At 35.5% G+C, this 72,089-nt stretch overlaps 2 protein-coding genes across 5 annotated transcripts; both read right to left on the minus strand.

Moving 5' to 3' along the window:
* Window positions 1–2,223: 2,223 nt before the first annotated feature.
* LOC18426333 (Rho termination factor) lies at window positions 2,224–23,966 on the minus strand. Of its 4 annotated transcripts, XM_088865568.1 has the most exons (4): window positions 23,645–23,964; window positions 10,117–10,455; window positions 4,079–4,211; window positions 2,224–2,998 (listed from the first exon to the last, which is right to left on the minus strand). In XM_088865568.1, the coding sequence occupies exons 1-3, from the start codon at window positions 23,862–23,864 to the stop codon at window positions 4,081–4,083; spliced, it is 690 nt and encodes a 229-aa protein (XP_088721694.1). In that variant the 5' UTR covers window positions 23,865–23,964; the 3' UTR covers window positions 2,224–2,998; window positions 4,079–4,080. The 4 variants fall into 4 exon arrangements, with proteins under 4 accessions (XP_088721694.1, XP_011620467.2, XP_088721689.1 ...); XM_011622165.3 differs by lacking the exon at window positions 4,079–4,211 and having other exon boundaries at window positions 23,645–23,966; XM_088865563.1 differs by lacking the exon at window positions 4,079–4,211 and having other exon boundaries at window positions 2,224–2,995.
* A 2,613-nt stretch (window positions 23,967–26,579) lies between these two features.
* IRX1 (cellulose synthase family protein) lies at window positions 26,580–35,698 on the minus strand. Its single transcript, XM_006832981.4, has 13 exons — window positions 35,230–35,698; window positions 34,029–34,105; window positions 33,825–33,876; window positions 33,573–33,714; window positions 33,155–33,421; window positions 32,404–32,749; window positions 31,933–32,070; window positions 30,812–30,937; window positions 30,455–30,667; window positions 29,872–30,130; window positions 29,511–29,710; window positions 28,151–28,504; window positions 26,580–27,553 (listed from the first exon to the last, which is right to left on the minus strand). The coding sequence occupies exons 1-13, from the start codon at window positions 35,414–35,416 to the stop codon at window positions 26,966–26,968; spliced, it is 2,949 nt and encodes a 982-aa protein (XP_006833044.2). The 5' UTR covers window positions 35,417–35,698; the 3' UTR covers window positions 26,580–26,965.
* Window positions 35,699–72,089: the final 36,391 nt, after the last annotated feature.

The following is a 72,089-nucleotide window of genomic DNA, read 5'->3' on the forward strand; positions in this document are numbered from 1 at the left end:
TTTGTTTTGGAAAATTGAGCGATTTGAGCTACAATGAACCGGTACGGTCTAAATACATTTGCCAATATATATATATATATATATATATATATATATATATATATATATATATATATATATATATCTATTTTTCCTTTGGAAAATTGAGCGAGTCTAAATGTATATCAATTTTTTCTTTTTGGAAAATTTAGCCTCAGCCATTTAATGGAGATGATGAGCCAGCCACATTTATATCTTGGGTCAGTCAAGCAGCATGCAATTTATCATGAACGTATGTCATGGCACGCCAAAGCCCGATGTGGGATTTCGTTTACTTTTGTGTAGCGTCGAATAAAATGTAGCTCGCACAATTTATGTGAGCATATTCTTCCATGTTCCAAAGAATTACTCTTACAATGGTTTTTAACTATCGGGCTAATAGAAAGCATTGCTGGCCTATGCGAATTACCAACGCCTACGCCTTTAAAATGGACAAAGTTGGGCAAAAACGATAAAAATGTAAAAAAAGTTACAATTGAAAAACAACAGTAGGCTTCGACATATTTCCGAACTTACAATTTAATGAGCGTCAAATGAAGCGTCAATTCAAGCAAGGTACATCAATCTTCTTTGAACTTTACCATATAGTGCACTAACTAAATTTGTTACCATATGGCATGCTAATTAATTAAATGACTAATATAGAAACCATATGATAGGTTTTGTTATCATAGTAAAAAGATAAAAAAAATTATAGCTGTTGTGTAGGTTGCCGAGTGGCTTTTTTTTCTTTTTGGAATTTTGATATCTTATTTTCCATTTTTTAGGGTAAAAATAACTTTTTTGAATTTTTTTAATGTCATAACATTAAAATTTATAGAGGATTTTATTTTGTTTTTAATCATATGATGTGAAAGCATTTTCTAATAAATTTTCAATCATTTTTGTTATAATATTATAATTAATAATTATATATTGATAACCAAATCTTGTATTTTATTTATTAATTTATCTTTGTTATAAATTATGTAATGTATTATTTTTTTCTTATAGTTGTAAATAAACTTTTAAAAATTAGATGATATTATAAGATATTTTAGGTTTGTTCTTATTTGTATAGTAAAATAATTATAAAATATAAACCAACAATTTCAATTTTAGAATATAATATTATAATTAGTCAAGTTGTGATAATCTTGGAAGAGTAAAACGAATCGATAAAGTTTTGATACTTTGATGTGATACTAATTTCATTTTATATGAGAAATTATTACTTTCAATCTTATCATATAGAAGTCTTTTCTCATATTTTTAAATTATTTTGATGTAATATTATATTATAATTAATAACTATACAAACATCCAGATAGAAAAACGATGCCTCAATATTCACTTATTTTTACAAAATAATGAAAATACATAATGCACTACTCTTAATTTCTTTCAAAAACTAAAAAAACACTGTATTTAAATATTTATAATGATTTTTTGAAAAATTTTTGAAGCAAAAATGGCCTATTTTTCAATCTGATCCACCAATCCAACACGGATATGAGAATCACCGTGTCCCCGATCAGCTTTTTTAAACACTTGGAGGAAGACATTGAGATGCCTTGGGGAGCAAACTATAAAAAGCTTAACAAGGAGAGTTGTGTTACTTTTTGGGTTAAACCTTTTTAAACCTAGAGAATTATCCTCGAGAGAAAACCCAAAAAGGCGGGCGAGTTGTGTTACTTTTTGGGTTAAACCTTTTTAAACCTAGAGAATTGTCCTCGAGAGAAAACCCGAAAAGATCAAAAACCTCTTGAAGAAGGGATTTCGAGAGAGTTTCTTGAAAGAAAGTGAGTTACCTCATTTAATTGCCATTGTTTATAGTAGACTGTTTACCTTCGAACAGCAGAAATAGCCCATGAGGGCTTGGCTTTTTTTAGTCCCTCTTATACACACAATTCCACTGTGAATAGGCATTGTTGCTACAGGCTTATGAATCAGGTTCGACATTTAGGAATAATAATGAGAAAAATAAGAGGCCCTTTAAACAAGAAATGGGAACCCGATTACGGGGAAGCACCGGATTGATTCCCTTGCCAGCAATAAGCCAATCGGACAATTCTAAATCATCTCGGGTGAAACTTTGCTATCGGCAGCATTTCGCTAGTAGACTGAGTTCCTCGACCTTGCTCCTAGCAAGCTAAGTTGGCACACCACACATTCTAGTGCAATAATTTACATGGTTACCACCTATTAAGGACGTTTAAAAAGGGCCTAAAAGAATGAAATCATTCTGTACCAAAAGTTACATCAAAACTGGGCATAAAGCCAATAGTCAGGACGGGTGGCAGGTAAGAAACATCAAGGATAGATTAGGGCTACATCAGTTGCTTCACCTTCCAAAGTCTCAACTCTCTCTGACTGTAATTGTGGATTTGTTTGGTAATCCGATGTATATCAGCTGAAAGTTGGCAAAGCCTGAAAACTGAAGGTATCATATGAGAGGGTGAGGGAGAGGGAGAGGGTGAGGGTGAGGGAGAGGGAGAGGGTGAGGGAGAGGCAGGCAGGAATTTTCACGGGGCTAGTATCTCTCCTACTTAGGAAGCATCAAAACAAACACAAATTTCGAGGAGCATCCATACAAAAGGGATACATGTTAGGAAAAAAAAAGATCACTGTAACAACTCTTTCTTCATCAGTGCCAACAGTTCTCCTTTCTTCAACTTTGAGTACCCCTTCATCCCGTGTGATCTTGCCAATTTCCGCAGCTCCATAAGCTTCATATCGTCCATTGTCTTTGAAGTCAACGCATTGTCCACGGTCTTGGCCCCAGACGCCAATGCCTTCTCATCAACCTTTTCTCTAGGCAATGAAGATGGGATTGGTGATCTCTTCACGAAATTTGATGCAGGTCTTGACAATTTGAAATGATCTGTTTTCGGCTCTTCGTCTTTCTGATCTTTGTTAAGGGATCCTCTTCTCAAAGCGCCTCTGCCTCGAACATCTTTGCCCTGCCCACTGGTAGCTTCTTCAAATGTCACAAGAATTGAATCAGTAAGTCTCTCTTCATTATTTTTTAAATTTCATGATATTGGAATTGGAAATCATTCAAGTTTTTTAAAACAAAATTATACAGATGTCCAAACCATTCAAAAACTACTATGGTTTATGAGACAATACAGGATTCATCATGTTTGCAAATAATCAAAGAGTATCAAATGATGATTAAAGAACATCAAAGGTTAAGGAAGAGATACAAAACTTCTAATACACCCCAAAAAAAAAAGCTGTGCTGGAGGTCAGCAAAAGAGGCTGAAATTGTAATTCATGTTTATACAAGATCTCAATAATTACACTATCATTTTCATCTTGACCCTAGGAGCACTGGAAATACAAAGGTTCTTCAAGATTTCCAAGCAGAATTTTAATACGACTTCTGCATCAGAATCTGACCAACATACACCATTCATTGGTCCATGAGTAACTGTAAAAAGTAAACACAGAAGGACATCTAAGGAGAAGCTCAATGGATGGGTTAGAATATCTAGTAAACACAGGACATCTCAGGAGAAGCTCAATGGATGGGTTAGAATATCTAGTTAGGAAGTAATACAACTTTTGTATCAGTAGCATACAGCATTCAATGGTCGACGAGTAACTGTAAGAAGTAAAAACAGGACCCTCAGCAGAAGCTAAATGACTGGGATAGAATACCCATAACTCGAAATACTCAAAGCCAGAAAATGTAGCCCTATATTTATAAACCAACTTGAAAAAAGTTTGCAGCAGCACTTCTCAGCATAGACTTCAACCATAGGAGGTCAACCGACCTGAGGCTTGCTTCACAGAACATCATGGCTTAACATCACATAAAAAAATTACATTATCTAATAGTGACAAAAGGGATGAGTAGAGCACCTGTTATGTTAAACAACAGGTACTTTATTGAATATACCCATAACTTCTGTTATAATGGCTGTTAACATTGCACAACAGAAACAGCGTGTGCCCGTTATGGCCATTATAGTGAACTTTAAAACAATGAAACACATCTTAGTACAAACTCTCGCTCACTTAGGAATCGAGACGACAATAATTTTGAACTTACCTTCACAAATGGGGTGCAAGAGCCTTTATGCCCGAAATACCTCTTTCATATCCCCCAAATGAATAAATTGTATATATTAATGCGCTGCACATTTGCGCAATAACATAGTATACCAAAGGGAATGTGTAGCAACCTGCAAGTCACTCCACTCATGGAATGTAAAATTTTGTCAATTGTACCACCCAGATGTGCAGCATTTCAACAACTAATGCATTTGGTATGTATTTGGTCATTTCTTTTTCTTATTGATAGATAATAGTCAATAAAAAAACAGAAGTTACAAATAAGACTAACAAAATCAATCATGTAAGTTTTTCTGGCATGGATGGAATTTATCAGTGCACAAGGCATATTTGGCCTGTATGCCTCTTCTCCTTCCCTTTGAATAACAAAAGGCCCCATCGTAACAACTTTGTCTGCACATATAACTCCCAAAGCTTTTGGCATGAGCAATTTAGACAAAACATGGCTTTCTAGAACAGCTAATAAAACTTTCAGCGAGAAATCTAAATTGTACACGTCCCCCAAACTTAAAGTATAAAAAAACAACTCACATTGTAGGGTCTCAGGAGTTCTTCACTTGCAGAAAAAGGAAGGCAAAACACTGGGATCCCGCTGAATATTGTGCATAGGTTGGCTAAATGCAAAATAAATAAATACAACCACAAGTTGAGTGTAAAAAATACCACAAAAACAAAAGCATTCCACAATTACACAAAGATTTACATGGTTCACCCCAAAGGCTACACCTACAACAAGTAGATGTCCACTATATCAATGAAGATTACAGATTTGTGTTACAAGAGATACACCTCTCTAAAGATCAGCAACAGTCTCTTCCAATCTTCCCTTCTAAACTAGCACTCTTGAACAAACAACATCGTCGATCATCAGTGTTTTAAAATGCGGCCGCATCGCCAGATATGCAGCCGCATCATGCAGGATGCGCTCGCATCCGCATCAGAAACAGGCGCATATGCGCTTTTGACAGATGCGGCCGCATATACGCCGCATCAGGCCGCATCGTAGCCACATCCCGCATAGGCTGCATCGTAGCGCATCCCACTGCTACAGTGTCCACCAAATTGTTTTTCTGTTTTCCCCTCAGGGAGGGGCAAAATGGTCTTTTTGACCATCCAAATGTTAGGAAAACTGTTTGGAGGGATATTAGGGGCCCTAAACAAAGATTTTCAGCCACATTTGTGGCTTTCTTTGCATCAAATCTAGGTCAAAAAAAATTTAGGCGGAATTTTTTTTTTCATTGAAATCTTCAATTTGGCGGTTGTTTGATACTTGGATGTTCATTGGATGCCTTTGATTGTTGATTTGGAGACTTTACCGTGAATTTGTGATAAGAAATCAGGGGGGAGGTCGTAAAGAAATCGAGTAGTATTTCATAGAGTCGGTAATTTTTTTTTCCTTCTTGTACAATATTACTATTATACATATTTTTGGGGCAATGTCTTCTTCCCAATCTTCTAGTAATAAGGATCCGGCTTGGAAATATGCTAAACTAAAAAATCCCAAAGATAGATATTGGGTGAAATGCTTGCTCTGTAGAAATACTTATATGGGTGGATAACTTGATACAGAATCTCCGACAGCTAATAGTTTTGAAGTTCATCATTAAACTAAAATACCTACTATCACATATATCACTTTCATATTTTTTTCGATGCATTAACTTATTTTTTAAATTTTTTTAGAATTTTTTACATTTATTGACCACATCATTGCGATGCACCCACATTCGGGCCGCATCGAGCCACATCGGCCCCCCACCGCATCAGGGCCGCATCTTGCATTTTAAAATATTGTGATCAATCTTTCTCTTCCCCACAACAACTATCAGACAGAGATCTAAGAGCGACCGAAAAACTTTCTCTATCTAGAAATAGAGTTAAGACGAACCCAAAATCTATGGCAATACTACCTCTCTTTCTTGAAGGCAATGCTTCTCTCTACAAGAGATCTTCCTCTTTTAAAGGCCCTATATATATATATATATATATATATATATATATATATATATATATATATATATATATATATATATATATATATATAAAAGCTAATCATCCTCATAGCCAATAACAAGGTGACTCAAAGCACTATATTCGTCCTTTATTTCCTTATATAAAAATACTCAGGTTTACTTGCTCCTTCAAACAAACCCCTTCTCCTTTTACTCAGAGACCATAATACCCTTAATCTTTAGAGGAAATACAGAAGCGGTGATTTTGGCTATCATCATCATCATTTTAGCCTTTTCTCAATTAATTGGGGTCGGTTACATGAATCCCGGTTCTTCATTCTTCTCTATTAAAGGCCATACCATCAATGAGGCCATAAGTCCCCATATCTTTTCAGACTACTTCCAATCATGTCTATTTGGGCCTACCGCTTGCCCTTTTCAGTCCTTCCACTTGAACTAACTCACACCTCTTAACAGGTGTTGTACTTGGTTTTGTTGATTTTGTCTATAAACAAACAAAAAAATCTCCACTTTGATAGCAAAATCACAACATTTTCCATGCTAACCTCCAATTAGATGGATTTCTTGATTTCATCCTTCTTGCCAAATAAACATATTCTCGAATTTTAACAGTTCACCTACATATTTCTCCACTTCAAACCATGTATCAATCAAACTTTGCCTAAGTATTTTTCTCCACCCAATCCACAAACCTTAGCCCCACATACACCTTCTGCTCTAATACTAATTGTAGGGCTCTCAGGAACACATTGCTTGCAGAACTAGGAACCCCTAACCTCAGGATCCCACCCAAGATTATGTACACGATTAGCCAAATGTGAAATAAATTAATACAACTACAATTGAGTGTGAGAAATAAGTAGAAACAAAATAATAATAAAAATTAATAATAATAACCACAACCAATACAAAGATTTACGTGGTTTGCCGCAAAGGTTACGTCTATGCCCTCGACAAGTTAAATTCCACTATCTCAAAGACGATTAGAGGTTTGGGTTACAAGACATCCCTCTCTAAACATCCCAAAAACCCTCGTCATCTTCCCTTCTAAGCCCACTCTGCAACCAAACAACATAACCAAGGTTTAAAAGAATAGCCCACCCAATGCCTAGGCACCCGCTTAGGGGCCCTAGGGCGCATGCCTAGACCTGGGCGCATGCCTAAGCCTGGGCGCATGCCTAGGCCTGGGCGCTTGCCAAGCAGCCCAGGCGGGTGCCCCACGCCTTAAAGTAGCCCCTAAGGGAATTTTATGTAATTTGAACTCAAAAAATAATAATAAAAAAATAATAATAATTAAAAAAAAGAAAGAAAACAAAACAAAACCTCTATAGGCCCTATATTAATTGATTATACACAGTGTAGGAAAAATTGAATGGAAATAGTTATCCGGACATGGGGCCTAAAGTGGTTCAACCGGTCTAACTGGGTAGGTCCCAGGCGGTCAAAAAGGTGTTAAAAAAAATAAAAAAATACAAAAAAATAAAATATGAAGAGCATATTTAACGCATGATTAAACAAAACACATCCAAATGAAGTTGTAAATTAATGAAAAATGGATTTTAAAGAATTTATTTGTGTCCAGGGGTATTTTTTAAAATTTTTGAAAAACATGGGAAAATATAAAGATAAGTATATATGGCCAAAACAATTTCCAATCTTTGCCAAAATGATAAAAAAAACATTAAAAAATACATTACATATAAAATCCCTTAATTTTTAGGATTTTATATAATTTTTTTAATTTTTTTTAAATACCAGGCCAGTTCACCAAAACCGGCTGAAACAGGAACCGGCTAGTGACGATTTCGATTTAACCGAGCAGTTAGAATTTGAACTGCTCGATTTTTCCTACACTGATTATACTTCTGCAAATAAAAATAAAAAAAATCTGAGATTTAAAGAAGCATCCAAAATTTTATCATTTCTTATCGGAATTTCCGAGGTTTTCAATTAGTCAAGAGTTCATGTGATAATGGACTATGGAGAGTTGGAAACTAATACACTAATACACTATAGATTGTTTTAAGTTTTTCACTAAAATTTCTATGATTTAAAGTTTATGAACATGTTTATCTTAATTTGCAATATGTTTGTATAAAAAAATTAATTAAAATACATATAAATGCAAACAATTGTAAAATTAACAAAAATATGTGCATTTGTACAACATATATAGAGCCTGAGGTTCTAGGCACCAGGCCGGCCGCCTAGCATATTTTGAAACCTTGAACATAACCAATCAATCTCCCTCTTTTTCACTACAACACTGTTATGAAAAAAAGAACCTTGAGAGCAAACGTGAGATTTTCTCTAGAAGTGGAAAATAGATAATCCCAAAAAACATGGGAATAGCATGTAACTTGGAAGCCATGCTTCTCTAATCTATAAGTCCTTTCTCTCTCTTGGAGGCCCCTCTCTCTCTCTAAAAGCTAACATTCTCAAAACCATATTAGGATGAAGGAAGAGTACTATATGTTTCCTTGACCTCTTTATATAAGATCAATAGGGTTTCTGGCATGCTCCCTAGGAAACTCGTTTTCCTTTCACCCAAAGACCATAATACCCTCAATCTCTTGAGCAAACATAGGAGTGGCAATTTTAACTATCACCAAAACCAACAACCTCAAGAAGCCTCCCCTAAAACAAGGTGTCAAAAAATGCCTCACCTTTAGAATACAAGTGGCTCTGAAACCTCCACTCAATGCAAATTTAATGCTCTATTAATTTTTTCATCTAAAATCAAACTTTTTTCCCATAAACTACCCTAATTTTTGTCCGTAGTTCCCCCCAAATCCCCACCTCTATACCTCCCCACCCCCCCGGCCACAAAAACAAAGAAAAATAAAGGTTCCAGCATATTTCATGCAAAATACAATATATTTGGTACGATGCCATCAAGTGCTGTGATTGGAGTCTCAAAGATTCTTGAACTCAAAGTTTGGTGGATCTAGTCCTGATGTGCTTCATCTATAAACAATTGTGGGCATACATTGTAGTTGTTCTAAAGATTGTCACATTTTACTAGTTCATGTGTGATGAAAAATGACTTTCTATTTGTGCTCCTTTTTAACTCAACAAAGCTTTTGGAAGATAAAGATTGGAAGCCCCAGATTGCTTTATCCTACCCTAAAGTCATGTAATGCATATACTTGACAAATGAGGAAAGGAATTCACAAACAAAAGGGATAAATCACTATAGTAAACCATGTGAATCAAAGGCCCATGTCAAATAACCAAATGAATCAAAGCTCTGTCTTGGTTGTAATGTCTTGAAAAAGAAAAATTCACATCAGATGCCCCAAGAGGCACTGGAATAGATTCATTGACCTGAACTTATATTGGCATTCTCCGTCTTGCTCTAGTTTCAATGACCCAATTGCAGAATTAAGCCATTTCATTCTGCAGGATTAAGAACTGCCATCAGGATGTCAAGGCATTAAGACGTAAAAGTTCCGATTGAGGGTTATCCTTTAAAAAATAAAAATAAAAACCAAATTATGTATTTGGTGGTTAGAGAGAGAGGTAGGTGGAAGGTTATCCTTTAGAAAAAACTCATATATCGTATTTGATGGGGAGAGAGAGAGAGAGGGTAGTTAATGAGAAAAACAAAATTTTATTTGAAAAAGTCAATAGGGTGTTGAATGTAGGATAAGTGGGGCGTTTGGTAGGTACTCTAGAGTTAATGTGTTTTTTGACACCATTGTTTGTTAGGAATTGTACGAGGTGAAATTCTCTTTTTAATATTCTACTCGCAATGTCTTACAATATTTAGTATGATTAAATAATCATAACAATTTCCTTTTATTTTTTCTTTTTGAGTGAATTTTTTGGGATAGATCAATGGGGAAGGGTTCCCCTACACCGTAGTAGGGACCCCTACCCGTAGCATGTGACTCCAAAATTGGCATCTAGAAGAAACAAGTTCTATTTATTCTTCAAATTTCAAAATGACATATTTCTATATTTATTTCACCCTTTTTGTTTCATTTCATACTCTTCATGTGTATTTTTTTTTCTCAATGTTTTGATGATCACTAGTTACCTTTGTTCAGCTTCCTTGCTGGGTACTGACGAAGAGCATGCAAAACAGAGTCAGCCGATTGTTTGATTTTTGAGTCATCTGTAATACTCTTATTGGTGCTTCTTGGACTTCCTTTGGAGATCGAAGACTGTATGCGTCTAAATAGGGCAATAATTTCCTCTTGACTTGAAGAGTCCGAGAGATCTCCATCAGATGACTGCTCTTTATCCTTACCGACTTCATCATTCCCAGTATTTCTTCGAGATGGTTGGCCTTTTCTGTTCTCAGATTTTAAGCTCGATATGATGAACTGATTCAGGTCCTTTCGTGAAGCAAATAGTAGAGGCCTATCTGCAAACTCTGCGAATTTCAATAAGCTGCATCAAAAGCCATCCCTCAGTTGCTAATTAATAGCCCAATCCACGATATATTTATGTCAACGTCATGCAACACATTTTCTCGAAAAACATCATGCAATACAGTCAAATGAGAGGATAATGAAAAGAAAATTGCCTCAATTATTTTAATAAATAAAAAGGGATTAATGATGCTAAATTCAAACAGCATGACAGTCAATCTTCTCATAGCAAAACACGAGTTTAAGAGTATACTGGTGTGCAGCTCAATAAATGCTCATGTCCAACACCGAAAAATAAACAACATACATGTACTGTAGGAATTTCTTATGCTGCGCAAAACTACTGTAATAATTTCCGTCTCTGAGATGGCCAACCTCATAGGACCAACTTCCCTAGCAAATTAGGTGCAAAATATAGAATGGAAAATAAAAATTACATCCATCCTAAAATATTAGGAAACCCCCACCTTTCTTCATTACAATTAAAAGCATGCCCTTTTTCACAAATACAATCCTTTGTCATTCATCAGGTTCTCCTTACGAAAACAATAATATATCATCAATGAGACAAAGAAAAGACAAAAAAAGTTGAGACAAATGGAACATCAGGTTCCATGCACCAGTCATTAGGATGTATGAACTATAATAATAATATTAGGTTTCTTGTGAACCAAAACCAGAGTATGCTGATAAAGAAAGAGGAAAGGAATAGTTTTGAGAGAGTTAGAAGACCCTTTTTATCTTTATTAGGACATGTATGCCCTATTTCCAGTTTGTATGGGCAGTACTTCCATTTCTCATATTTCACTAATAAAAGAAGATATGAGAAGTGCATGAGGTCTATTGCACTCTAACTTCACTCTCTATTCAACTCTCTCTCTCTCTCTCTCTCTCATCTCTTTGACATGATATCATACCATTGATCATTTCTTCTATCTTGCTCTTCTCCTCTACCCTTCTTTTTTTTTTTTTTCTTTTATTACTGCCTGTGTTATTTTTACCGAAACCTTAGGATTGAGTTTTTTTTCGTTTGGGGGGAAAAGGGGGGGTGGTGGGGGGTCATAGCAAAATAAAACTAGGATTACTTCCTAGGACTCTTAGAACTAAACCTTAGGGTTGTTTCCTAGGGTGTGCAGAAACCCATGTGGGTCTGCGTTTGGTGTGGTGATGCTGGTATTTGTCTCATTCCTCTTTAAAGATCGAGATCAATAGATGAACCATTCTGTATTTTTGGGCAACTGTGGATGATCCACCAAGGTTTTCTCTAAAAAACCCTAAATTTTTCATGCATATAGACGCTACCCTAGTCTTCTCAAAGAGTCATAGTGTGGTGCTCAGATTTGGATAATGTGGTGTTGCCCTAGTTTGTTCAAGTGTAAAAACGTAATTATGTTCAGATCTGAATGATAAGTGTCTCTCTCTTAAGAAAAAAAAATGCACCCCAGCATTGCACTAAGCTTGGTGTAAGTGGCTGTATTTTGTTGACCCTAGTTGCCTCCTTTATCTTTTATCTCATATACTCATGACTAAAGAAATTAAACTTGGAACCTTTAGTCTTCCTGAACATGTGGGTATACAAATTACTTCAGTAAAATTAAATGCGTCCAATCATGTTATATGGGCTCAATCTGTTAAAGCAGGGTTTGAAAACTCGCCGAGTCGAGCCGGACTCGCCCGGTTCGACTAGAGAATCGTCAGCTACCGAGCCGGTTTCACGAAAAACAGGGAATCGCTCGTGTTCAGAGAGATCCGGGCGATTCCCAATAGTGAATCGCCGAGTCTCGCCCAAGAACACGGGCTGCACAGTGTTCTTCACGGATTTCATCTTTTTTTGTCATTTTGTTATCATTTTTCATCTTTTTCAGCCTTATAATCGAATCATGCAGGCGTTAATTCAAATTTTTCAGCCATTTCACTTAATAAAAGGTAGTAAAAATCACCGATTGTGATAAAAAAAATTTGGATCGAAGAGAGTGTTTTAGGGTTTCCGCCATTTCACTGATTTCATGCGAAAGAGGGCATCATTTTTGTAAAATTTCAGGGTGATTGATCGTAAGAGTATTGTTCAAAAGTTTTTGTTTATAATTTGTGATTATTTAGAGGAATACAAATCAATTTTGAATTTGAAGGCACGGGTCCACGAAAAACAAGTAAGAACTGTGTCTTTTTTTTTTTTTCCGCCATGCTATCAATTCAGTCAATATTTTGCAAGTCATGTGTTAAATTTATAGGGTTTTGATTTGTTATCGTGTTGTTTATCATCACATGTATTCAATTTGATTATATTTATTCAATTTGAGTTGGATTTTTGAGAAAAAAGTTTGATGTCTGTGAAAAAAAAATGGACTGAGTTTTTTTTTTTTGTTCTGCCAATCTCTCAATTTCAATAAATATTTTGCAAATAATGTGTTAAATTTATAAGGTTTTGATTCGTTATAGTGTTGTTTATCATCACATGTATTCAATTTGATCTGATTTATTCAATTTGAGCTTGATTTTGAGATTGAATGACTGATGTTTGTGAAGAACTGCGTTTTTTTTTTCCTCAATTCAATCGATTTTATTTAATATTTTGATAATAATGTGTTAATAGTATAGGGCTTTGATTCCTTATAGTGTTGTTTAGCAAAACATGTATTCAATTTGATGTAATTTATTCGATTTGAGGCGGATTTTTTAGTTGGAATGACTGATGTTAGGTGGGTCTGTGAAGAACTGCATTTTTATTTTTTATTTTTAATTCATGATCAATTTTTTTGAAAAATCTTGATTTTTCGAAAATTGTGACCAATTTTTTATTATCAAGAGAATTAAACAATTTTTTAAATTTTTATTGTTAAATTTTTAGTTCAAAAAATTGCATGTTGATAGATTATTTATGCAAAAAAATACATGTTATTATATTTTTAATGCAAAATTGTATTTTTTAATTTGTTGTTAATGCAAAAAAATACATTAACAAATACATGTTGTTAAACTTTATTATATTTTTAATGCAGTTTTGCATTTAAAATGCATTTTTAATTTTTTAAATTTTTAATGCAAAAAATACAGGTTAAACTGTATTATCATGAGTAATTAAAGTGAATATCATTGTAAAATAATCGTGGCATGTTATTATGTTTTTAATGCAAAACTGCATTTTTTAATTTGTTGTTCATGCAAAAAAATACATTAACAAATACTTGTTGTTAAACTGTAATATATTTTAATACAGTTTTGCATTAAAAATGTATTTTTAACTTTTTAAATTTTTAATGCAAAAATACATGTTGTTAAACTGTATTATCATGAAGAATTAAAGTGAATATCATTGTAAAAAAATCGTGGCATGTATGATAATTATATTATCTTGCAATTTTCAAATATTTATTAAATTTTTAATGCAAAAAATGTATGTTCTTGATAATTGAGTTATAGCCATGTTTGGAGCTTGCATTTTTTATTATATTATCTTGCATATTTGTAATTGAGATGTATGGCTATTTGTGATCATTTCAATCGAGTTGGGATTGTGCCGACTATATCATTGTAAATTTTATTTGTGGCATTGTGAATGACTATATCATTGTAAATGTTTTTTGTGTCAAATATACTTGTAGTGGCATTATGGATGACTATATTAATATAATTTTTTTCTTGATTCTAAGTGTGACTTATACAGACTTTTTTTTATCTATAATGTTGCATAAATATTTTTTTTTCTCAGTAGGAACTAATTCATGTTTGTCGAAACGAAGATTTGTGACAAGTCCATATGCATTGGCATTGTGAATTACTATACTATTGTAAATATATTTTTTATTGATACTATATCAGTGTAAATTTTTTGTTCTATATGTAGCAGCTGATATAGGCTATTTTTATCTATAATGTTGCATAAATAAATTATTTTTCCCAGTAGGAATTAAAATATTTTTGTTAATAGAAGTATTTTGCATTAACAACAAATATAACTTCATGAACTACCCCTACGTATTATCACTACACATGGTGATTATTTTTCATGTTGAACTATCAGGTTAATTTTTAACCTTCTACATATTAAAGTTGAACCATGGCAAGATCTGCGGAAGACCCTACATGGCAACATGGGGTCAAGACTTGATCCCAATTAAAAAAACAAAATTATTTGTAATTACTGCCAAAGAGTGATAAGTAGTGGGGTACATAGGTTCAAACAACACTTGGCAGGCATTAAGGGAGATGTTTCAGCGTACAATAGTGTCCCTAATAATGTAAGAAAGCAGATGGCGGCATTTCTCAAAGCTACCACAGGTAAAACAATTGCAAAGCAGATGATGGTTGAAGAGATAGCTAGTTTATATACGCCATCAAGCGAGAATGATCCATAAGAGCAATATAATAATGACTTAGAGATGGCCACAAGAATGAGTTTACATGAAACATACCATAGGAAATGCGGGTTTAGAATGCCTAGTGGTTATGACATGGGCATGCATGGTGGGCCTAGCTCAGACATGCATTGTGGGCCCAACTCGAGCATGTATGGCGGGCCCAGCTCAAATATGTATGGAGGGATTGATGACAATATGTATCAAGAGGAATCAGACGTTGAAGAAATTGTTTTTAGCTTATCTAGGAGTGCCTGTATTGCAGGTCATGGTCATATAGACCCATTTCTATCAAAGCCTAAGTCAGAACAGATGACCCTCAAAGACATGGTGAAAGGTACGAAAAACATATTGGAGAGATATGTTGGTAAATGGTTCTACGATAAAGAGATCCCCTTTGATTCAGCCAATAACCCATATTTTCCCCCTATGGTCAACGCAATCCAGAGAGCCGGGCTCGGCGTAAAACCCCCGATGGCATATGAGCTCAGTGGGCCAATATTGGATGAAGAGATGGAGGAAGTTAGAAAGTGGATTGAAGAATATAAACAGAGTTGGCCAAGAACATGCATTACTCTCATGAGTGATGGTTGGTTGAATAAAGTTAGCAAAAAAGAGTTTGTAAACTTCTTGGCCTATTCCCCAAACGGTACAACTTTTTTGTCTAGTAGAGACGTATCAAGGACGAAGAAAGATGCAAACTTCTACGTACGACTATATGATCAGCTAGTGGAGGAGGTGGGAGATAAGCATGTAGTCCAGTTTATTACAGACAATGCGCGTGCATGTGTTTCTGCGGGCAGCAAGTTGATGGATAAGAGGAAGCATCTAGTATAAACCATGTGTGCTGCACACAACATCGATCTTATATTAGAGGAGATCAGTGAGATCAAAATTGTGAAGGAGACTCTACAAGAAGCAAGATTGGTATCAAGATTTATATATAACCATTCTAAAATTTTATTTTTGTTCAGAGAACAGTCTAAGAAAAGGAGATAATCAGGCTTGCCATAACCCGCTTTGCGACAGATTACTTGGTCGTGAACTCCATTCGAGAATCTGAAGGTGCAATAAAGAGAATGTTTACCAGTGAAGAGTGGTTAAATGACCGCCTCTCGAAGTCCAGTACCGGGCTAAAAGTGGACGGCATAGTCTCAAATAGGAGGTTTTGGTCTCGATGTTCCAGTAGCCACTGCCCCTTTGGTCACGGTGTTAAGGATGGTGAATGCTGACAAGAAGCTACCATGGGCATCCTTTATGAAGGTATTGAGAGGGTCAAATCAACTATTGGGGAGAAGTGTAGTTTTGCTAGTAAAGTGATCGAGATTATAGAAAGAAGGTGGAACACCAAATTTGGACGTCTAATTCATTATGCAGGTAAATATATATTTATATCATTACAATGTTTCATTGTAAATTATTTGTTTATGAAATTTTAAATGACGTTTCTCTATCTATATATTTTCCACGTTACTACTTCAACCCAAAAATTTTCTATTTGACACCTGAACATCCCCACAAGATTATGGAAGGGGTCAGATACATTATTGTCGGGTTGGAGAGAAGCCATCGAAACTAGGTAGCAGCAATACAAGACGTATTATTTAATATTTCAGTAAGAACTTGATTGAGTTGTTATATTTGTGAGGAATAATGCACTAAAACCAAATATTTTGTTTTAGCTTGCTATGTGTAGGGATGCTATAGGATCCTTCGGAACTAGACTTGCCAGGAATTCTCGAACTAAGATGGATCCAGGTTATCTCCTAACCAATATTTTGTTCATTCATATATCTAATCTTATGAATTGTTCTTGCCCTTACAATGCTTTTTGCATTTTAATCCAGCTGAATGGTGGGAGATATATGGTAGTGATGCACTTTACCTAAAGAGGATAGCAATCAAGGTGCTCTCCCAGACATGTTCTGCTACTGGCTGTGAGCGAAATTGGAGTACGTTCCAATGGTTGCACACTACTAAAAGGAATCGACTCACTTCGGAGAAGCTTCATAAACTAGTCTACGTTCATTACAACTTAAACCTCCGAGAGCGACAAATAAGAAGGAAGCTTGAAGACTATGGGCCGATAGACTTGGACACAATATTTGTCACAGACACAGCATAGCAATGGGTAATAGAAGAAGAGGAGCCCAAGTTGCACAAGAGAGCGTTCCTTGAAGCTATCGATGGGAAGATATTGAAGAAGGCAATGAACACAATGAAAGAGGAAGCAGCCCGCCAACATATCCACAATTCGTCGGAGATGTCGATGATATTGGACCTAATGAGGGAGAGTGAGAAGGGGGTCTAAGGAAAAATGAGAGAGATGATGATTCTGAGGCCACCCAATCCTAGCCAAATTATTCACATATCGAGTCCAACAACAAGAGGGTAGGGATGAATAGTATAAGTGAGCATGAAGGATAGACAAGCTTAAGGGATTTTGGATTATGACCACAACAAAACACTAACACTCAAGGATTTGAGTATAGTTCGGTGCCCACAAATTTGGATGATTCGTTTTTAAATCGAGTCAATGAATTGTCACGCGAATTCAATCAATGGCACCAGCGTGACCAAGATGAAGAACGACGTCGTCTGTCATTTTATTTTTCGATCGTATGTTACGAATTGTATGCTTTATTGTAGTTCATGTAAGATGATATACTTAATCCATGATAATTCTATGGTTATCCTTTTGTGTGATGCAAATTAAATGATAAATAGTAGTTCATGCAGGGAAAGAACATATCAATATTCGTATATTCATGCAAAGAAATGAAAATTCTTAATGGAGTAACCTCATTTCCTATTGAATTCCTAAAAAACAACATTTATAATGAATTTTAATAATCTTTTCGGATTTTTTTTAAAGTTTAATCCGACCGATTCAGCCGATTCGCCAATCCGGATGGGTTTTTGAGATGCCCGATCCGAGTCACCGATCCGCTTTTTATACCACAGTGTTAAAGTATCCCTTAGTGCTAGGGGAAAATTGAAATACTTGATTGAGGACAAGCCTAGTATATCTGATAGTAGATATAAAGAGTATATGTGAGAGACTTACATAATTGTGACTTGGTTGTGGAGTAATATAGAACCTCAAATAAGTGCAAATGTGATATTTCTTGACAGTGCTAAAAAAATTTGGGACAATTTGAAAGTAACATAGTTATCGTGCATGAGCTATTTGAGAAGATGTTTCAATTGCAACAAAGTAATAAGATTGGAGTGAATATTATAATGCCATTAGAGGTATGTGGGAAAACCTGAATTTGTAACAGCCTATATCTAGAGATTTGCAATTACAAAGGAAGCTTAATCCTAAGTACCATTCTGTTCATGGACAGATTTTGGTAAGGAGTGAGCTACCGTCCCTCAATAATGTGTATGCTCACATCCAACATGTCAATATATCCCCACCCACACCTTCTGACTTGAGTGTTAGTGGTGCATCGACTTTGAAGACATTTGTGGGGAGAGGTGATGGAGGCAGACGTCTTGTAACTCAGGAAGGGGCAGTGTTAGAGAAACGGAGTAGGGGTCGAGGACTCGAAAGTATATGCAATGTGGGTGAACAAATCATATGGTTGGTAAGTGTTGGGATAAGGTTGGTAAGCCTGCTTGGGGGAATCATGTTACTTACACATCTGAGAGTGGTAATGCTTATCTGAATGAATCTTGGAATCACCAACAACAGTCAAATTCTGCTGGTGACTTCAAGCGAAGAATATAATAAACGTGTTAAACAAGTACAATGACCTGTTGTCCACCCTTCCACTTTCACTACCACCCTTGCTAACTCACGACCTTTGTGCTAGAGTGCAAAGCTTGTCAGACATAGATATTTTGTAACTTTCATGGATGATTACTCGTGAATGACATGGTACATTTAATAAATGCGAGAGGAGATTTTCTCCATTTTTAAACTATTTCACAAGGATATTCAATCTCAATTCAATAAACGCGTGTGTTTTATATTATGATAATGCTAAAGATTATCTTTTCAAAGAATTTCAAATTTGGTTTACTCAAAAAGCAATTTTACTTCAAACTTATTGTGCGCATACTCCTCAATAGAATGGAGTTGCTGAAGAAAAAAATCTAGTTAAAATACATGCCCAAAAGCTTATAGAGGAGATGCCTTGTTGATCTCACGTTAGTTCATTAATCATATGCCCTCTTCAGTATTGAATAAAAAAATAGTTGTGTTTGCTTTGTTCATGTGTTAGGGACTGATAATAATCAGTTATATCCTTGAGCTATCAAGAGTGTTTTTCTAGGGTATGCACACTTCCAGAGAGGTTATCATCGCCATCATCTTGGTTTATGAAAGAAGTTTTTTTTTGCTGATGTTACCATTTTTGAAAATATCCCCTTTTTAGAAGAGGGTCGTATGCTTAATGCATATTGTTTTTATCCTACTCCAGAAGAAGTCTCAAAGTCCTCATCTCTATAGTTCCTCTTCCTATTCCTTTTGATACTTTTTCTTCGCCTCAGTGACCTAGACCTGCTGAACCTTTTACTTCAACACATCATGATGTCACTCACAAGCAGCCTATAAAGGTACACGAGAAGGAAAGTGCAGGATGGACACCCTCCACCGACTCATCCAGCCAACCAATCATCATCTTTGCCTACAAATGCACTTCTAGCTTCTGACTCACATTCTACGTCTGGTGATGATAATGTACCTTTACCTATGGTGATGATAATGTACCTTTACCTATCGCCATCCGTCAAGGCACAAGGTCATGTGCTCAAGATCCCATTGCTCATTTTGTTACCTTTACAAATTTGCGTGCATCCTATCAAAGTTTTGCAGCTTTTGCTTTAGCTCTTTCATCTATTTCTATCCCTAAGTCTTATCAAGAAGCCCTTTTTCACACTGGGTGGAAGAAAACAAAGAACGAGAAAAGGGATACACTCAACTTGAAAAATATATAGAAGCACACTAAGCTACCAGCCGGAAAAGAACTATTGTGTGTCACTAAGTTTTAGTAAAATAGCAGCCTAATGGCATTATCGAGAGATTAAAACCCAGATTGGTTGCCAAAGGATACACCCAAACCTTTGACAATGATCACTCTGAAATTTTTTCTCTTGTTGTGAAACTTTATTAGGTTCAAGTACTTATATACATAACCTCAAATAAAAGCTGGCCATTGTCACAGCTTGATGTGAAGAATGCCTTCCTCCATAGTCATTTACAAGAGGAGGTGTATATGGAGCAACCACTTCGGGATTTTTCTCAGGGGGAGTCATACAAGGTGTGTAAGTTGAAGTGAGCCACTTACAGTTAGAAATGTACCCCACATGCATGGTTTGAGAGATTTAGTGAAATTATTGACATTAGGATTTAGTAGTAGCCATGCACATCATTTAGTGTTCATTTGGAAACATGACTCCAAGACAATTGTCTTAGTTGAATGTGTCCGTGACATTGTCATTACACGCAATGATCAAGAAAGTCATCAGTCATTTGAAGAGACATCTAGAAACAATATGTTCAGACAACGGATTCGGCCAACAAAGTTATTTTCTAAAAATTGAACTAAAGCATGGGATTAGCTTGTCTCAAAGACAATACGCGATTGATTTGTCAACAAACTCGAATGTTAGGTGCTAAACCAATTGGTATTCTATAGATTCAATACAAAATTATTGTTTGATAAGGGGGAGTCATTTGAGGATCCAGGAAAGTGCAAAAGACGGGCAGGCAGGTTGATTTATTTGACTATCACTAGGCATGATATTGCTTTTGCAGTAAGTGTAGCGAGTCTTTTTATGCACTCTCCCATGGTTCCTCACAGGGATGTTGTTCGTAGAATTGTGAGGCATCTCAGGGGAGCTCCAAGTCGAGATCTGATTTACAATCAAATAATCAATTGACCATTGAGAGTTACTCAAATGCTGAATGACCATGTTGTAGACAAGCGATCTACAACATGCTATTGTACATTTATTGGTCGTAATTTGGTTACATGAGAAGTAACAAACAAAATATTATAGCTAGATCTAGTGCAGAGGCTGAATATATAGCAATGGCACATACATGAGAACTGATGTAGAACTGATGTGGCTGAAGAGACTAGTGTTGAGCCTATGAAGATGTAGTGACAATAAAGTTGCAACTTATATAGCCAACAATTCAGTGTTTCATGAGAACTAAGTCAATTTACTTGAGAGAAGGTTACCACAAAGCAAGTGTCTACTCCATATGTGAAATCTAAGGATCGGTTGGCATGTATATTCACCAAAGCCCATGCTTGTAACTTGTTTCCAAACAATTAGTTCCAAGATGGTTAGGGTTGGCATTTATGCTCTGGCTTGAGGGCGTGTTAAAAGTCATTTTTTGTTTTTATTTGGCCTATATGTCGTATTTCCAGTTTGTATGGGCAACATTGCCATTTTTCATGTTCCACTAGTATAAAAGAAGATATGAGAGATGTGTGAGGTCCATTGCACTCTCATGCATCTCTCTCTCTCTCTCTCTCTCTCTCTCTCTCTCTCTCTCTCTCTCTCTCACAGAAAAAAATAGAACATTAGGTTCCATACAACGTCTTGTTAGTATGTGGTTCCATACAACATCCTGTTAGTATGTACAAAGTAAACAATTACACTGATGCCTTTTGAAAATTGACAGCATACACTTACATCCTAAAGATGGCAAACAAAGCAATAAAGCACATAAAAAAAAAACTAAGCAAGTGTAATTCCAAATTCACAGATTGCTTTCATGTGTATGCTCTAAACACATCCTCCAACATCCAGGAAAATATTTGCAAAGTAACTAGATAATTTTTTATTTTCAATATTTTTGTCACTGCCAACACTTATTTAGAGAGATCTAGACTCCTGTGGGCCATACCACCAAATAGCTGCCTAAATTCCACACAACTCCCATTAAAACGTGAAGTGTCTAGTATTGGTAGCTTATTTAGAGACACCCTTGGATGTGGGTATTTGTGTTTCTATGGATATCCGGCAGGTCTTGTGGGAGGGGAATTACATTTTTGCCCCTGAATGGGCGAGGTTTCTACCCATGAACAAAGGCTTCTCTGTGGTGCATCACAGAATCCCCCCTTGTGAAAAAGTTTTTGGGTGGGAGCGGGGAAAGGAGGGGGGGAAGGAATGTGGGGGGTGCAATGCACCATGGGGGTATAACGCAGTATATGGCCACATAATGCGTTATGCAGCCGTATTTGATCACAATGTATTGGCTGATATTAACAGCACCGGCGCTGCCCACATTGCTATGTGACAGTGTAGCCCATAAAGTCAAAATCAACTGATATGGTCAAGTATCAATGAGTTAGAGGTCACTAGGCTGAAAGAAAATCAGGGCTACTTGTCATTCCCGCAAAATCATTCAGAGGATTACTTTAAGCCAAGTGAACTCATTTTGGATTTGACACCTTTCTGGGGGTGCAAATTTATCCCCAGGTTTTAGAGAGTGATACCAGATATTTGGAGACAAATATCTGGAGAAGCAGAAACTGAAGCTAGTAGTGCAATAAAAATATTTTGGATTGTTTTCTTTAAAAGAGTGGCGACAGCCATTATATATTGGGCAAGCTTTCTATGCTTCCCCTACAGCATAAAACTTATATACTTCCCTTTATCCAACCGTCCATTATGGATGGAGGGCTAAGATTGCCCCAATCACAATGTCAAATCTCTACACTATTTTATTTTTAATTTTTTTCTATAAACTATTTTGACCCCAAATTTTGGATGTCCAATCCTCTATTAACTCGCACTAGCGAAAAATTTAAAAAATATTTCCAATAAAATAAAATGACCAAAATACCCCTGAAAGTTTCAAGGGGTAATTTGGTCATTATATTTTATCAAAAACTTATTTTTAATATTTTTTATAGGTGCACCCCAATGACAAGATGGCACAAACCAAATTTCATATTCATACAATTTGTATAAAAAAAACTAAAAATAAAATACTTTGAGATGTCGGATCTAAGATCAAACGGTGAGTGGCTCTCACGATCAGAATTGGACGGCTGGATGGTAGGGGAAGCATAGATCTTCTATGATGTAGGGGAAGTATAGAAACCTTTCCCTTATATATTAGCACGATAGCATGAACCTTTTTGATATTTTGAAAAACTGTACAATACGAACTCTGTTCTATCTAATTTTGTTAAAAAATGGCCCTTTATATGCATTCTAAAGCCCTAATTTCTGTAAATATTGATTAGTACAAAACAGAACAACCAGTTCACCTGTTATAAAGTCTGTTTCATATTTATTTGCTATTTTCCACTCAACTGCTAAACAATTAAATTTAAAAAATAACAATTATTTTGTTTTCCTTTATATATCTTAGCTGGTAACCTTATATAAGGGTATCAGACCCCAGCCAATTCAGACAGTAATACCAGTTTTTGGAACACTGTCACATTCTTTTCAAATTATTGACTTAGTATGGTCAATACGAAAAGCAACTAAGCAATTTCTCCAAACTGAAAAATTTATATACACATATGGAAAACCCATAAATCTTAAGGGAACAATTTCTAGAACATAAAGCAAAACAAATAAGATTGATTCCATTAAAAAAAAAAAAGAACAACAAAATCCATATTTCACTGACAACTACCCATCCTATTTATGAATGCAATTAAAATCCAACAAGTACAACGTCTGTATTAAATCTTCCCATTACACAACAGAAAATACAAGAGAACAACAACATTCCAAAAGTTAAAATTTTCTGTTTGGTTCTAAAAATCATCATTAGATAGAAGAAAGGAGCTTTCCGCTACGCAGCCAGGGTTTCACAGGGGTAAAATAATAGAGGGGTTTTAGGGTTTACCTCTACGAGAAGTGGCGCTTAGTTTGCAGGGGAAGGGGCCGTGTGAAAGGAACGAGGTTTTAGAGAGAGAAAGAGCACCCATCCGGGTGCAGTTCGATGGGGTTAAAGAAAGCATCATGTCCGAAACCGAAGCTTTTCTCTCTCCACCGGATGAAATACGCAGAGGAGAGAGAATCATATCCTTTTCTATTACTTTAAACGCCCATGGCAATCCGGCCATCTAACCTAAGAGTGAGGTAACATAAAGGAAATTGTTTCATTCGGGCTGGACCGCATTTCTACATATGCAGTCCAGAAAGTGTAAGGCATCTATCTTAAAGATGAATGTCAAAGATGAATGTCATCTGCAAATAATAGAAACTATAAATCTAAATATTTTTTTATTAAAATTATTATTTTTAATTTTATTTTTTTCTTATATATTCGTAATCTCCATGTTAGAGATTACATGTACTTATAAATTAAGTCTTAAAATCCATCTAAAAAATAGATTTATTAAGAGGCTTGTATTTCTACATATGCAGGCTTGGTCGCATACAAACTGGGCCTTAACATAAATAGATGGTTAAATATGGTTATTGCTCACTCAGGGATGGGCCTGTCAAAGCTCATAGGATAGTAGGAGTGGCAATAGGTTAGGGCCGGCTGAACTGGTTGGGAACCGACCCTTACCTAGACCCGACCCAAATTGATTTTCCCAAAGCAACCAAGCCCGGGGGGGGGGGCAGTGATCTCATATCACCGTGTCATTATAATGCAATAAAACCACAGTTCTAATAAATGTTTGTGGAATTTGTATGACCCCAAATTTTATGTAAGCATTCTCTTTGTCCCAAAAATCAATCACAAATAAAAAAACGCAATTTACACTTTAGATGAGGTCAAAGTGGGACCCCTCCAAACACAAAACTTGACTGTCTATTGGGTGAATTTTAAATTTAGGCCATTAGCAACTTAAAATAAAAAATTATCTTGTTTTATTTGTATTCATCTTGATAGCAAAACCATCCACAAAAAAAAAAATCTTTTTAAGGCCTAGATCTAAACATCTCACCAAATGTATAACCTATATTTAGTAGTAAAAAAAACACTATGTTCAACTCCTTGTAAAGCTTGAGGCCATTTTGCTTCTCATCAAACATTTAAACTTTTATATGTGCACGACTTAATAGATTAATGCATTAATATAATTTTTTGTTGGATGAATAACCAAGAAAAATACACTTTACAGCTTTTTCATCAAGTTTGTCGTAGCCCTCATCCTCAACGTCTCGCAATGTTATACAAGTGAAGACATTATGATGTGTAATATTTGGTTTCTTCTGAAAAATATGGTGTAGTATTTGGTTTCTTCTGAAAAATAAGTTGATAAGTACCACGTTCAAAGTCTCAAATGCTATGGTATGGAGTGTCTCGGTTTAATATACCTTAGGCAAATCTGTTCATTCACCATAGCTCGAGCAACTTCCATTATGTGTTGGTTCTTCCTCTTGGCAATCGAATTTTGTTGACATCCCAATACATGTCAGTTGTCTCTTGATTCCATTCTTTCACAATGAGTCATAAATTGTCCTATATATATATTTAAAGCTTCCTGATTTTTTGTATTAAACTCGTTATTACGAGTGCTTTTGAATTTTTTGAAGTACCCATATTCGATTTCCATTGGCAAAATAAATCTACATGTATTAAGAGCAATCATCAAGAAAGTTACATAGTACCTCATGTACCTGCAGTATTTTGCTGGATTTGAAACAACCCCACATATCAATGGTCCTTAATATGTATTTGTATGGGGGAATGATTTCATGCAAGGGTTGTATAATAATATAATGCAACCATCTTCAAAACCATGTCAGAGACATTTGTTTGACGCAAGTTTTTAAATGTACACCCTTTTCATTTTGAAGAGCAATCACAAAATAGAAAGTTTTAAAAAAATGCTCCATAAAGTTTTCATTATTGCCCAATTAATATAAACCGTCCATTTTATTGAGATGTTAGAATTTATTCTCAAAATTTTTATATAGTGTTATCATCATTAGATTAATAATGCTAAAAAATAAAAAAGTGATTCTAAATATGTTAAGGCCTAGATCTTAAAATTCGCCGAATGGATGGTCGAGATTCCTTGTTGGATACGTACTAATTTTGACCATATCTAGGATGCAAATTGGATTTTTTTTTTGTAGGATTAATTATGAGGATAAAGAGAATGTGTGTGCAAAATTTGGGGTAATACAAATGCCAAAAATATGGTTTTCTGGAGGTGTGGTTGTATTACACTACTATACAACTGTTGCATTACATCATTTCCCATTTGTATGTGGTAGGGTATTGGACATATGGATGCTCTGTAGCTTAAAAATGCATATGCTTGACAAATATAATTCCTATCAAATTGAGTCAGCATTTAAGTAAGGAAGAAGTTTATATAGGGACAAGGCTCTAAACAATCAATTTAGGGTGCATCCCAAAAATTCACTAAAAGAGGTTATTTTGAAGCCTAAAAACCCTCAAATTGATCATTTCGACCTCAAGATCTATAGACATGAGAAAATAAGAATTTCAAATCTTAGAAATAGTGCATTTTGTAATGCATTTTTGGACCATCAATTTTCAAGATTTTCGAGTGTTCATAGATCTACTCGATCTACGCTACCTTTAAAGTTTAAAATTTTATAATTAGATATGAAAATAAATTTTCAGGTCATCTCAAAGATTTCCAATATTGAAACATCATCTTTTGATACTATTTGAAGGTGTGCCTTACTTTAATTGTTTAAAGCCTCGGCTCTAACCCTTTTAAGTAATCACCTTCTTCTTAACCGTATCTTTTAGCCAAGGAGGATTTCAATGTTCCCTTTTCTTGTGCTAAATGAAGAAATCCTCTTAATAGAGACAAGTCTACATTCATAGCACATAAATGACCAACTTTTACGCATACACATACATATATATGAAAGCCATTGACCCATTACAATAATCTCAATTGCCAGTCAATTAAAATAGGGCCATTTATCAATATCCCACCATATTTTTTATAATTAAAATATGGATTACTTTACAAGCGTAACAAACCTGACCAGCCATTAATAAGAACCACAGAACAAAAATGAAGAAAAATAGATCAAGTGGAATTTACTTGATTTCCTCCGGAGAAAAGCACAGGGTGTAGTAGCCATATATAGCACAAGCCAACCCAAGAGGTAAAGACAAAGAAGAAAGTAGATTGGAATTACTATACTTTTCCAGGGAAGTCCATTTCTCATTGGTTCTCTCACCAAACCACTGTAACTTTTGTCCTGTCGCAAGAAGATCTCAACAGTCAATAGAGATGCAGCCTTGTGAAACCGAACCATCTCCACTCCCACTCAAGAATGGATCTATCTTCACCCACAAGAGAGAGAAAACAGAGGCCAAGAGCACAGACCAGAGCACAACAATGGTTGGGGTCCGGTTCTGTCTCCCCATCAACCCCTTCAAGAAAGGATACAAGTGGAATATGACCCAAAGAGCAAAGAAGACCTTTCCAAATAGGGGACCCCATGCCTCATAACCACTGTTCAAAGCATCAGAGAACCCAGCAACCACACCAACCAAGTTCACAACAAGAAGAGTGGTTGGTGGAATGAGAAGAGTTGTCCACTTAAAAACATAGAGTTCTCCAAATTCGGCATCATCTGAGGCCTTTGCAGTGACTGTGAAGTTGGTGTCGAAGCCAGCTGCCATCTTTAAGATGCCTTGGAAGACAGCAAATAGGTGGGCAGAGACACCGCCGATGACCCAAAATTGCTCGTTTCGCCACAAGTCTTCGATGCCTACACCACTCCATCTGAGCTCGAGCACACTGGTTAGGATGATGGAGAGGAAGAGGCAAAGGAACCACACGCTTGCTAAGTTGGAGAGCTGCATGGGAAACAAAGGATACATTAGCGAGGGAGAGTAATTGCTGGTGTGGGGAAATTGTTTTGAGGATTAGAATTTGAATATCAACTCTTCTCCATCTTCTTTCTCAGAATAAATCTTGTCTTTCCCTATTTCTCATGGAAAATGCCACTGATTCAAAATATCATTCCAAAACTAGACCTTGGAATATTTGTACAAGACGAAGAATGCTGTTTACCCTTCCATAGTGCTAATTCAGTTCTTGAAATTTCTCAGCACAGAAAATCTTGAGAAATTTTAGAACTTATAAGCTTTAGTTTCTGTAGAACATGCTCTAGAAATCTGAAATCCCCAAAAAAACATAAAATTCCAAATTTGAACAACAAGGAAGAGAAAATTTTTATGATAGTTTTTAAAGGTTAAAAGAAGAATAAAACAGTGAAGAAAAAATTATCATGGTTATTAATAAAAACATCACTTTCAAATACCCAACAATACTCTTCCACATTTTCACAGAATATAGAAATATTTGCTACTGTGAATTATTAATCTTTAAGTCAATAAGTAATTATGCATACATGTATATTTATGTGACAGAGTGAGAGGCAGAATGCTTACTGTGGGAATGATGAATTTCCCAGTGAGAAGGCATATTGCTGGGAGCGAACAATAGGCAATGAGAGGAATGGAAGTGAAGGGGTAAACGATAGTGTTAATGTAGGCTAGCCTTTCGAGCCATTTTAGTCTACCACCTCCAAACCCATACCATAGAGGGCAATGCCTGCTAAAGAAGATCTCGACTGAACCAAGAGCCCAACGGAGCACTTGGTGTAGTCGATCGGAGAGGTTTATGGGGGCCGATCCCTTAAATGCAGGTCTTATAGGCATACAATAAATCGATCTCCATCCCCTACAGTGCATCTTGAAACCACTCAATATATCCTCGGTGACTGATCCATATATCCATCCAATCTGCAATAATAGAAGGGAGCAAAAAAATAAGCGCAGTTATCAATTTTTCTATGAGTGATACTTTAGAAAAAGATAATTTACAAATAAAGGATGTGAAATTTCAGTAAAAGAAATTTTTTCATCTACAAGTATAATTTTGTGGATATATATATATATGGAAAATGCTGAAATTAACCCACTAGCTCATTTGAACATATGTGTTCACATGAGCCCAACAGTCCAGATTGAATCTGGGTCGATCTGATGGTCACAACCTCATTTCGTATTTGAATTTTAATTTTTTTCTACGAACCCAAATAATTTTGAATTTTAGCAGTGTATTCTTCAAAAATAGGAGAATCTAATAAAAAATCAAAAAAATAATTTGATCAAAATACCCTTGCAACGTTTCTGGGATATTTTGGTTAATTTATTTTTTGTGAATTATTTTTAAAATATGTTTACCAAGTGTGCCTTGATGAGAAAAATACACGCCTAAAATTTCAAGCTATTTGGATTTATATAAAAAAATTAAAATTCAAACACGAAATAAGGTCGTGACCGTCAGATCGGCCTAAATTCAATCTGAGCCGTTGGGCTCATATGAGCTAGTGGGCTAATCTCAACATTTTATATATATATATATATATATATATATAGCTTGTTCATGTGGAAACCTTTGTCACAGACCTGTGACACCAATGATGATGAAACTACAATCATGATCGCAAACCTTTTTCTTTTCTTTTTTTCGCATAACGATCATGATCATTATTATCATTATCATGATGTTGTCTAGTCATTAACTCCATATTAGTAGATATTTTTCCATTGCCAAATTTCTGTGAGATGTGGATCATAAAGATGAGGAGCACCTCCCTATGCATTCATGGTGTGGGCACCTCCCTATGCATTCATGGTGTGGGTACCTCCCTATGCATTCATGGTTCTAGAGAGTGAAAGATATAGAAAGCACAATTTCATTTTCTATTTTTGTATGTTGTATAAAATGAAATAAATAAATTACCTCCTTTCCCCATTCAGTTCTCTCTTCATATCCACAGCCGATGACATGAATAGCCTCCTGAATTAGCGTGGCGGGATTGGCAGACTCCGCCACTCCACCATTCTCCATAAGTGTAGACTCAATGAATACAGATGACAAACCAAACGTCTTCTCAAAGCTCATTTGAGAGATCAAGAGTGATCTTTCATAATCATCATAGTCTTGATATAGTTGTGAAACATTAAAAAAGAATAAAGCAAACATTTATGGCTATAATCATTTAAAATAGATACATAACAAATAATCCAAGTTCCTTAATAAAGATTATACGATGGCTGTCAAATTCCTTAAATGTGAGATCAGAAAAACCAATCGGACTTACTATCAATTTCTGTGAGGTTGAATATGGCTGCATCCAGGTCCTCCCGTCTGGAGTCACGATAAATTTCTTTTTGATCTTTGGAAGGTTTCTTTGAACTAGAACAACAGCAGCAGCAACCCCAAGAGCAACATGAAGAGCTCCTAGAGGAAATTTTAGGTAGAGATGGAGGACCATAACCATAAAGAGCTTGCCTATTGAAAACACAACCAGTCCCCACATAAACTGGTCCTTGAATACCATCAAGTCCCTTCATGTTAACCTGGAATCATTTTGATAATAACCCAACATGTTAAACTGTAGAGAATTAATTTTGGACTAAAAACAGATTAAAATCCTTTTTGGTCCTATTTTCCTCATCTTTTGGGGCTTACGTTAAGCGATCTGTGCTAGACCATCTAAGGCAGCTAATACAAGTCGGGACAATTTCTGTCAAGGTGCTAAAGCCAATACAACTGCAATCCATGTGGGTTGGTTGGTAGGGCCTTGTAGATAAAAGCCTTTGGCCAGATATTGTCGATTAGTAACTTGGTTGATCCTAATACACCATTTCACTTTACTAGTAGCAAAAAGAGTAAGTGCTTACATCAAAGAAAACTGTGTTCCGATTGGCATATCGATCGCTCCGATCAATGCCATCGAATCTCTGAGGGAACTGAACATAACAAACATCCCTACCAACTTGGGGGTCCATCATAAAACACATGGCTTCCCGAACTGCCTTGCTATTGTTGACATAGTGATCACAGTCAAGGTTGAGAATGTAAGGAGCATTTGTGAGAACTGCAGATACTCTCACCTGCCAGGGCATTAGAAAATACAACCCAATGTTATAAAGATTAGAGTTAAAATTAGAAATGCTTCAAAAGAAACAAGTCTAACTAAGAAAACAATAAAAATAGATCCACATTTGCTTCTTCAATATTTGGGAGAAAAATGATACCAAAGCATTCATGGCACCAGCCTTTTTGTGATGTTGGTATCCCGGCCTTTTTTCTCTTGACACATACACCAACCGTGGAAGCTCATTTCCTTCAATGTCATGGGCACCACTATGTCCAAGGAATACCTGTAGATACATGGTAATGAAATAATGCAAACTCAGATTCCCAGATCATTTGCTTAGCTTTCTGTAGGGATCTAGGTCTGTTTGAGGTTGCATAACATACAAGCCTTAGCCCAAATGAAACCTTAATGTTTGTCCAAATCCAGTTTAACCTTCCATAACAATGACAGCATTATTGGAATTTGGGAATAATTAGTATGAAAGGAGGATGACCCTTGGAATTGAAGAGTTTCCTTTTATTAGACTTCCATATTCATTACAATTTTCCTCCAAATAACCAAGGTCACCCAAAATAAAGATTGCCTGGATATTGGAAAAATGCCCTTAATCGCCTGCTAAAAATATATAAAAGTGCACAAATAGCCCAAAATAATAATAAAATTTTATCGTTTCATTAGTACTGCATTGATTTTCTTCATCACTTCTTTGTTTTTATGCTTCAGTCATGTCCCTATATCTCCAAAGGAAATGGTTACGCCAAGAAGTTTGGTCATCAGTAATGTACAATATAATACTTTTCAATTCAATAGGTATCCTTTGCTTTCTAGGCAAAAAGAAAAATATGACAAGACAAATGGCCTAGAAGTTGATTTCAAGAATCCCTCTTATTTTCAAAATTAATTAACACTGTCCACGCTGCATATATATGGTTTCTAGATTTGCTAAAATGACTATCATAACTACTGAACAAGTGCGAATAACTTGCATAAAATATACACTTGGGCCCCGTTTGGATAGCCCAACGAGTCCATTAAAGGCATGGAGTTATTCATTAATGAAAGAAAAGTAGTTTTTTTCCCTTTTCTCTAGCACTAGGAGTGGCTTGTTCAGAAGCATGAATATAAGAGCAGGTCAAGGTGGGCAGCTTTTCCCTCCTAAATGGGTGGGGTGGTAAAACAGCATTATCACCTGAATTTGGTCTGCCCAAACAGGGCACACACTACTTTCTTCTGAATGTATATATGCATGTATGTCTACGCAGGGATGTAGATATGTACCTGAATCATACCCGGATGGTCACGAGTGTTGTTTCCTGGCCAAGATGTCCCATCTTGCATAGTCCAGCCTTCATCTGGGGTTTTCTGAGCCTTGGCTACCAAAGCATTTATCCTGACCTTAAACTCTTCGTACTCTCTCTGCACATCATTGATAACCAATTAATTGCACAGGAATACGAAATAGCAATCATTCCTTTCTAATTAGCCCACATGAACTTTCTAATAAAGTAGATCATAGTTGTTGAATATCATGCCGGAGAAAACACATTACTTATCAAATTGAGAACTTCGTTTTGATTAGTTTTACACTTTTCTAATGGATAGCGGTTCAAATTTTAAACTTTAATCCCAAATTCAGCCATTATTTTCCACCTGTCTTCTTAAAATTGATAATTTCGAAGAGAGACTTCCAACAACCAAAACACCAATCCAAATTTGATTTGAGATTTCAAAACTTTGAAGCTTTCTTACTTTCATGGCTCGGCGCTCCTTGACAAATGAAGGCTGCACCTTGTCCTTCAAGTAATCAATCTTTTGAGAGAAGTAGAACTCAGGAGCCCGGGGCTCGATTGAGAACTTTTGGCAAAAAGGGACCCACTTCCTCGAAAACTCAGCAGTTTCAGAGAGAGACTCAAATGTCAGCATAGCAGCACCATCATCAGAGACATAGCAGGAGACCTTATCAACAGGGTAGTCCACTGCAAGGATTGAGAGCACAGTGTTCGCGGTGACTAGGGGCGGCTCCTTGAGGGGATCGACTGTACTCACAAAGAAATCTACAGATGCTAGTCCAGATGCCTCACCCTCTCTCTCATACCTGTGGGAATAACATTATTTGATGGTCTGTGTTATCATTCTTAGTTTTCTTCAAAAGGAAGTCGTGTAATTTACCTCTAATAATGACTTGAGGTTTTAAATGGCGGCGACCATCTCTTTCTCTCTCTCTCTCGGAGTTGTATGTTTCAATTTTTCCATCCAAACAGTGGGTGGTACTCAAAAGCCAAGATAGCAAAACACAGTTGCTATACTACACATACATAATGATACAACATACACACACACACACATGCCCCTTGAAAAGAGAGAGAGAGAGAGAGTTTTTAACATGTGAATTTTCAGGCAATATGTGCTTAAAATAAATTTCCTCATAAAATGTAATGTAACATGTTGCCGTTTCCTTGTTCGATGTAGCTTTTAAGAGGAAAAGGAACAGGCATCATACCTCATGGACAAACGATCAAGATATGTCTCCCTATTGATAGGATACCACTTGGGGAACTGGTCAAGCACCCATGACATGGCGAACCAGATCTCACAAATAATGGAAGTCAACCAGAGTCCATAAGCACTATCCACTGGATTGGTTATTCTGTAATGGAAGAAAAGACCCAGAATTATCAGCCTCATAATGATCACCACTCTATATGGTGTGATCTTGCTTGAAGGAATCAGTATCACTCTCGAGAGTGGCTCTGCAGCTTCGGAAACCCTGAAATAAGTCAATAACACAACTACATAAGACCCAAGATAATAATTCTATGGAATTTAGTCCTGGAATCGATATATAAGAAAGCATAATATACCCATAAAATAGACAACCAAAAACAAGAATTGAGAGGTCTATCCATTACTAGACTTACTGGTTCTCTTCCATTTGTTGCTGAGATGGAATTTGGACTTCTTTTCCTTCCTTATTGGCAGGCTTCTTCTTCTTGTTTTTCTTCTCTTTCCAGCTCTCTACTCTGTTCTTCCAGATTGGATTTCCAACTTCCCCATTTGATTCTTTGAAATACAACAATTTTAAATAAACAAAATTCAGAATAATACATCTTTCTCATAAGAACAACAACGCACAATAAATAAATTTTGGCTAACGGTTTTCGCAAGCAGACCAGTCTCTGCTGCGGAGTGATTATTTGAAGGCATTGTGATAAGTCCAACTTCCTGTAAATTTTGGATTTTATTCGTTAGGAATGGAAAAGATGAACACAAATTTCTCAGTAAAAAACAACCCAAAATTCAGACATTTTGAGATACGCATGAATTATATATTTCATGGGAACCAAAAAACCTCAGAACTTAGTAATTTAGAGTACCTGTGAATCCTGGAGATGAGCTCCCATTGTTACTCTTCTGCCTGCAACTTTGCCATTGCCTTCCTTGGCTGGGTCCTCTAAACAAATCAATCAATCAAGAAAATGGTTCACATAAAAAACTCTGATACAGTACACTTTCAGCTTGAATGAAGGATACATATATCATTCATGACACGGGAGTGAAGAGCCTATGCAGGTTGACCAACAAAATGCAACCGAGGTTTCCACAAACATTCATACTCATCACCAATTTTGAGTAATGGTTTAAGGCTTCAGTAAATGCCTCTCTCTCTCTGTTCGCGCCTGAACAAAGATTTGAAATTGAATGATGAAGAGGGACGATAAGGGCATTTCAGAAAAATGTTCGGATGGTTTTGTCCTTAATTACAAAAAGTAGGGTAGATTTAGACATATAATCCAATTTCAAGCGTCCGAGCATTCTGCTAAAAGATTTTTTATTCCCGTAGGTGTACACAATCTATCTACTCCCAGGCAAAACTTAAAATATCTTATACATCAGAAACTACTCTAGAAACAGACAATCACTTTCAATCATTGTCCTCAAAGCCATTTTTCAAGGTCAGTATATGAATCTTAGTAAGTTATTTTGCTCTTAAAAGTCATATCTTCGGTAAAACAAGTCAATGACTTAGATTTAAGATTCATACAAAATTTTTGACAAAATTTTAAGTTGATTGGCTAACACAACCCGCCCTGCGACCTTTATTTAGGCTTGGGACAGGTTAAGAAAAAGTTCACGGTCGAAAAATTTAACTGTGTCTAGAAAGAAAAAAAGGAATTTTATGATTTTGGCGGGAGCCATCTACATGTTTAAGAATTTAAAATCCAATTTTTTTTCTTTTTTGAAAATTATATTACACGACGGCGAAAATTTGGAGCAAAAAATATTTAAACATATAGTATAGTCCTGTAGGAGCAGTATAGGAGCCCATTCAATTCAAATACGTAGAAGGCATATGACAGAGAACGCGTGTACCTGTGTAGAGAGAGAGAAAGGGGGTAGACAGAGTGCGTGTGCCTGTGTTAGGAGAGAGCAAGAGAGAGAGCGTGTGCCTGTGTTAAGAGAGAGAAAGAGAGAGAGCGTGTGCCTGTGTTAAGAGAGAGAGAGCGTGTGCCTGTGTTAAGAGAGAGAGAGAGAGAGCGTATGCCTGTGTTAAGAGAGAGAGAGGTAGAGAGAGACCAGAGGAATGAATGTAGGGGGCGCCACATCTGAGGCAGCTTCTTCCACCTTCCTTCAATTCATAGTCATAGCAAGCCCTGCATATGGGGTAATTGCATTCATGGCAGCCCATAAACACCGATCCCTTCGAATCCATCCCCACTGGTGCACCACAGGCACCACACAACGGAGCCCCTGACTCCATCATCCTTCCTCCACCTAACTTTCCTGATCTCTGATATGCAAAGAGAAAGAGGTAACCCAATCTCTTTACTCTTCTGCAAATGCCCTAGCTAGGGTTTCTGATATTCTTCTTCTTTGCTGAGAGCATTGTCCTGGGTCTCTCCTTCTTCTTCTTCATATTGTTGTTATTGGTTGGAGAGATGTTTGGTGGGATGGGAGGGTGAGAAGTCATTGGGAGAGAGAGATGGGAAGCAAAGTGCGTTTGGAGGGAAAGAATATTGCTGTGTTTTGAAGGAACGCTGCTGTTATGTAAACTATGAACCGGATTGTTCACCAAAAGCTTCAGTCCCAGGCGACTTGGGGGATTGGATCCCACCAAAACTGCCTAACTCATGCGTACTCCTCACTCTCCTACCATCACAATTAAATCAGTTAGTGCCCCATGTGACCATTCTATTACCATGGTCATATGGATCATACTTAACCTTTTGTTTTTTTGACAGGGATAAGAACTTTTATTTAATGAGTGCTTAAAAAGCATCGAGTCACATAGAAGAGATCAAATCAATAGAAATAAGCAAAGACGATAAAGAAACACCCAATTTAGCAAAGATTGTCGGCAACATCATTTGCTTCACGGTAGGTGTGGCAGAAGGATATTCGTGGCCCCGGGGTACCACAAAGGTTGTGAATTTTTAATCAGAATATATGGAGAGATCATGAAATGTTTTGCTCTTTCTTGCAGTATTCTGATAACATTGAGAAAATCCCCTTCATTAATAATGTCTCCCATAAATCCTTTAGTCACAATGATGTCTGAACCAAGCAAGAAAGAATAGACTTCAACTTGATCAGCTGTAGTGTTGCCACAAGGTCCCACAAAAGAGAAGAGAACAAGCCCTTCATGGTTTCGAAGCAAGACCCCAATCGCAGCAGGACTTAGATTGTCTAAAGATCTCCCATCAAAATTGAGTTTGAGAGAGCCTAGAGGACACAATTTCCAAATTAGTTGGGGTCAGCATGAGTGATAGAATGAAAAGGCTAAGTTCTTCAAATTAACATAAATGTATGTATGGGAAACCCCACGACCCTCGAAAGTAGAAGAGAACCAATCCTATAGGGACTGTAGTATATGGTCTTTACCACGTTCCAAGTCCATTGCAGCCCCATCAAAAGTTCCCATGTTGCATTCCAACCGAATCTGCCATAAGATAACACTCTGAAAGATCTTCCAAATAATAGCTCCTTTCGTGGTAGTACAATAGAGCTGAGATGATTAACAATAACAATTAAGTTCCCTGGTATCATAATTAAAAATTCCATTTTTCTAATTGCCCAATGCCAAATACCAATAGCAAAAAGGAAACGCAAAAAAAAGTAGATGTCATATTCTTCATCACTCTTGCACATAAGGCAGACATCACATAAAATTCTACCCCTTTTGCGAATATTATCTACCATGAGACATTTATCCTGCATAGCAACCCAGAGGAAGGCTTGATTTTTCACAGGAGTGGGCCATTTCCGAATAGTACTAAGAGTACGATTTGCCCATCTAACCCAATCATTAAAAAGAAGCCTATATCTACATACTTGATCGAAAAAACTCCATCTAGCTCACGCTCCCAAACAATCTCATCAGCAAAAGAAGGAGAAATATAGATACCTTCAAGGAGTGTCAAAAGATTCTGAAGTTGTAGGATAACACTATTTGGAAATCTATTATAAGCACATGCAATATTTCAATCCAGTCTCGGTGGTGATGAAGGAAAAAGGTTCGATATTTTAGCTGATGGAGATGTCACCCTGACAAAAACATTTGCAAATTGATACAATAAAAGTCTATCACCAAGCTACCTATTAAACCAGAAGAAAGTGTCTTCTGCATTCCCAATCAACCATCTAACATTGCTCATTATTATGTTGTTGCAGCTGAAAATACTTTTTCATATTTGAGAAGAGTATTTACCTCTTCCTTTTTTAACCAAATGTGAAATGTGATCGAAACCATATTTCCAAGATATTTTTCCACAGATGGTTTTGCCCTTGAATGATTCTCTACCACCACTTGGAAAAGAGGGCCCAATTCATAAGCTTTTTCCGTATATCTAATCCACCCATCTTGATCGGGGTGGAAATTTTGTCTCATCCAACCAAATGGTACTTGTGGTGTAAATCATCTACTATCCCCCAAATAAAATTACACATGTATTTCTCAATTAATTTTATAACGTCACTAGGCATTTGAAGAATAAAGATCAGATAAATGGGCAAATTGGCATAAATGGACTTAATCAAACTTATGCACCCCCCAAAGATAAAGACATAATGAACTTTCTTGGTTCTCGTACCACCTTTGTTTTGGGAGCATATGGCAAAAGAAAAATATACATTGGGGCCATTTACTTTTTGTATGAGAAGGTCACAATCATTCATGTTCATCAGATTTTAAATCGGTTCATAGTGTGTCAATGATTACACTCAAGGTTCTAAAAAAACCTCGTATTTCATGTTACTCCTGAGCCATCCAATTTGACATCTAATAACTAGGAGTGATTGTGACTTCCTTGCGACAATGGTGAATGATCTCATAATATACAAACCCTATAGCAAATGAATATTTACTCCTCTGAGCAAGCACCTATTCCGGAAGATCCTTTTAGTTTAAAGGAAAATTTTAGTAATTATTTATTTTTTACGCTATATTAAATAGTTGTGGTTTATGTAAGGTTGCAACCTTAAATAATCAAAGTAAGTTGCAAGTCTAAACTTTATCATACGATACAATTTTGGTGTAAAAAATTCTTAGGATGGCCTGACAATCTATCTATAAATGGTTCAAATCAAACAGATTTATAAAGATCTATAAACTCTATCATATACAGTCCAAGTCCATACCGTCTTTTTCATATTTTTATTATCCTAAATGCCCCTAGGTCACAACTCGGAGGCCGGGTCAAAACTCAAAGTACCAACCTGATTTGTTTATCACAAAACTAGATCAGAATGTGGGTTCCAACCTAGTTTATTTTTCAAAACACAGGGCCAGAATATCGAGTTTTGACCCATTACATTTGCCAAATTTCGAAGTCACAACTTGGAGTTCGGATCCAGCTTACTTGTGAAACTACAAGGATGTCGGAAATCCACGTTCTAACCCCGATGAGTGAGTTATTTTGTACACAAGGGTTTGTTTCTCTCTCATTAATGTGGCAATCATTCCATCCTTCAATTATCATTTAATCCTTTTGCTTCAATGTGCAGGTATGCTCCCCCCTTTTTAATGCAAAATGATATTATGATCCCCCATTAAAAAAAGAAAAAGAAAGAAGATGTTATGCTTTTCTACATTTAACCAAATACCTTAGCATTTTCTAATGATATGACCTTAGGTTTTTTTTTTTATATTATTTAATTGACTTTAAGGGAAAGGTATTTGCATGTATTTGTTGTTTAGTACAATGAAAATGGGGTTTTATTTTTGTGCTTAATTGAAGCGGTAAGATGTCATGTTGGCTATTAGATAGACTCAAATTCAATTTCGTCTGTTGGACTCACACTTTCCATGAGCTCACAAACTAGGACTATCTTTTTCTCACTCCATATTCAAACAAATGATGGGTAAAAATTGGCTGAGAACAAACAAGAGATAATGATAAGATAATAAGTAGGAATAGTGTTTCAAAACCCAATGATCTAGGTTGGGAATCGCTGATTTAGACCAAATATCAACAGGACCGAATAAGTCCCCCCCTCTGACAACCTCCCTTTCATTTTTTTTATGCTTCTTTTAAAAGCTTATCCAATATTTTTTTAAGTTCCTCCAACCTCTTGGGGTGATTTTAATATTTTATTTTTCAATATTTTTCAGTTCGCCGATTTAGACCAATCCACACAAATATGTGGAGTAGATGATCCACTCCATTGAAACACAAATTGGGGATGTTGCATATATTTGCATTTCAATTGAATAGGAAATCTAAAGGAAGCGCAAAATCCCCCACCAATGTATAGCCTTGGAAGAAATTTCTCCAAAATTTATTTTTAGTTTTTTTTCCTACTAACTATATGAACATGAAATTTGGTATGTGGCATCACCTCAATGGGGTACACCTAAATCAAATATTAAAAAAATAATTTTGATAAAATAAAATGACCAAAATACCACTAAAACTTTTAGGGGCATTTAATCATTTTATTTTATTGGGAGTATAGTTTTTATATTTTCTATAGGTGCGAGTTCAAGAGAGGATGGGACGCCCAAATTATGGTGTCAGCAATTTTTGTATAAGAAATATTAAAAATAAAATAGTATGGAGGGGTGACATTATGATTGGGGCCATCTAAGCCGTCCATTAATAATAGATGGTTGGATAGAGGGGAAATATAGAAGTTTTATGTTATAGGGGGAAGCATAGAAAGCTTGTCGAAACTAAATTTAGCCAACATTTATAGTTTTTTTTACAATATTAAATACTTTTATTAAGAAGTTGCTTAGAAAGCATCAGTTACATAGGAGGGATTACAACGTCAAACAAGGAAAGAGTCTGCAAGTGAACCCCAAAATTTTGCAAGTCGATCAGCTTCAGTATTTGCTTCCCAGAAGATATGGTTGAAAGTTACGTGAATTGAAGGCGACAAGAACAAGTCTGTGATCATGATCCAATATCCAAGAAGAGACAAGGGGACTCGTTGTTTCAAGGTACACCAGTTAATAACATTAAGACAGTGCCCTTCTATAAGGATAGTTTCAGAAAGAAGATTGCTAACAAAAAATTCTACTCCCATGAGAAAAGAGATGATTTCTGCTTACTTAGCCGTAGTGGAACCACAAGGACCTGCATAAGAGAAGATAATTGCGCCTTCATGATACCTAAGAATCCTGGAATTCCACAAGATTCCCCAATGAGATGCCATCAAAATTTAATTTGAAGCAGGCAAAAGGAGGCGGCAACCAAAGGGAAAATAACTGAGTCTTGAGCACAAAGGAAAAAGAAAGTGAACTCTGATTAATAAAGACATATGTCCTTGTAACACCTCGTCCCTCTTTTGTGAGGGAATACCAACTTCAAGCATTATGTAGAATTTTATCTTTAATACTTGAGATATCCAAACACACCCCATCAAAAGTCCTTATTCTTTCCTGCTAAATCTACCAGAGTAATGCACTTCTAAAGATCTAACCCTTTAGCGAGAAAATAGAGGCGGAATAAAGGTTTAAGATTGAGATAACCTCAGAGGGAATCTCAAGATTGAGACGCACAATTTGAAAAGCCCAATTCCAGATAACTATGGAAAAGGGGCAATGCAAGAAAAGGTGGCCACCAGATTCCTCTGCATGTTTGCACATCAAGCAAACGTTAGACAATATCCTGCCCCTTTTGTCCATTGTTAAGATTTTGTCTTACATAACCACCTACAGAAAAGCTTGAATCTTCAATCGAATTGGCCATTTCCATATCACGTGTGGGCTAGAAGAAGACCATCTTAGCCGGTGGCAATTTCCAAATCACGTGTAGGCTAGTAGAAGACCATCTTAGCCGGTCGTGATAGATGAGCCTATATACCGATTTTACTGAGAAGAGACCGTCATTTTTACTTTCCCAAATAATTTCATCTTCCCTAGAGATGAAAATATAGACATCTTCCAAAAGTAATAGAAGAGGTTCAAGCTGCGACATTAGCTAAAGGCCAAGCCAACGTACCTTGGGGTTGTATTTTGCATTGTATGCCTGAAGGGCAAGCCAACATACCTTGCTCACCATATCAGGCCAAGCCAACATACCTTGCTCACCAGATCAGGCCAAGCCAACATACCTTTCTCACCAGATCAATGAACATCAAAGGTGAAATGGTCGGAATTTAAACATCAAAGTTGAAAGTTACAATTTTTATGTGACAAATTTTTTATTTTTAAGGTAGTTATAGAAAATATCTCTATTTTTTTAAAATTCAAATATGACCTAAAATTTTTAAAATCTATATCCTTACCCATTACGTCACAATTTTCTTTTCTTTTTTTTTTGTCAGAAAACATTTCACAAACCTATTAGGTCTATGATGATTTATCAAGGAACTCTCAACCCAATCTTTCTTGATGGCAAGGGCTCTAAAAGGATGATCACGGTCCTAATGGGACAGTGATAATCATAGGGCTTATTCATAAACCATCATGGTCATAATAGAACCATGACGGCCCTTCGAAATACAACACACCCTCATGGTCTGAGTAGGCCATGACAAGTGAATAAGAATCACAGCTTGCTTTGTTAGTGCCTTAAGGTTCCTTGCATATTGAAGGACCATCACGGTTCTATTAAGACGGTGATGGTCTAATAAACCCTTTGATGAGCCTTGGCTACTAAGAATGATTCGGGTGGAAGGTACGTGATAAAGCATGATTTGTTAAGGTTATTTCGGGCAGAAAAAAAAGGAGAGGAAAACTGTGACAAAATGGGTAGAGATGTAAATTTTAAAAAAGGGAAAATATCTCCATACCCCTAGTTTTTAAGTTTCATTTGTCACTAGACCCAAAGTTTTAAAATATATCTTGGTACATGGATATCCCATATATTATTTCTTATAATCCCCTAGACCAACTTTGTTCACTTTGATTCTCTTTTTTTAGCCTAAACAAATTTTGAAAGACATGTCTTTTGCTACACAACTCTCTCTCTCTCTCTGTTTCTCTCCCCATGTGTTTCCCAAACCCCTCTCTCTCTCTCTCTAATTTTTTTCGGGTAACCTCTCTCTCCATGCGTATGCAAACATGCAAACATAGTTGGTTACTTACCCAAAAAAAATTGGTCCGAATCAACAATCTAACCACGGATTCCCATGAAACATGACATATTTCTGGTTCCAACTAGGAATCAAGTCCATAACTACTACTTCCCCATCTAGATTGGGCAATTGCAAGCCAAATAGCCTTGTTCAAATCCTTTCTATATACATATAAGACTAAATATACCTTGCTTAAATTAAAAAGTTGGCATAAATTAAAAGTAAGAGTGAATTATTTTGTTTACACTGAATGTGAATGTTCTGTTCCGGTCAGTGTTCGCAAAATCGAATCGGAACGGTTAACTGGACGTAGGCCAAAAAGCGGTTTAATCGGCCTAACCGGTAAATCGACCGATTCAACCATTCTAACCGGGAGATTATGATCACATGCAATATATCATATTATTAACATTATTGGGAGGATTGTCATTAAGGCCAAGTTCCATCAAAACACTCCGTTCGTGCTTACATATTTGAATGAGCCACACCCATCTCTCATGTTGAATGAGCCACACCCATCTCTCATGTTGAATGAGCCACACCCATCTCTCATGTTTCATACTTAGGCTTAAAACCCTCCATCAAACCACATCTTCATGTGTAACACTACCTTAAGTAGTTCATACTCAACCACAAGGAGGCACAAAAAACACAAGGTCTTCAAAACCGGTTCATTCAAATTTCTTAGCACCTATCACCTAATGTCCATACAATCCATATATATTCATAAAACAAATAGCCAAAAACCAAAGAATTATATGAATTTTAAAATAAATGGGTTACTGAATCATCTTTTCTTATATGATCTTACCATGTAATATAGGATAAATTTCTTACCATTAAACCATGTAGTGTGGTACCTGAGCTTTCTTGATTATTTGCTCTTACTTGTTGACAAACTTTTGTGACCTTGGAAGAATACGCAATTGATGGAGAATATATTGGTCATCGGTTTCACATGTCACAAAGTGTCCATTTTTTCAGGACTTGGATTATGCATTTATCATACTGTAAAGAAATACTATTCTTTATCCTATTATTTCAAATATCACAAATTCAATTCTCCACTGATCTATAACATTTTCTTGGTACCACCGAGTCTCTCTATTTGTCCCTTCATTTCGAAAAAACCAAGATGCTTTTATAGTATTGTGTTTCTTCTTATTTCTGTTATTCCTAGATTAAACATTCTTCATATAGAGTGTCATATCTTGTCATCTCTATATTACCTCTCTTTAAAGTTTTACAATAATAAGCCATTCCAGTGGCACACTCTAAAACCTTTTTAAATGAGCCCTAAAAATGTCTCCATAATTAGGAATCAAAATATGTGCCTTAACATGTCACACCTTTTTAATTTACTAAAGAATAGAATATGAGCATCCCATAATAAAATATGATATCTCTCAACTTATAAAGAGTTTATTTCCAAATCCTTTTAAGTATTGAAATAGACTAAAAAATATAAAATAATGTGCAGTTCCATCCATAAATTAGACCATTTAGTAAGTCTTCGTTTAAGTGAATTTTACATCATAATGTAATTTTCTCAACAGAAAATCAGGTTGAGCGCCTCTCAATAAAGAATTTGTTTATCTCAATTCTCAAATAATTTCTTCATGAAATCTTTTGTGTTAAAAACTAGACTCCAAACCAAATCTTACTATCATGGTGTGAATCCCGAATAATTCATTTCTTTGTAGAAATAAATAAGTTATATTTACGTCATAAAATAAATTATACTGTAGAATTCCATGATGAACATTATCTAGTAAAATTATCTTTTCTCTGTACCTTCATGGAGTTTCCCATTCAAACTAACGTTGTTTGAAAGTAGATATATTAGAATAACACATATGTTTCCACAACCTCTTATTACTCTGTTAAGTAGGCTTGATAAATATAGTTATTCATGTCTCAAAGAAGAACATACCAAATTACAGAAAATTCAGGATGACCTCTTCAATCCAAAATTTTTATTCCTCTTTTCCATAGATATTTCTCTCTCAAATAAATTTTATTAGAAATTAGACTCAGAATGAAAGTATGAAAACTTAGTGTGAGCCATAAAAAATTCTGTTAAGAATAGAAATAAAATCACGACTTCCTTGTCATAGAAATAATTTTCGTTGCAGAAAACATCACTTGTGCACTCTTCAATAAATTGATCATATCTTTCAAACCAGAAGAAATTTATTGATGAAACTTTTTTTGTTTGAAAGTAGCTTCAATTTTTTAAGTTACAGTAAAAGTTCAGCAATAAATAAAATCATATGATTGGTGGAAAAAATCAAAGATATCAATGGATAGTTCCTAGACTTTGTAGGGTCAGAACTGACACACTTCATTGTTGAGTCCATAACTCTCAATTCCTTTAGGATCTCGCATTGAAATTTTGCTAGTAGATTTTACTCTCAAAGATACACAATATCATTGAGTATGAAATAGAAATATACCTCATTACAGGTGGTCTTATTACAACAACATATACTTCAAAATAAAATCAACATAACAATAAAACCAAGATTTAAAAACTGGATGTCATTGAAATAACTATGTACTATGCTTGAGAATAAAAGATAAGATTGCAATAAATAAAAGGCAAGAGTGCCGGAGATTACCTCAACTGGGCTTATTACACCCCACACCGAGTCACCACAATCCGATGGCACGAGATCGACGATCTTGCTTCAATATCAAACCGGAAAAAGAAGTTTAAGCCAAGCCACACCAAATGGAACATGAATCCTTTTGATCACAAACTCAAACCCTAAGTGAATTCCCTTAGAATCTTATTTGAGAGACATGGATTCTCTTTTTGCTAACCCTAAAACCCCTGGCCATTAATCAATAGTTGAGAGATGGGAGAGAGAAGAACTCCATAGCCTAAACCTTTAGCCCCTTTTCACAAAGTGGGAGAGAGAAAGATCAAACATGAGAGAGAGAACCTTTCTTAAGAGAGAGATAGAAAGATAAGATGTAGAGATTTTTTGGTAGAGACAGTCTTTTTTTTTTTTTTTTATAGACTTGAACAAGATTAGGGTTTTTCAGTGTTTTCCTTGGCTTGCCTCTTCTTGTGAGATTGAACATGGACCGTCGATCAAGAGTCACTTGTGGGGTGAGAGATCTGAACCATCCATTTTATAGATGGGCCATCAACATTTTGGAAGGTGTATGAACTCTTATCCCCAATTCCTACACTAATTTTCCATCAATAGAAATTAGATAAAATAAATTTAATCAAAATATTGTGCATAATATAAAATAGCATAAGTCTACTCAATCTTTCCACAAAATCTTTCAAAGACATATCAAGTCAATAATTAATCAATATCTTCCAACTATATGACCACATGCCATATCACCAAAAAAATAGGAAAGAGAATAAGGGTGGGGCATGCCACCCAAGGTAGGCACTCATGGGTCCCACCTTCTAGAAATATTATGGGCCCATGTGCACAATGGTCCTCCATCGTATTTTTATATTAATAAAATAAATTTAGAATATTATTTGAATATTAAAATCATTGTAAAATCAATATTTTTAATTTTATAAATCCAAAAATTCTATAAATGAAATATCTAGTGGTTCATAAAAATTCAAGTTATATTTCTAAAATAATTATTGTCATAAAACAAACACAATTAAATTAATTTGATGGAAAAATGATCCATATAGTTTAGGAATTGAATTAACAATCATGGGTCACTCCGGCTTCAACTGCGGAGTACGGACTACACTTTCTTTATCAGACAGACCCTGTGTTTCCCATAACCCACAGTCCAATCAAGGGTTCATTAGTGAGTCACCAAAGTCTAACTGATGAGCCAATGGGTCGCAATCACAGTCTGTGGATTACAGGTTCTCCCCTAAAGAGAAGTCAAGGAAACCAAGACCTGATGTGCCCACAGCTTTATGGCGCAAAGGAGTATCTCTTGCACATGCATACGCTTCACTTTAAGAGGTGGATTTCTGGCTGTCCCGAACAATATATCGATATATATGCCGTGTGATGGTACATGGATGGGACTTTAGCCCCCGTCTCTGTAGGCCACCATCACACACAAGGGTAACACAGCCCTTCGGCTCACTCATTCGGGTATATGCTCCGACTACATCAAGGGCTAACCCATTAGAACCTTTATCGATTTATTCTTTATGCCCAGGTAACATGGGTTTTTTTCCAACCGACTGGCCTAGATCGTCTAGCACATATGTCCTGAGCACAAAGGAAAGAGAAAGTGAACTCTGATTAATAAAGACATATGTCCTTGTAACTCCTCGTCCCTCTTTTGTGAGGGAACACCAACTTCAAGCATTATGTAGAACTTTATCTTTAATACTTGAGATATCCAAAAACAGCCCATCAAAAGTCCTTTTTCTTTCTTGCTAAAATTTAAGATTGAGATAACCTCAGAGGGAATCTCAAGATTGAGACGCACAATTTGAAAAGCCCAATTCCAAATAACTATGGAAAAGGGGTAATGCAAGAAAAGGTGGCCACCAGATTCCTCTGCATGTTTGCACATCAAGCAAACGTTGACAATATCCTGCCCCTTTTGCGTAGATTATCCATTGTTAAGATTCTGTCTTACATAACCACCTATAGAAAAGCTTGAATCTACAATCGAATTGGCCATTTCCAAATCACGTGTAGGCTAGAAGAACATCTTTGCCGGTGGCCATTTCCAAATCACGTGTAGGCTAGTAGAAGACCATCTTAGCCGGTCGTGATAGTTGAGCCTATATACCGATGTTATTGAGAAGAGACCATCATTTTTACTTTCCCAAATAATCTCATCTTCTCTAGAGATGGATATATAGACATCTTCCAAAAGTAATAGAAGAGGTTCAAGCTACGAGATTACCTGAAGGCCAAGCCAACATACCTTGTGGTTGTATTTTGCATTGAATGCCCGAAGGGCAAGCCAATATACCTTGATCACCGGATCAGGCCTAGCCAACATACCTTGTTCACCTGATCTATGACCATCAAAGGTGAAATGGTCGGAATTTAAACATCAAAGTTGAAAGTTACAATTTTTATGTGACACAGTTTTTATTTTTAAGGTAGTGTATAAAATATCTCTATTTTTTAAAAATTCAAATAAGACCAAAATTTTTTAAAATCTATATCCTTACCCATTAAGTCGCAATTTTTTTTTCTTTTTTTTTTGCCAGAAAACTGTTCACAAACCTATTAGGTCCATGATGATTTATCAAGGAACTCTTAACCCAATCTTTCTTGATGGCAAGGGCTCTAAAAGGATGATCACGGTCCTAATCCTAGGGCTTATTCATAGACCATCATGGTCTTGATAGAACCATGATGGTCCTTCGAAATACAACACACCATCATTGTCCAAGTAGGCCATGACAAGTGATTAAGAATCACGGCTTGCTTTGTTAGAGCCTTAAGGTTCCTTGCATCTTGAAGGACCCTTTGACATCATGGCTAGAGCCTTGGCTACTAAGAAAGATTCGGGTAGGAGGTACGTGATAAAGCATGATTTTTTAAGGTTATTTTGGGCAGAAAAAAAAAGAGAAAAACGTTGACAAAATGGGTAGAGATGTAATTTAAAAAAAAAGATGAAAATATCTCCATTCCCCTAGTTTTTGAGTTTCATTTCTCACTAGCGCCAAAGTCTTAAAACATATCTTGATGCATGGAGATCCCATATATTATTTCTCATAATCCCCTAGACCAATTCAATTTGACTTTCTTTTTTTAACCTAAGAAAATTTTAAAAGACATGTCTTTTGTTACCCAACTCTCTATCTATTTCTCTCTCCACGTGTTTCCCAAACCCCTCTCTCTCTCTCCAATTTTTTTTTGCATAACCTCTCTCTCCATGCGTATGCAAACATAGTGGGTTGCTTACCCAACACAAATCGGTCCTAATCAACAATCTAACCGCTGAGAGAATCAATCAACAAAATATAAAAAACTGAAAGAAATGAAATTTGTTGGAACCACGCAGATAGAACCAATTCGTTTTCTCACAAATCTAGTTGATTTCCATGGAACATGACATATTTCTGGTTCCTACTGGGAATCAAGTCCATCACTACTACTTCCTCCATCTAGATTGGGGAAATCCAAGCCAAATAGCCTTGTTCAAATCCGTTGTAAATACAAATAAGACTAAATATATCTTGCTTAAATTAAAAAGCGGGCATAAATTAAAAGAAAGAGTGAAACTGTTTTGTTACAGTGAATGTGAATGTTCTGTTCTAGTCAGTGTTCGCAAAATCGAATCGGAACGGTTAACCGGATGTGGACCTCAAAGCGGTTTAATAGGCCTAACCGGTAAATCGGCCGATTCAACCATTCTAACCGAGCAAATTTCGAGTGGTCAAAAAAGTGTTAAAAAAAAGTACAAGATACAAAAAATCGATTTATGTCTAAGGGTATTTTTAAAATTTTTTAAAAAAGATGGTAAAATATAAAAGTGAGTATTAATGACCAAATTTTTTTTTAATCTTTACCATAATGTAAAGAAACTACTTTTTTGTTTAATTTTTTATTTTTAAATACCGGCCGATAATCAAAACTGTCCAAAACCGGCTGGTTCCAATCTAACTGGGTGGTAACTGGTTAGATCGTCCGGTTTTTCCAAAAATGATTCCAGTGAATCACAAAACTTAACCGGCTACCCACATGTAAATAGCTTAACCTACTCGTGAGTGGGTCATTCTTGCTTTAATGATATAGGAGTGTTAATAGAAGGGATGAAGTTTTTATAAGGCCTAGGCTATGTGAAAACCAAATAAGGTCTCACCTCCAATCCTCGTCAAGAAATCACTTTGGGACCTGAAAATCTTCATGATGGCTCTAAAATTAATTTCCATCACCGACAATAACATTTGAATATCAAAAAATCCTATGATATTGGTGGATATTTGAATACTTATTTTTAAGGGAAAATAGACAATATAGAAAATTGGTTAAAATATACAGTATCTTAGAGTTTAAAATCCTAATTTTTTTTCACAACTATAATATTCAAGTCGAGATGATCGATATAAAGGTTTATTTATTTATTTATTTATTATTATTTTATTTTTATGAGTTAGTGGGGAGAGGGCCCCCTACTTTTGTAAAAATTAATCCTAGGGTATTGTGTTGCAAATCTTCAGCCCTAACCCCAGGTGTGCAAAACAATTAAGCTCGAGCTTTTTTCCTATAAACTTTGGAGTTGGAATAGGTAATGTATACAATGAAACCATTTACTTTTGATACAAGGTAGTCCCAATTAATTTTAACCATTGAATGACTTAATTTTATCCATTGACCAAGGTCAAACTTCAAAAGAAATTTTATTGATCTTTGTAACACCCCTAAGCTATCAAATTTCACATCGGTCGGTTATAAGCACTTGTGACCACTTTGTTTCTAAGGTAAATGACATCATTATATACAAATGGAAATAGACAAATAAATGTATACTTGTAATGAGAAATACTGGGGCTGAGCAAGTTAAAAATAAATATTTTGAATTAGCCATTTATTAATCAACTATTAATTCAAGGGGTACTAATTATTACAGCTTATATAAATTTATTTGGAAAAATAATTTGAAAAAAAAAATAAAAAAGAAGAAAGAAGATGATAGCGTTGCTATTAAGGAGGGAATTCTAAGGTTTTGTTGCTATTGTGGAGGAAATTCCGTTTTTAATTATAACCATGCGACTAGGCTTTGGAAATAATTTAGCTTAATCTGCCCTTAGGCTTTCGAAATAATTTTAATTAATTTGAAAATTGAGATTGTTTACTTAAAAAATAAAACTTGTCAAAAAAAGACTTTGGAATAGAGAAAGCATGTAAATAAATTGATCAATATGAAATTTGAGGCGGTGTACTTTAGAAAAAACTTGTCAAAAAACAACTTTGGAATAGGAAAAACATGCGCAATGAGAAAGCAGAAATGGAGGGTGGAGTTGCTATTTTGATTGGATCGTTACTTGTTGCTCAATTGTTATTTTGATTAAAAACAATACGTCATTATGAGGATTATGGCTTTGTTTTCTTTTTTTTCTCTATTAAATCATAAGGTCCAAGATTATTGTTCACTTCCTTTTCTTCACTATAAAAATGTTAAGTTACATCTATTTTATTGTAATAACTTGCAATTAAAATATCAATCTAACTATAAAATTTATAAATAGATAAAAAGCACTCCAACATGAGATACGTTCTCAATATTAATGTATTTCTAATGAAACAATGAAAATTTACAGTGGTCAGTGAGAAAAAATTTATAAATAGATAAAAAGCACTCCAACATGAGATACGTTCTCAATATTAATGTATTTCTAATGAAACAATGAAAATTTACAGTGGTCAGTGAGAAAGGAGATTGAAGGAAAGAGATTTATTGATCCATTGCTTCCAGTTAGTGGCATGCCCTTTGACCATTCCTCCTCTTCTTCCTTGTTGTTTATATTGTTCACCAAAGTAGTATTCCTCCTGCTTCTTTTTGTAGAGCAGAAAATTCCTCCCTCCAGTCCTACAGATGGGCACCACTGGACTCTGAGCTGCATTTCAATTCACCCATTAAAACCTTTGCATATAGAGTGTGTGTGGGTTTAATCAGTATATATGGAACAAAAGCAATGACAGTGAATGGGACATAGCATTAAGAAACCAGTCAGTCATTTGATGGGGAATGATAAGGAGGCATAAGAATCTAATAAAGAGAGAGAAATTAAAATGGGGTAGAGAAATATCAATAACAAGAAGTAGACAACTAATTAGATGCGGAGAGTGAGTAAAACCGATCCCGATTTAAAGGAAAAAAATGAAAAAATGTAATAAAATAGTTGTGGAGTCTAAACCTACATTGCTTAATGCTTAGGGGTTATATACAATTTGCAGAGAGAGAAACTGGGCAAAAAATATAGGGGAAGAAGTAGAGAAGCTATCAGCAAATAGAGAGAGAAAATAAAATAACAAACATGCAACTGGAATTAACTGATAAGGGAATTCATGAAGAGAGAGGCATCAAACCTATGAAGTTAGAATTGGAGCGGTAGAGGAAGAAATAGGCAAAAATTTTGCTGAGGACAGGGAGTCTATCGTAACGAGCATGAGATCGAAGCGCAGTCGGAATAACAGTGCGAACTGTGTCATCGACCCTCACAAGAAAACGTAGGTTGCACGAGAGCAGGGTCTGTGCTCTCGTGAAAGTTTATGTTGATAAGCATGAGATCTGCAACCTCCTGCAACAAGAAACCCAATTAGAACATTCTTTCTGGAGAGAGAAAGGAAAGGAAAAAAAATTCCAATAATAAGACCTTTGGCTCCCGTCTCTTTAGGCCACCATCACACACAAGGGTCACACAGCCCCTCGGCTTACTCATTCGGGTATCTGCTCCGACTTCATCAAGGGCTAACCCATTAGAGCCCTTCTCGATTTATTATTTATGCCCAGGTAACATGGGGTTTTTTCAACCGACTGGCCTAGATCATCTAGCACATATCGGTATCAGCAAATATCGTTTGCTTAGTATGGTCCATGAGGGACCACACTCCCATGGAGTTCATGTTCCACTATATCATTTCATTTTACAAGCATTCATATGGCCTTTAAAGGTCACATATACCCAATACACACATCTAATCCTTGTTTGAAAATAACTTTTAGATACAAAAATCTTTGGTTCTAAAATTAATTTCCAACACCGACAATAAAATTTGAATCTCAAAAATCCTATAAATCTAGTGGATATTGGAATACTTATTTTTTAGGACGAAATGGATAGTTGAGGTAATTGATTAAAATATACACTACTTTTTGGAGTTTAAAATCCAAATTTTTTTTACAACCATAATATTCAATTCAAGATGATCGATATAAAGGTTTCCCAACACTTGAATTACAATTTTTGACAGTTATTAGGTGAGGCTTTATTTACTTTGATAGGGCTACAACCCTATCAAACCATTTTCCTTCTAGAAGGGCGGTATCAATTGCGTCCCTCATCCCAATGTGTGACCATTTCTCCTCTCTCTCTATGGCGTAAATAAACTTTTTTGTTTTTAGATAAATTACGTTAATAAACTTTGGAGTTGGAATAACGATAGTTCAATAAATGGCTATTGCAAAATATTTATTTTTAAGTTGTTGCTCAATTGGGTCTACAACAGGCTCTAGAAATAATTTAAAGGGAAATTATTAGAAATATATCATAATTTTCACTTAATTAGAAAAAAAGAGAAGAAGCAAATTTACAAAAAAACCCCAAGACCACACTTTCTATGCAACTTACCCCAACCTAACTTTTTCTCTCATTTTTTTATCCAAAACAAACTTTCTATGCAAAAACCCCCCAAGGGAAAAAGTTCATTTTTAAGTTGGAAATGCCCTTCCTGTACACATAAATCATTTTGCACAGATTTGACGTTGATTTTTGGACACAATAGCAGATTGCCGAAACAGTCCCCCCCTTCAACCACCTCCCTTTCATTTTTTTATCCTTCTTTTAAAAGCTTATCCAATATTTTTTTAGGTTCCTCCAACCCGCTGGGGTGATTTTCATATTTTATTTTTCAATATTTTTCAGATCGCCGATCCAGACCAATTCACACAAATATGTGGAGTCGATGATCCACTCCATTGAAACACAAATTGGGAATGTTGCATATATTTGCAATTCAATTGAATAGAAAATCTAAAAAAAGGGTAAAATCCCCCACCATATATATAGCCTTGGAAGAAATTTCTCCAAAATTTATTTTTAGTTTTTCTTTTTTTACCGTCTATATGAACATGAAATTTGGTATGTGGCATCACCTCAATGGGGCGCACCTAAATAAAATATTAAAAGAATAATTTTGATAGAATAAAATGACCAAAATACCACTAAAACTTTAGGGGCATTTTAGTCATTTTATTTTATTGGGAGTATAGTTTTTATATTTTCTATAGGTGCGAGTTCAACAAAGGATGGGGCTCCCAAATTATGGTGCCAACATTTTTTGTATAAAAAATATTAAAAATAATATTGTATGGAGGGGGACATTATGATTGGAGCCATCTAAGCCGTGCATTAATAATGGATGGTTGGATAGAGGGGAAATATAGAAGTTTTATGTTATAAGGGAAAACATAGAAAGCTTGTCCAAACAAAATTTAGCCAACCTATCCCTTTTTTTTTGACAATATTAAATACTTTTATTAAGAAGCAGCTTAGAAAGCATCAGTTACATAGGAGGGATTACAAAGTCAAAAATGGAATGAGTCGGCAAGTGAACCCCAAATTTCGCAAGTCGATTAGCTTTAGTATTTGCTTCCCAGAAGATATGGTTCAAATTTACGTGAATTGAAGGCGATAAGTGCAAGTCTGTGATCTTGATCTAATATCCATGAAGAGACCAAGGGACTCGTTGTTTCAAGGTACACCAGTTGATATAGTTAAGAGAGTCCCCTTCTATAAGGATAGTTTCAGATAAACGATTGCTAACAAACAAATTCTACTCCCTTGAGAAGAGAGATGATTTCTACCTATTTAGCCGTAGTGGAACCCCATGGACCTGCATAAGAGAAGATAATTGCACCTTCATGATCGCTAAGAATCCCCCAATTCTACTAGATTGCCTAATGAGCTGCCATCAAAATTGAACTTGAAGCAGTCCAAAGAAGGAAGCAACCAAGGGGAAAATAACTAGGTCTTGAGCACAAAGGAAAAAGAAAGTGAACTCTGGTAAATAAAGATACATGTCCTAGTAACTCCTCATCCCTCTTTTGTGAGGGAATACCAAATCCAAACATTATGTAGAATTTTATCTTTAATACTTGAGATATCCAAAATCACCGCATCAAAAGTCCTTTTTTTTTCCTGCCAAATCTACCAAAGTAATGCACTTCTAAAGATCTTCCAGATAAAGGCCCCTTTAGCGAGAAAAGACCGTCATTTTACTGAGAAGAGACCGTCATTTTTATTTTTCAAAATAATCTAATCTTCAATAGAGATGGAAATATAGACATCTTCAGAAAGTAATAGAAGAGCTTCAAGCTGCGAGATTACCTGATGCCCAAGCCAACATACTTTGTGGTTGTATTTTGCTTTGTATGCCCGAAGGCCAAGCCAACATACCTTGCTCACCAGATCAATGAACATCATAGGTGAAATGGTCGAAATTTAAACACCAAAGTTGAAAGTTACAATTATTGTGTGACAAAGTTTTTATTTTTAAGGTAGTTATAGAAAATATCTCTTTTTTTTTTAAATTCAAATAATACCTAAAATTCTTGAAATCTACATCCTTACCTTTTGCGTCACAATTTTCTTTTTCTTTTATTTTATTTTTGCTCGAAAACTGTTCACGAACTATTAGGTCCATGATGCTTTATCAGGGAACTCTCAACCCAATCTTTCTTGATGGCAAGGGCCCTAAAAGGATGATCACGGTCCTAATGGGACCATGATGATCATAGGGCTTATTCAAAGACCATCATGGTCTTAATAGAGCCATCATGGTCCTTTGAAATACAACACACCATCATGGTCCGAGTAGGCCATGACAAGTGATTAAGAATCACGGCTTGCTTTGTTAGAGCCTTAAGGTTCCTCGCATCTTGAAGGACCATCACGGTTCTATTAAGACGGTGATGGTCTAATAAGCCCTTTGACATTATGGCTAGAGCCTTGGCTACTAAGAAAGATTCAGATAGGAGGTACGTGACAAACCATGATTTGTTAAGGTTAATTCAAGAAGAAAAAAATAAGAGAAAAACCGTGACAAAATGGGTAGAGATATAATTAAAAAAAAAGAAAGAAAATATCTCCATACCCACCAATTTTTAAGTTTCATTTCTCACTTGAGCCAAAGTTTTAAAACATATCTTGATGCATGGAGATCCCATATATTATTTCTTTCCCTAGACCAACTTTATTTAATTTGACTCTCTTTTTTTAAACTAGGAAAATTTTAAAAGACATGTCTTTTGTTACCCAACTCTCTCTCTTTTGCTCTCTCCAAGTGTTTCCCAAACCCCTCTCTGTCTCTCTCTCCAATTGTTTTTTGGGTAACATCTCTCTCCATGCGTATGCCAACATGCAAACGACCCAAAAAAACATTGGCCCGAATAACCAATCTAACTGCTGAGAGAATCAATAAATAAAATATAAAAAACTGAAAGAAATAAAATTTGTGGGAACCACGCGGATAGAACCAATTCGTTTTCTCACAAATCTAGTTGATTTCCATGGAACATGCAATATTTCTGGTTCCTACTGGAAATCAAGTCGATCACTACAACTTCCTCCATCTAGATTGGGCAATTCCAAGCCAAATAGCCTTGTTCAAATCCTTTATATATACAAATAAGACTAAATATACCTTGCTTAAATTAAAAAGCGGGCATAAATTAAAGAAAAAGTGAAACTGTTTTGTTACAGTGAATGTGAATGTTCTGTTCCAGTCAGTGTCCGCAAAATCGAATCGGAACGGTTAACCGGATGTGGACCTAAAAGAGGTTAAACAAGTCTAACCAGTAAATCGGCCAATTAAACTGTTCTAACCGAGCAAATCCCGAGTGGTAAAAAAGTGTTAAAAAAAAAGTAAAAGATACAAAATAAGTCTACTAAAATATGAAAAACATATCAAGAATGAATAAAACAACGCACATTAAAATGAAATTGAAAATTTATGAAAAAATGGATTTTAAAGAATCGGTTTGCATCTAAAGGCATTTTTAAAATTTTCAGAAAAAGATGGGAAAATATAAAAGTGAGTATTAATGACCAAAAACATTTTTAATCTGTACCATAATGTAAAGAATATATTTTTTATTTTTAAATACCGGCCGATAACCAAAACATTCCAAAACCGGCCGGTTCCAATCTAACCGGCCGGTTACTGGTTAGATCGTCCAGTTTTTTCAAAAATGATTCCAGTGAATCACAAAACTTAGCCAGCAACTCACATGTAAATAGCTTAACCTACTCGTGAGTGGGTCAACCTTGCTTTAATGATATATGAGTGTTAATAGAAGGGATGAAGTTTCTATAAGACCTAGGCTATGTAAAAACCAAATAAGGTGTCACCTCCAATCCTCATAAAAAAATCACTTTGGGACCTGAAAATCTTCATGGTGGCTCTAAAATTAATTTCCAGCACCCGACAATAAAATTTGAATATAAAAAAATCCTATAAAATTGGTGGATATTTGAATACTTATTTTTAAGGGAAAATGGACAATCTAGATAATTGGTTAAAATATACAATATCTTAGAGTTTAAAATTTTAATTTTTTTTCACAACTATAATATTCAAGTCGAGATGATCGATATAAAGGTTTATTTATTTATTTATTTATTATTATTTTATTTTTATGAGTTAGTGGGGAGAGGCCCCCCTACGTTTGGTAAAAATTAAGCCTAGGGTATTGTGTTGCAAATCCTCAGCCCTAACCACTTGTGCGCAAACCAATTAAGCTCGGGCTCTTTTCTTTTAAACTTTGGAGTTGGAATAATACAAGGTAGCCACAATTAATTTTAACCATTGAATGACTTAATTTATTGCATTGACCAAGGTCAAACTTCAAAAGAAATTTTATTGATCTTTGTATCACACCGAAGCTATCAAATTTCACATCAAACGGTTATAAGCACTTGTGACGTCTTTGTTTCAATAGTAAGTGACATCATTATATAAAAAAGGAAATTGACAAATATATGTATACTTGTAATGAGAAATATTGGGGCAGGGCAAATGGAAAATAAATATTTTGAAATAGCCATTTATTAATCGACTATTATTCCAAGGGGTATTAATTATTACAGCTTATATATATTTATTTGGCAACATATTTTGAAAACGAAAAAGAAAAAAGAAAAAAGAAGATGGTAGCGTTGCTATGGAGGTGGGAATTCTTAGGTCATGTTGCTATATTGTGGAGGGAATTCCTTTTTTAATTATAACCATGCGACTAGGCTTTGGGAATAATTTAGCTTAATCTGCCATTAGGCTTTCGAAATAACTTTAATTAATTTGAAAATTGAGATTGTTTACTTAAAAAATAAAACTTGTCAAGAAAGACTTTGAAATAGAGAAAGCATGTAAATAAATTAATCAATATGAAATTTGAGGCTGTGTACTTTAGAAAAAACTTGTCAAAAAATAACTTTGGAATAGGAAAAGCATGCGCAATGAGAAAGCAGAAATGGAAGGTGATAACTTGTTCCTCAGTTGCTATTTTGATTGGATCGTTACTTGTTTCTCAATTGTTATTTTGATTAAATACAATACGTCATTATGAGGATTATAGCTTTCTTTTTATTATTCTCAATTAAATCATAAGGTCCAAGATTATTGTACACTTCCTTTTCTTCACTATAAAAATGTTTAGTTACATCTATTTTATTGCCACAACTTGCACTTAAAACATCAATCTAACTATAAAATAAATAAATACATAAAAAGCACTGCAACAGGAGATAGGTTCTCAACATTAATGTATTTCTAGTGAAACAATGAAAATCACAGTGCTCAGTGAGAAAGGAGGTTGAAGGAGAGAGATTTATTGATCCATTGCTTCCAGTTAGTGGCGTGCCCTTTGATCATTCCTCCTCCTCTTCCTTGTTGTTTATAGTGTTCACCAAAGTAGTATTCTTCCTGCTTCTTTTTGTAGAGCAAAAACTTCCTCCCTCCAGTCCTACCGATGGGCACCACTGGACTCAGAGCTGCATTTCAATTCACCCATTAAAACCTTTGCATGCAGAGTGTGTGTGGGTTTAATCAATATATATGGAACAAAAGCAATGAAAGTGAACGGGACATAGCAATAAGAAACCAGTCAGTCATTTGATGGGGAATGATAAGGAGGCATAAGAATCTGATAGAGAGAGAGAAATTAAAATGGGGTAGAGAAATATCAATAATAAGAAGTAGACAAATAATTAGATGCGGAGAGCGAGTAAAACCGATCCCGATTTAGAGGAAAAAAATGAAAAAAATGTAATAAAATAGTTGTGGAGTCTCGACCTACATTGTTTAATGCTTAGGGCTTATCTACATTTTGCAGAGAGAGATACTGGGAAAAAAATAAAGGGAAAGAAGTAGAGAAGCTCTCAGCAAATAGAGACAGAGAAAATAAAGTAACAAACATGCAACTGGAATTAACTGATGAGGGAAATCATGAAGAGAGAGGCATCAAACCTATGAAGTCAGAATTGGCGCGGTAGAGGAAGAAGTCGTCGGAATTTTTGCTGAGGATAGGGAATCTACCGTGACGAGCGTGAGTTCGAAGCGCAGTCTGAATAACAGTGCGAACTGTGTCATTAACCCTCACAAGAAAATGCAGGTTGCACGAGAGCAGGTGGCCTGTGCTCTCGTGAACGTTTATGCTGATAAGCATGAGATCTGCAACCTCCTGCAACAAGAAACCCAATTAGATCAACCTTTCTGGAGAGAGAAAGGAAAGGAAAAAAAATTCCAATAACAAGACATTCACAGAAAAAAAAAAATGCAAAGGGAGAGAAGAAAGAGAAAGAAACAGCGAATCAAAGAAATGGAGAGGGATCAGAGAGAAGACAGGGAAAGGACACGAAAATAAAATAAAAAAAAATGAAAATAGAGAGAGAGAGAGAGAGAGAGAGAGAGAGAGAGATTTTACGTGATTCTTTTGGTGGAATGCATGGAATACATTAAGAGACCTCAATAGACCCCCATTCTCCAGACGTTTAGCTCCCATGGGTTTCTTCCGGACATTCACCTGGTTCGAGCATTGAGAAACCGCCATTTCTAGAGAAACCGCCATTTCTAGAGAAACCGCCATTTCTAGAGAGGGCAAGAGAAGATGGCACAGAAGACGCAAAACCAAGAGAGAGAGGGGAGAAGAAGGCGCATAACCTAGAGAGAAACTGATACTGATTTGGGGTTAGGGCTTCAGTCCGAGAAACTGATTTGTGGTGAAAGAAAATAATCAAAGGATCGAGCGGTAATAAATTCTGAAGGATCTAGGCCAAGACAACGGTAATGCCACCCTTGTTGCAGGAGGGGGAAGAAATAAGGGGCGCACTGGGCACCGGTAGGGAGAGAATGAGCGACCATCAAATCCACCATTCACAAAACCAAAGGCAGCAAAAAATGGAAGAGAAAGTAAAAAGATTGGCAAAAATGAAAGAAAACTGAGAACGAGGGATGGGGATGAGAAGAGAGAAGGCGAAAAGTTGTCTGAAGGGAGAATGTGGGAGGCACTAAGGCGGGAAGTCCAACGGGATTAAATACGGGACCACGTGGGCCCCAATCTCTTCCGTGATATACGGACTGGCTTGCGATCCTCTCCCTCCCCATTCACGTTTTAAATATTGGAAGCCCAATTCATATCTTAATTCCTCTACAATTCTTTCACTTTATCTCTAACGACGGTGGCTAATTTTCCCAATTAACGGAGACCTTTCTTCCGCTCGGAGCCAGATTTCCTTGTTTCCGACTGAGATATTTGCATTTCTTTCTCTAACCCGCAAATCTCTCTCTAACCCAACTGCATAACCGTAACCAAGATTCATCCCCATCTCTCTCTAACCCAACTCCATAACAGTAATCAAGATTCCCCATCGATCTCTTTCCCCGGCAGTCTTTTTTTTAGGAATTTGATTATTATGGGCTATATGCGGGGACGAGTCACCCCTTAGGTTTCTTCCACACGACATATTTCTTTCTGTTTTTTTTTTTTTTTACCAGTATTCGGTTTTGGATTTGTGTGTATTGATTTTAAGTTGTTAACTTTTTGTAGAAATGAAGAAGGATTCCATGGTTTTGTGATGAATTGAGTCGTAGGATTGGATGAATGGACAAAGAAGCACTCTTGGCTTTGACATTTCGTAATTTCTCTGATACACGAAAATTTGTACGTCCATCCTTCTATTTAACTCGCATTAGCGAAAAATATAAAAAAAATATTTTCAATAAAATAAAATGACCAAAATATCTTTGAATGATTCAAGGGGTATTTTTTTCAAAAATTTATTTTTAATATTTTTTATAGGTGCGTCCCAATGAGAAGATGGCATGTACCAAATTTCATATTCATACAATTTGCATAAAAAAACTAAAAATAAAATACTTTGAGACGTCGGTTCTAAGATCAAACGGCGAGCGGCTCTCTTGATCAAAATTGGATGGCTAGATGGTAGGGGACGCATAAATCTTCTATGATATGTAGGGGAAATATAGAAACTTTTCCCATAGGTTTCCCCTTAAAACTTCCATTTTATATATATTTATTTATTTATTTATTATTTAATTTTTTCCCCCCTAAATCTCCATGCTATCAACCTTTATTTTATTTTATTTTTTATTTTTTTAAATTCTTTATGTTTAAAGATTAAACCTCCATCCGGATCACTTATATAGCGATTTGAAATGGATGTGTAGGTGAACAATCCACCCCATTGATCTGGGTTTTTTCGAATCACTTCTCTCAATTGTTTGAAAACTTGGATTGGAAACCCAAATCGGCCATATGGAAATGGATCTTCATAAGTGTAGCGACGATCCAAATTGGTGGACTGGCCCAATCCGGCCTTAAAAAAATTTCATAAATTACTAAAATTTCATAAAAATCTATTTTTTAAGTTTCCAAAAAATCGGAGGTATCTCATTATGGATTTTAAATATTTTCTTTTAAAATATGCAAACAATAAGAAAATGTTTTGCATCTGAATGTTGTTGACTATTACATTATTTTGTAGACAAAATAAAGTTTAAAATGCAACTCATTGCAATAAAATAGATCTCTTTAACTCTCGTCTTCATTATTATTTTTTTAATTTTATGTATTTCTATAATCTCCAATCCCCTTACCCTTGTAAAGATAAGGGGCCATGTTTCATAAATTTTCTTTAATTTCATTTTGTAGCATTATTTTATTTCTTTAGAGGTAATATCTCTAGAAGTACATATTTATTCCATTGGTATTTAATTTGTTTCTCATAATACGTTTGTAATTGTTGGACTTACCTGCTCTATATTGAACCGTGCCAGTTCTCATAAATTTATGGGCCGAAAGTAGTTCCCTATTCTAACCCATTATGATGAAGAGAGAGAGAGAGGGGGTTATATGGGTTCGTGTGAGATTGTTTTCTAGAAAATATTTTCACATAAAAATAAGTTCTTATATGTTGTTAAGTGTGGAATATTTTCTTACCAATTGATCTTAGTGTATCTTCCTATAGCATTTGGCAATGTAGATCAAGCAGATCTATAAGAACTTGAAAATCTTAAAAATTGACGGTCCAAAAATACGTTACAAGATGCACTATTTCCAAAACATGAAATCTATTTTTTTCCTCATGTCTATGCATCTTGTGTTAGAAATTGTGCGTTACAAGATGCACTATTTCCAAAACATGAAATCTATTTTTTTCCTCATGTCTATGCATCTTGTGTTAGAAATTGTGTGAGCATAACGTGGTTTACGCCGAAGCCTTACGTCTACAGATCCAAAGCCCTAATCAGCTACATCTTCACTATTTTTGGATAAATGTTTACATCAAGAAGTATCTCTATATATAGAGGATAATCACTATTTTTGGATGAATGTTTATATCAAGAAGTATCTCTATATATAGAGGATAATCACACAATTAGAGGAGATAATTATGGTATGATAACCTGATGACCAAGTAACTTGATCTCTATTTGGTTGCTAAGTTCCAGATACCTATCCTTATCAAGATATATATATCCAAAATGATGTATGTCAATATAAACCCGATATATCCATATCTTATCATCTTGATGTCCAGATGATCGATTTGGAAACTTTTAATATCAAGTTTGGCATATTGTAGATAAGGTTACCACCCCAGAATTTGGGGCCCTAAAAGTTTTACATGAAGGAGTAAATGAATAGTATGCTCCCTCAGGAGCATAAAATCTTTTGACCTTAAATATTATGAATGTGATTAGGAGGTTCCCATTTTTCGTCAACTACGTGTAAACTAGAATAAGTTGTTTCTTTTCTTTTTATTTTTAAATACTCATCTGAGTAATTAGTGAACCCCAAAATTTAATTGCCAAAACACCTAAGGTGCCCTTTTGCTTGACAGAGCAAGTTTAAAGTATGGTACTGTGGAAGCACGCAAGGGCGCTACTTTTATGAGGATTTCATAGTGAAAATCTAGAGATTCTCAATCCAGATTGTAGATCTGAACAATAAATTGGTCAGGATCAGAACAATGTTGGGAAGATATATGTGCTGGCCCATTCCCCTCCTAAAACACACCCTATTGCTTTTTTACTTTTTTTTTAACCTTTTTTTAAATGTTTTTTTTAGGGATTATCTTTTTACAAGAAGGTCACAACCATTCACATTCATTAGACGTCAAATTGGATGGTTTGGGGTGAGTCGCAAAGTTCAAATTTTTTTTTTGAAACTTTGTATCTATTCAATGACATTCTTACAACCATCCATTTTAAAATTTATAGGACAACAGTGATTGTGACCTCCTTGTACAAAAGATAAAAGAAAAAATCTATATAACTTTACAACCTTAAAATGTAGAATTAAAGATGCACCTCAAAAATCCATCGAAAATTTTTGTTCAATGTTAAAAATCCTTTTATTTGATCATCTCGACATGAAGATGTATGAAAATTAAAAAAAAAAAAAAAAAAGATTTTGATTCCTAGAAATAGTGCATCTTGAAACACATTATCTAGACCGTCAATTTTCAAGATTTTCATATGTTTTGGTTTTAATTTTTTTAATTTAAAATTTTATAATTAGAGATGAAAATATATTTTCAGATAATCCTAAGAAATTTTTACACCAAAATTAATAAAATATGGACGTACGCCTTAATTGGATCGTTTAAAATTGCAACCTTATAGAAACCACACCCAAACGATAAATGGTCTTTTTGTAAACAATTCCATTTTTCTGTGTTTATATAATATTTTACTTTGTCTCCCTAAATCCCCCATATAATACTCTATTTAAAAAAAAGATTATTTTCATAGATCATTGATTCATATTAATCTATATCAGCATTCTACCAATCTAACAAAGAAACATGAGGCAGAACATCTACCCCCACCAATCCGGATTTTGAAACACGGGAGTAATGAGTAATTGAAACCTGAAAGTCAGCAATCCCACTCTTCTCTCTTCCACATGAAAATATATCTTTCCCTCTCTCTATTCTAACGGGCTATGACTCCAGCATTTATGTGGGCACATGGACATAAATTTTCGTATGTGTGTGGGGGCACATGGACATAAATCTTCGTACATGTGTGGGTTGGTATGTATTCATACATGCACATTATAAACGTGTGAGACTATAAACATCAAAGTTGAAATGGTCGGAATTTAAACATCAAAGTTGAAATGCTACAATTTTTATGTGCCGAAGTTTTTATATTTAAGGTAGTGATAGAAAAAAATCTCTACATCAAAGTTGAAATGTTACAATTACGTCACGATTTTTTGTTTTTTTTTTGCCAGAAAACTATTCACAAACCTATTCGAGTAGACCATGAAAAGTGATTAAGAATCACGGCTTGCTTTGTTAGAGCCTTGAGGTTCCTTGTATCTTGAAGAACCATTAAGGTTCTATTACGACCGTGATGGTCTAATAAGCCCTTTGACATCATGGCCGGAGCCTTGGTTAGTAAGAAAGATTCGGGTAAGAGGTACGTGATCAAGCATGATCCGTGAAAGTTATTTCCGGAAAAAAAAAAAGGAAAAAATAGAAAGGAAAATCGTGACAAAATGGGTAGAGATGTACCTTTAAAAAATTTAAGTATTAGTTAAATTTTTTAAAATAAAAGTAGTAATATTTTTTATATTTACCCTCATTATTATTTACTCATTTGTGGACATTGCTTAAAACCCAATTAGTCATGTAAACTTGCTACCAAGGAAATCGGTTCATATCAACAACTTAACTGTCGAGAGAATCAATCAATAAAATTTGTGGGAACCACGCAGACTGACTCGTTTTCTCACAAATCTCGTTGGTTCCCATGGAACATGACATATTTCTGGTTTCAAATGGGAACCAAGTAAATCACAACTACTTCCCCCTCTAGATTGGGTAATTCCAAGCCGAATATCCTATGTTCGAATCCTTTATGTATACAAATAAGACTAAATATACCCCTCTTAAATTGAAAAGCAGGCTTAAAATAAAACAAAGAGTGAAACTATTATGTTACAGTGAATGTGAATGTTCTATTCCTGTTAGTATTCATAAAATCGAACCGAAACGGTTAACCGGACATTGGCCCAAAACCGGTTTAACCGGCCTAACCGGTAAACCGACTGATTTTACCATTCTAACCTAATGTTTTGTTCTAGTTAGTATTCACAAAATCGAACCGAAATGGTTAACCGGACATTGGCCAGAAACCGGTTTAACAGGCTGATTTAACCATTCTAACCGAGCAAGTTCTGAGAGGTAAAAAAAGTGTTGAAAATAATTTAAGAGATACAAAAAAGACTACTAAAATATGAAAAATAGAGAAAACAACACACATTCAAATGAAGTTGAAAATTAATGCAATTTTCTTTTTAAAGAATCGATTTGTCCGTCAAGGTATTTTTAAAATTATCTAAAAAATATGGGAAAATATAAAAGTGAGTGTTAATGACCAAAACAAAGTTTAATCTTTACCATAATGTAAAGAACATACATTTTTTTATTTTTTATTTTTTATTTTATTTTTATACATCGGCCGATCTCCAAAATTACCCAAAATCGGAACCGGCCACTAACCAGGCGGTTACCAGTTAGATTGCCCAGTTTTTCCAACAATGGTTCCAGTGAATTACATAACTCAACCGTTAACCGACATGTAAATAGCTTAACCGAAGCGTGAGTGGGTCAACCTTGCATTAATGATGTATGAGTGTTAATAGAAGGAATGAAGTTTCTATGAGACCTAGGCTACGTGAAAACCAAATAAGGTCACACTGAAAGAAAGACCTATGTGATCTTTTACAGGGGAATAATAATTATTTATTTATTTTTTTAACTTCACCCCTTTTTTTTTGGCAAAAGATCACTTACAGGTAGTCTTATTGCAACATATACTTCAAAGTAAAATCAACATAGCAATAAAACGAAGATTTTAAAACTTGATGCCATTGTAATAACTATGTACTATGCTTGAGAATAAAAGATAAGATTGCAATAAATAAAAGAGAAGAGTACCGAAGATTATTTCAACCAGGCTTATTGCACCCCACACCGAGTCACCACCATCTGATGGCTCCGGATCGACGATCTTTCTTCAATATCAAATTGGGAAAGCAAGTTTAGGCGAAGTCACACCAATTGAACATGAACCCCTTTGATCACAAACTCAAACCCTAGGTAATTCCCTTAGCAATCTAATTTAAGAGAGATGGATTCCCTTTTTGCTAACCTTAAAAGCCTTAACCATAAATCCATAGTTGGGCGATGAGAGAGAGTAGAACTCCATAACCTAAACCTTTAGCCCCTTTTCACAATGTGGGAGAGAGGGAGATCAAACATGATAGAGAGAAACTTTCTTAAGAGAAAGATAGAAAGATAAGGTGTAGAGATTTTTTGGTAGAGGCAATCCTATTTTTTTTAGTATGCTTGAACAAGATTAGGTTTCTCAGGATTTTCTTTGGCTTTGCCTCTTCTTATGAGATTGAACATGGACCGTTGATCAAGGGTAACTTGTGGGGTAAGGGATCTTAGCCATCCATTCCATAAATGGGCCTTCGATATTATGAAAGGTGCATGAACCCTTATCCCCATATCAAAAACTCTTTTTCCATCAATAGAAATTAGATAAAAAAAAATTTAATGAAAATATTGTGCATACTATAGAATAACACAAGTCTACTCAATCTTTCCACAAAATCTTTCAAAGATATATATAGTCAATATTTAGTTAATATCATCCAACTATATGGACACATGTCATATCAGCAAAAAAATAGGAAAGAGGCTATGGGTGGGGTGTGCCACCCACGGCCGGCACGCATGGGCCCCAACTTCTAGAAATACGGTGGGCCCATATGCACAATGACCCCCATGGTATTTTTATATTAATAAAAAAATTTAGAATATTATTTGAATATTTAAACCATTGTAAAATCAATATCTTTAATTTTATAAATCCAAAAATTATAAATAAAATTTCTAGTGGTTCATAAAAATTCAAATAATATTTTTAAAATAATTATTGTCATAAAACAAACACAATTAAATTAATTTGATGGGAAAATGTTCCATATGGTTTAAGAATTGAATTAACAATCATGGGGCACTCCACCATCAACTGCGGACTACGGACCACACTTGCTTTATCAGATCGACCTAGTGTTTTTCATGATCGACAATTCAAGTACTGGCTTATTAGTGGGTCACCAAAGTCTGGCCGATGAGTGAAAGCGTCGCAATTACAGTCTATGGATTATAGGTCCTCCCTAGAGATAAGTCAAGGTCACCAAGATCTGATGCGACCACAGCTCTATGGCCATAGGGGTATCTCTCGCACATGCATACGCTTTACCCTAAAAGGTGAACTTCTGGCTTTCCTGAACGATCTATCGATATGCACGCCGTCTGATGGCACGTGGATGAGGCCTTGGCCCCTGTCTCTGTAGGCCACCATCATACACAAGGGTCACACAGTGTCTCGGCTCACTCATCCAGGCATATGCTCTGACCTTATCAAGGGCTAACCCATTACAACCCTTCTCGATTTGTTCTTTATGCCTAGGTAACATGGGTTTTTTCCAACCGACTGGCTTAAATCGTCAAACACATATCGATAGCAGCAAACATCGTTTGCTTTGTATGATCCACGAGGGACCACAGTCCCACTGAGTTCATGTTCCACTATATCATTTCATTTTACAAGCACTGCCTTTAAAGGCCACATAAACCCAGCATCTCCCACTTGGCCTTTGAAAGTCTTACATTTTCTCTTCTCCACTTTCTCTCATCCCCATCTCTCTCTCCCAATTACAATCTCTCTCAAACATTTTTCACTTATTCTCTCTCAATACATTAAACATGGCTCTCGTCCCAAAAGAGGTCGTAGCATATCTTTCATACGCATCGTGGATCACAAACATGTTGTCGCAGGCTCGAAGGAGTTCTTCAAATAACTTGCTCCCTTTTGTAGCCATACAACTAGGTTCCATGGGTGAACAACATTATAGTATGTTGTTTCATCTTGCATGTCAAATGCTAGCTGGTGCTCTCACTGGAATATTTAGTTTATGCGGATATCGATCGTTCTCAATCTTACATGATTCCTCAAGTGATAGAAACATAATTTTATATGCTTGGAACCCTTATGGAATCGTAGTCTTCTGACACGTATATCACCGCCATGTTGTCGCAGAAAATCCTTACTACCTCACAACGCACTGGGTGAAGGTCAAGTCGATTAAGAAATTACGGCTTCCTTGACCTCCAAACACAACGCCATGTACTCTGCTTCTGAGGTGGACAATTCTACCACATCTTGTTTCTTTGATTTCCATGAAACTGTACCTCCTTCAAGTATGAACACATATCCAGATATTGACTTCGCATCTTCTAAATCCTTGAGGTACCTTGCAGTTGTATATCTGAATATCCGAGCAGCTAAAAGAAATCTAGGACTGTTGCAGCTCCCACTCAATTATTGCATATATATCATATATATTCTCAACATTCTTTTGCTTATATCATGAAGCAGCATAACAAGTTTCATGCAATATGTGATTTAATGCCCGTTGATTTCACAATATGCAAAACTTTCTTGAACCACAAATGTTCAACCACACTAGTCGTCTTGGTAGTAAATCCATACACAGCAAATTATCTAATCAATATAACATGTGTCAAGGAAGCCTAACAAGATGGCCTTTCTACAACATTTCCTTTAGATAAAGGTTTTAGGTAATCGAAGATTCAAAATTATTAGAAACATGGGTCAAGGCATATGGGTATTCAAAAAAAAAAAAAAAAAATCATGACAGTTTTTCTTCCAATTTTAAAAATGCCTTCAAGACACAATGTTTCTCTTTAATAAGAAAAAAAATAACTTGGTTTATGTATATGTGCATTCACACGCAATAGATAGATAATAGTATGATGGTTTAAAATGATTTTTCATAAAGATTTAGTGGACTTTGCAAGACTATATGATTTTTTTCAAAACCATATTCATAGAGTTTGGTTTTTCTCAAATCATCCATTTTTAATTTTAAAATACATGCTTAGCCTTCATAAATCATTTTGCCGCATTCACATTTAATTTCCTACCAAGTCAAATTCATGGCCACAAAAATCATAAATATCATAGTATAATTTTATCCAAAATAAAGCATGACTAAAGAATAACTATTAAAGCCTTCACAAAATACTTCATTTTGGGCAAATATGGAGATTTTATCAAGAGATTATGATCACATGCAATATATCACATTATTAACATTATTGGGAGGATGGTTAGTTACTAAGCCCAAGTTCCATCAAACACTCCTTTCGTGCTTACATATTTGAATGAGCCACACCTATCTCTCGTGTTTCATACTTAGGCTTAAAACCCTCTATCAAACCACATCTTCATGTGTATCACTACCTTAAGTAGTTCATACTCAAGCACAAGAAGACACAAAACACACAGGGTCATCAAAACCGGCTCTTTCAAATTTGTTAGCATCTATCACCTAATCTCCATACAATCCATATATATTCATAAAATAAATAGCCAAAAACCAAAGAAGTATATGAAACTTAAAATAAATGGGTTACTGAATCATCTTTTCTTATATGATCTTACCATGTAATATAGGATAAATTTCTTACCACTAAATCATGTAGTGTGGTACCTAAGCTTTCTTGATTCTTTGCTCTTACTTGTTGACAAGCTTTTGTGATCTTGGACGAGCACGCAACTGATGGATAATATATTGGTCATCGGTTTCACATGTCACAAAGTGTCAATTCCTTCGGGACTTGGATTCTCCATTTCTGACACTGTAAGGAAACACTATTTTTCATTCTATTATTTCAAATATCACAAATTCAATTCTCCATTGATCTATAACATTTTCTTGGTACCACCAAGTCTCTCTATGTGTCCATTCATTACGAAGAGACCAAGATGCTATTATAGTATTGTGTTTCTTCTTCATTCTGTTATTCCTAGATTAAACATTCTTCATATAGAGTGTCATATCTTGTCATCTCTATATTACCTCTCTTTAAAGTTTTACTATAATAAGCCATTCCCATGGCACACTTTAAAACCTTTTTAAATAAGCCATAAAAATGTCTCCGTAATTAGGAATCTAAATATGTGCCTTAACATGCCACATCTTTTTAATCTACTACAGAGTCGAATATGAGCATCCCATAATAAACATAGGATATCTCAACTTATAAAGAGTTTATCTCCGAATCCTTTTAAGTATTGAAATAGACTAAAAAATATAAAATAATGCGCAGTTCCATCCCTAGATTATACCATTTAGTAAGTCTTTGTTTTAGTGAATTTTACATCATAACGCAATTTTCTCAACAGAAAATCAGGTTGAGCGCCTCTCAATAAAGAATTTGTTTATCTCAATTCTCGAAGAATTTCTTCATGAAATCTTTTGTGTTGATAATTAGACTCCAAACTAAATCTTACTATCATAGTGTGAATCCCAAATAATGTATTTCTTTAGAGAAATAAATAAGTGATAATTATGTCATAAAATAAATCATACTGCAGAATTCCACGATGAACATTACATAGTAAATTTGTCTTTTCACTATACCTTCATGAAGTTTCCCATTCAAATTAGCTTTGTTTGAAAGTAGATACATAAGAGCAACACATATTTTCACAAGCCTCATATCACTCTAATAAGTAGGCTTGATAAATATAGTTATTCATGTCTCAATGAAGAACATACCAAATTACCGAAAACTCAGAATGACCTCTCTTCAATCCAAAATTTTTATTCCTCTCTGACTGTAGATATTTCTCTCTCAAAATTTTTTTATTAGAAACTAAACTCAGAATGAAAGTCTGAAAACTTAGTGTGAGCCACAAAAAATTCTGTTAGGAATAGAAATAAAATCACAACTTCCTTGTCATATAAATAATTTTCGTTTTAGAAAACATCACTTGTGCACTCTTCAATAAATTGATCATATCTTTCAAATCAGAAGAAATTTATCAATGAAACCTTTTTTGTTTGAAAGTAGACTCAATGTTTTGAGTCACAGTAAAAGTTCAGCAAGAAATAAAATCATACGATAGGTGGAAAAATCACAGAGTTCAATGGACAGTTCCTGGACTTTGTAGGGTCAGAACTGACACACTTCATTGTTTAGTCCATAACTCTTAATTTTCTTAGAATGTCGAACTGAAATTTTGCAGGTAGATCCTACACTTAAAGAGACACAATATCACTGGGTATGTAATAGAAAAATACCTCATTGGAGGTGGTCTTATTACAACAACATGTACTTCAAAATTAAATCAACATAACCATAAAACCAAGATCTAAAAACTTGATGTCATTGAAATAACTATGTACTATGCTTGAGAATAAAATATAAGATTGCAATAAATAAAATACAAGAGTGCCAGAGATTACCTCAACTGGGCTTATTACACCCCACACCAACTGGGCTTATTACTCAATCTGGATCAGATCATTATTTTTTTGCACCTCGCCAATAGAGAAGTTAGATAGTCTAGCTGTTGTAATTAAAACAACTTTTTAATTTGTTCCAAAATAAGGACCTGATGGAAGTCTTGAGTACCAAGGTAAGGCCACTCCAGTAAGTATCAGAGGAATTGTTTGAGCAGCAAATATCCATTTGATGATATAGTGGCACCATCAGCTATAAAATGTTCCTATGGAGAGCCAGTCCCAAGTCCTCGAATGTGGGAGACTCATATCCTGATGGGAACAGTACTTCATCAATGTATAATGTGTAGGATTTATGGAACGTGAACGTTTTGAGTGTTCGAGAACAAGTAGCTAAAGCTTCTTAAGCAACTCCATTATCATGAATTATATATCTGCTGGGGGCACAATCGGTAGGATTTGCACGGGATGTGACAAATCACTCTGTGTGCTAGTCACCGACAGACTTGGATGCTATTCAGAACAACTGGTATAGATGGCTGTGAGGCTAAAGCATTCATTTTAGTAGTTCAAGCCGCTACTTGGCGAGCAGTGCTTATGTTTGAGCCTCTTGTGAGAATCCTCAGGCAGTTCTTGTGATAATCCTCAGGCAGTTTGGTGCACTAGCCATCGAGCAGCAATTGAACAACGACGAGGCAAAACTCTCTCCTAAAACTTTCGTCAACTCTTTCCCTTTTAACATATGGGATATGTGGGATTGAGAGAAAGTGTCATCAAGCGGCCTTGCTCATGTTTCTAGTTCCCAGAGCAGGTTATTGACTAACTAGAAAACAAAAGAAGAAGCAAGTTTACAAAAAAACCCCAAGACCACTCTTTCTATGCAACTTACCCCAACCTAACTTTTTCTCTCATTTTTTTGCCCAAAAGAAACTTTCTATGCAAATACCTCCTAAAGGAAAAAGTTCATTTGTAAGATGGAAATGCCCTTCTTGTGCACAAAAATCATTTTGTGTAGATTTGACATTGACTTTTTGACACAGTAGCATATTGCCGAATCAGTTCCCCCCTCCGACAACGTCCCTTTCATTTTTTTATCCTTCGTTTAAAAGCTTGTCCAACATTATTTTAGGTTCCTCCAACCCGCTGGGGTGATTTTAATATTTTATTTTTCAATATGTTTCAGATCGCCGATTCAGTCCAATCCACACAAATTTGTGGAGTATATGATCCACTCCATTGAAACACAAATTGGGAATGTTGCATATATTTGCAATTCAATTGAATAGGAAATCAAAAGAAAGCTCAAAAACCCCCACCAATATATAGCCTTG

Source organism: Amborella trichopoda, chromosome 1 (genome assembly GCF_054954075.1).
Source record: "Amborella trichopoda isolate Santa Cruz 75 chromosome 1, AtrichopodaSantaCruz75HAP2 v2.0, whole genome shotgun sequence".
NCBI lineage: Eukaryota > Viridiplantae > Streptophyta > Magnoliopsida > Amborellales > Amborellaceae > Amborella > Amborella trichopoda.

Coding starts and splice junctions, on each gene's coding strand:
- LOC18426333 (XM_011622165.3), bottom strand. CDS start 23,864: ATGGCCGGATTGCCATGGGCGTTTAAAGTAATAGAAAAGGATATGATT. Junction 10,456..23,644: donor AAGCGCCACTTCTCGTAGAG/GTAAACCCTAAA, acceptor TGAAATTCGCAG/AGTTTGCAGATAGGCCTCTA. Junction 2,999..10,116: donor AGCAAGGAAGCTGAACAAAG/GTAACTAGTGAT, acceptor TGACATTTGAAG/AAGCTACCAGTGGGCAGGGC.
- IRX1 (XM_006832981.4), bottom strand. CDS start 35,416: ATGATGGAGTCAGGGGCTCCGTTGTGTGGTGCCTGTGGTGCACCAGTG. Junction 30,131..30,454: donor GGAACACAGTTTTCTTTGAT/GTAAGCACTTAC, acceptor AAATGATTCCAG/GTTAACATGAAGGGACTTGA. Junction 27,554..28,150: donor GGAAATTCATCATTCCCACA/GTAAGCATTCTG, acceptor TTTCCCATGCAG/CTCTCCAACTTAGCAAGCGT.